The sequence below is a fragment of the Brienomyrus brachyistius genome, chromosome 19 (genome assembly GCF_023856365.1).
Source record: "Brienomyrus brachyistius isolate T26 chromosome 19, BBRACH_0.4, whole genome shotgun sequence".
NCBI classification, from domain to species: domain Eukaryota; kingdom Metazoa; phylum Chordata; class Actinopteri; order Osteoglossiformes; family Mormyridae; genus Brienomyrus; species Brienomyrus brachyistius.
Window position 1 is genome coordinate 20,563,965 of NC_064551.1, and position 69,824 is coordinate 20,633,788.

The 69,824-nt window shown below is 41.8% G+C and overlaps 7 protein-coding genes across 10 annotated transcripts in view; 4 read left to right on the plus strand and 3 right to left on the minus strand.

Annotated features, from left to right (window-relative positions):
- The first annotated feature begins 1,055 nt into the window (after positions 1-1,055).
- On the plus strand, positions 1,056-7,203 carry LOC125714845 (R-spondin-3-like). Of its 2 annotated transcripts, none has more exons than XM_048985860.1 (5): positions 1,056-1,652; positions 3,465-3,668; positions 4,206-4,355; positions 4,926-5,111; positions 6,500-7,203. In XM_048985860.1, exons 1-5 carry the CDS (start codon positions 1,559-1,561, stop codon positions 6,646-6,648), a joined length of 783 nt encoding a protein of 260 aa, XP_048841817.1. In that variant the 5' UTR covers positions 1,056-1,558; the 3' UTR covers positions 6,649-7,203. The 2 variants fall into 2 exon arrangements, with proteins under 2 accessions (XP_048841817.1, XP_048841818.1); XM_048985861.1 differs by having other exon boundaries at positions 1,056-1,261.
- A 316-nt stretch (positions 7,204-7,519) lies between these two features.
- On the plus strand, positions 7,520-12,938 carry LOC125714844 (E3 ubiquitin-protein ligase RNF146-B-like). Its single transcript, XM_048985858.1, has 2 exons — positions 7,520-7,711; positions 11,123-12,938. Exon 2 carries the CDS (start codon positions 11,124-11,126, stop codon positions 12,171-12,173), a length of 1,050 nt encoding a protein of 349 aa, XP_048841815.1. The 5' UTR covers positions 7,520-7,711; position 11,123; the 3' UTR covers positions 12,174-12,938.
- A 955-nt stretch (positions 12,939-13,893) lies between these two features.
- Positions 13,894-21,096, minus strand: LOC125714843 (uncharacterized). Of its 2 annotated transcripts, none has more exons than XM_048985857.1 (6): positions 21,002-21,096; positions 17,476-17,703; positions 16,398-16,943; positions 16,239-16,318; positions 15,003-15,870; positions 13,894-14,574 (listed from the first exon to the last, which is right to left on the minus strand). In XM_048985857.1, the coding sequence occupies exons 2-6, from the start codon at positions 17,608-17,610 to the stop codon at positions 14,395-14,397; spliced, it is 1,809 nt and encodes a 602-aa protein (XP_048841814.1). In that variant the 5' UTR covers positions 17,611-17,703; positions 21,002-21,096; the 3' UTR covers positions 13,894-14,394. The 2 variants fall into 2 exon arrangements, with proteins under 2 accessions (XP_048841814.1, XP_048841813.1); XM_048985856.1 differs by lacking the exon at positions 21,002-21,096 and adding an exon at positions 19,848-20,361.
- Positions 21,097-22,839: 1,743 nt separating this feature from the next.
- si:dkey-90m5.4 (leucine-rich alpha-2-glycoprotein) lies at positions 22,840-25,166 on the plus strand. Its single transcript, XM_048985636.1, has 2 exons — positions 22,840-22,958; positions 23,387-25,166. The coding sequence occupies exon 2, from the start codon at positions 23,397-23,399 to the stop codon at positions 24,408-24,410; it is 1,014 nt and encodes a 337-aa protein (XP_048841593.1). The 5' UTR covers positions 22,840-22,958; positions 23,387-23,396; the 3' UTR covers positions 24,411-25,166.
- Positions 25,167-34,506: 9,340 nt separating this feature from the next.
- LOC125714789 (potassium voltage-gated channel subfamily F member 1-like) lies at positions 34,507-36,899 on the minus strand. 2 transcript variants are annotated; one of them, XM_048985757.1, is made up of 2 exons: positions 36,838-36,899; positions 34,507-36,505 (listed from the first exon to the last, which is right to left on the minus strand). In XM_048985757.1, the coding sequence occupies exon 2, from the start codon at positions 36,414-36,416 to the stop codon at positions 35,124-35,126; it is 1,293 nt and encodes a 430-aa protein (XP_048841714.1). In that variant the 5' UTR covers positions 36,417-36,505; positions 36,838-36,899; the 3' UTR covers positions 34,507-35,123. The 2 variants fall into 2 exon arrangements, with proteins under 2 accessions (XP_048841714.1, XP_048841713.1); XM_048985756.1 differs by having other exon boundaries at positions 34,507-36,865.
- Positions 36,900-41,609: 4,710 nt separating this feature from the next.
- Positions 41,610-47,902, minus strand: LOC125715182 (hippocalcin-like protein 1). Its single transcript, XM_048986489.1, has 4 exons — positions 47,611-47,902; positions 45,679-46,182; positions 43,958-44,063; positions 41,610-42,258 (listed from the first exon to the last, which is right to left on the minus strand). The coding sequence occupies exons 2-4, from the start codon at positions 46,054-46,056 to the stop codon at positions 42,161-42,163; spliced, it is 582 nt and encodes a 193-aa protein (XP_048842446.1). The 5' UTR covers positions 46,057-46,182; positions 47,611-47,902; the 3' UTR covers positions 41,610-42,160.
- Positions 47,903-58,291: 10,389 nt separating this feature from the next.
- Positions 58,292-69,824, plus strand: part of LOC125714706 (apolipoprotein B-100-like) — a 17,863-nt gene continuing 6,330 nt past the window's right edge. The window contains exons 1-25 of the mRNA XM_048985587.1: positions 58,292-58,404; positions 58,820-58,855; positions 59,769-59,881; positions 59,960-60,105; positions 60,302-60,449; positions 60,576-60,728; positions 60,881-61,005; positions 61,132-61,217; positions 62,239-62,680; positions 62,858-62,975; positions 63,097-63,243; positions 63,526-63,737; positions 63,820-64,015; positions 64,145-64,321; positions 64,477-64,680; positions 64,823-64,990; positions 65,080-65,285; positions 65,385-65,567; positions 65,673-65,803; positions 65,885-66,095; positions 66,185-66,357; positions 67,416-67,579; positions 67,902-68,002; positions 68,162-68,526; positions 68,660-69,824. The exon at positions 68,660-69,824 is cut by the window's right edge and continues 4,238 nt beyond it. Of these exons, the coding sequence (XP_048841544.1) occupies positions 58,338-58,404; positions 58,820-58,855; positions 59,769-59,881; positions 59,960-60,105; positions 60,302-60,449; positions 60,576-60,728; positions 60,881-61,005; positions 61,132-61,217; positions 62,239-62,680; positions 62,858-62,975; positions 63,097-63,243; positions 63,526-63,737; positions 63,820-64,015; positions 64,145-64,321; positions 64,477-64,680; positions 64,823-64,990; positions 65,080-65,285; positions 65,385-65,567; positions 65,673-65,803; positions 65,885-66,095; positions 66,185-66,357; positions 67,416-67,579; positions 67,902-68,002; positions 68,162-68,526; positions 68,660-69,824 (5,237 nt within the window). The 5' untranslated portion in view covers positions 58,292-58,337. The remainder of the gene's footprint in view (positions 58,405-58,819; positions 58,856-59,768; positions 59,882-59,959; positions 60,106-60,301; positions 60,450-60,575; positions 60,729-60,880; positions 61,006-61,131; positions 61,218-62,238; positions 62,681-62,857; positions 62,976-63,096; positions 63,244-63,525; positions 63,738-63,819; positions 64,016-64,144; positions 64,322-64,476; positions 64,681-64,822; positions 64,991-65,079; positions 65,286-65,384; positions 65,568-65,672; positions 65,804-65,884; positions 66,096-66,184; positions 66,358-67,415; positions 67,580-67,901; positions 68,003-68,161; positions 68,527-68,659) is intronic.

The window sequence follows — 69,824 nt, forward strand, 5'->3', positions numbered from 1 at the left end:
TGTAGTATTTAAACATGCAATCATTAGGAATGTCTGGCCATTTGTAAATAAGTGTTACCATATTTTTGTATATTTTAGGTCTGAGCCTTAGTCTTAAAACTTTGAGATGTATTTTCTGTTTCACCGCCTGTTTGCGATTAAACCATTCAGCAAGTTAAGATCTACGAATCCTGCCTCCTTTTTTGGAGGTAATCCTCGCCTCAAACTGCAGGAACCCAAAAAATGTCACTGGCGAGCTTTAGTCCGTCTCTTACCATAGTCTGCCTTTGAATGGATTGCTTCCGTCTGTGATAAATGAGCTTTGATACCCTCACCAGGAAACAGATGCACATACTGCAATCCGAAAAGCAGAAATACTGCCTTTTGGATGGCATGGCAGCGGAGCAGGTCAGACGTTGCTCTGGGGCTCTCAAGAGAGAGCCAGCTACTGTCGTTTTATCTTTTAGATCATGACTATAAAGTTATATAAATACAATTCAACAGTCCCAAAGCTCAACCACCAAAAATTTCAGTTAATGAATGAATTCAAATAAGATTAAAAATAACAATAAAATACTGTTTCTTTGCTTGTTTTTTATTTGTTTTTGTGTTTTGGGTGGAATTTTGCTGGCAATTTTATTTTTTAATACTGCTGGAGAAAATCCCCCCCCCCCCCCCTCCTGGGGATCAATAAATATATCTCATCTTTAATCTCTGAGCATTATACTTTTCCCTTTTAAAACTTTACATTGTTAGCATTCATGCCATGTGGTAACTATTATTATATTATTATTATTTTATTATTATTATTATTATTATTAGTTATAGTAGTAGTAGGCTGGCCTAGTATTTACCATACCAATAATGATGATGATGATGATGATGTGCTCCCGTAGAAGTTTCTTTAAACCTTGACCGAGTAATTATAGTTAAACCTGACAAAAAGCAGGCTGAAGTGCACGCTAGTATGTATTGGATTCGGGTGGGGGGGGGGGATGTGGGCTGGAACATGGAATACATTTTGTCGAGTTAACCACCAACTAACAGGATGCTGCCAAACGGTCATGGCCCAAAAAATGAAAACAAACTATATATGCAGATTTAGCTTCAGACAAATTTCATTTACCAACAAAATTGTGACACCAAATTATTCTGTTAATACTAGATAATGCCGTAATGACCTGCATATTTTTGAAAAGAGTGGATCGGTGACGCTTTTTTAAAACTAGATATGCTATGGTTTTCAAGGCTTGTCGGAATACAAATCAAGGAATTTAAACAGGTTTGGACATTTTTTTCCCTTTAAAAAAACTTTAAGTCTGCGGTGGTGTCGTTTTTTATCTTTTATACGTTCTCCTGGATGACAAATCCACCAAAATCTTGGGCGCTTTTGCCAATCTGTCAGAATTGTTCATACTGAAAGGGATGCTGTTGCTTCAGTAACCATAATACAAATTCGATCGTTTTGTTAAACGGTGCAACAATAATTATCATTAAAAAAACACCAAAAATAACTAACTTCATCCAACTTTTGTTGGAGGACATTGCTATTGACTGACACCACAATTTCAGGATTACTATGCAATTACACTTGTTCCGAATTATTTTGATTTTGCACATAACGGAATATACTGATTTCCTGCAACGCGCAGTTGCACAGCTGCGGGACCATCGTAAGTATATTTATGATATACATGCTCATTGAGTGTATTAAGCTGTGAATTAAGATTCTTCTGACCATATCTGATGTGCCTGTTTTTACAGCAGTTGTACTGTTATATAATTCTTCCCTACAGATATAAATTGATTACTATAATGCATAACGCTTACGGTATCTCGACGTTTGACGATTAGGACGAGTAGATTCAATCTTGTTTCTTTGGTTTTGTTGTGTTGATATTTAATCGCCAACTGCGCTAATTATGAAGATACTTGCCATACTAAATAGAATCTCAGGTTATGCAGATACTTAATTCATATTAAAAGAATATTGGCTTATTTTAAACACGGACTCGATTAAAAATAATGCAGTTTTACGACAATACATTCCAAACTTCTCGTATGAATCAGATGATGTTTCCAGCATTTGAGAAAAGTCATGTTAGTTAATTAGTGTATATTTGTTAGCTCCGTCTCAACTAATAATATGTTTATTCTGGACAGCCAGTGATCTTCAAATTATTGGCAAACATTAATGACCGCAGTGCCTTACGTAAGGTACAAAATATGTGCTATTTGAAGAATATAAATTTCAAATATAGGTATAATGACCATGACTATTTACTAAAAGAGCAAGTAAATTGTTGTATATGATTACTTTAAAAACCATTACATCATTCGGATGCGTTCCAGTCTTGTCATAAGTGCACATAGATTATGTACGGTTATTAATTTTACTTCTATAATAAAAAGAACATTCGTAGCATGGTGCTGATTTCAGTTGATTGAATAACTTACATACTGATTAAAAACGTACCTATAATGATCAGAAACCGTTAAGATAAATTTTACGGATTTGTACAGCCGCGGAAAAATTAAGAGACCACAGCACATTTTTTAGTTTCACTCATTTCTCAATTTATGGCTCTGCGTCTTTGAATAATACATATTTTTTTGCAAACTGCAACCTGGTTCTTTGTTTCTCGTTGATGAAAAGTTTCTTCCTTGCTTCATGGGACTTCAGTCCTGCTCTAGGAGCCTGATATTAACTGTCCTAGCAGTGCCCTTCACATCTGCACTTAATGTTTCCAAATCATTTGATGTCATCCTTCGATTCATATCGGATACGTTTACGGTCATCTCTGAGGGTCAAAGGTCGCTTCCACCGTTGGTTTCTGGTCGTTCCCCGTTTTTCCTGCTTCACCTTGTTGTCTACTGCTGTCTTAGAAATTTTGAACCTGGAAGCATCCTGCTGCTCAGCGTAGTATTCTGCCAGCAGGACCGCAATTAAACCAGAATTTAAAAATGCTGATTTGTTTAAAAATATAATGGTCTCCTTTTTTCGAAGGCTGTATAAGAATGAAAAACACTTAATAAAACTACAAAAACACTTAATAAAAATGCAAAAAAAAAAAACTATTAGAGAACTGAGTGCTCAAAATGTAAGCTTTTGGTGGGGAACTTGTGAGAACAATATACTTCAGCGCTCATGTTCCGAAATGAGAAGATCTCTCTTACAGTGAATGACAGTGGACCGGTTGCTCGTTTAGAGCAGCTGGATACCTCCAAAAGCTCACTGACATTAAAATGACGTGTGAGTGCAGCATATTCATGTTCAGTGTCACACAGACACCACCAATGTGCAACTGTAGGGGATGCAGAACCAGATCAGAGATGCACAGAACTATACAAAAAAAAAAGCTTTTTATGAACATACAGGCCAACAGAAATTAATCTGGCCCAACATAGGCACACAGGAAACGTGTAACATCAGATCCCTCTACTTCCCTAACCGCCCCCCCCCCTCCAACCCCATCTCCCCACAGCAGGGACTCCTGAAGAATTCTGTGGGCAATTGCAGAGGGACCGCGGCTGTCTGACATGTTCACGCAACAATGGCTGCCTGACATGCAAGCCCCAGTACTTTTTCATCCTGGTGCGCCATGACATGAAGCAGACGGGTCTGTGTCTGCTCTCTTGCCCCAACGGATACTATCACACCCGCTCTCGAGACATCAACAAGTGCATGAGTAAGTCCTGCTGATTGGGTCAGAGAGATAACCAATCAGATTGTAGAGGAGGTGTGTCTAAGCAACTAGAGGATTTGGGACCAAGACATCTGATTGGTTGGTCCTGCCTCCTCTAGTTGCTTGGACCCACCTCCTCTACAATCTGAATAGTTATGTCTCTGATCCAATTGTTTTTCTTTCTTCCCTCAAAACATTTTTGTAAAACTCCCATGAGGTAGGAGAAGAAGTGATTATTCAATAAATTACATACTTCAATAACCCAGAGGAGGATGGGGTCCCCTTCCGAGTCTAGGTTCCTCGCAAGGTTTCTTCCTGCTAGAGGGAGTTTTTCCTTGCCACTGTCGCCTCAGGCTTGCTTGGTGGGGTTCTGGCCGGTTAAATGTAAAGTGCTTTGTGACAATGACAGTTGTTAAAAGCGCTATATAAATAAAATTGAACTGAAGTGACTGAAATCCGTATGGCTGCATGAGTGTTGGGAGTGATGATGAGTGATCTTCATAAATGCAAATACGAAGGTGGCCTCTCCCTCTCTGCCAGAGTGCCGCCTGGACTGCGACTGTGACTTCACAGGCAACTTCTGCACACGGTGTAGGGAAGGGCAATATCTGCACCGAGGGAAGTGCCATGGGAGCTGCCCAGAAGGGCTGGTGCCAGACAGCAGGTTGTGGGAGTGCATCCCTGCTAAAGGTGTGCAATCGAGGAAATTCCATCCCCCCTACAATGATGCCACTGGCAACAGTGATGCAACTATTACACACTAATATGTCACTTTCATGAATCAATACTGCCATAATTGTATGGAAGGCTGTGCTATTCTTACACCTTAACAATCCAACCTACACCACACTTGCTCTTGTCCACTCCTTCTGTTGTTTCAGCCTCGGACCTCTCTACCAGTCTAAAATGTTCTGTTTTCATTACTGTTCTGATAATATCATCCCACAGGGAAAGCATCTGAAATCAGCCATTTGATCATTATCTGATGGATGTGACTGATTGCAGGTTAGGGTTATATTAGATCTATACCTACTAGAGGAAGCATTGTAACATTTGTGCAAAGTAGTTCTATCTTCATAAAGAGATCATTAAGTGCATCCTCCAAGGTAAACCCCACACCCTAAGCACTACGGCTTGCAAGGACCTTTTCAGAAAAACCCAACAACTCCTCCTCTCATCCAGCTGGGTCGTGTCCATCTCACCTCCAATAAAGACAACTTCTTCCTTCAATAGAAACGGGCATTTCTCTGTCTCCCTCAGTGCACTGTGAAGTGGATGAGTGGAACGCCTGGAGTCCATGTTCTCACAGAGGAATCACGTGTGGATTCAAGGCAGGTGAACAGACAAGGGTTCGAGGCATCCTTCAGCTACCATCCCACGGCGGAAATGACTGTTCTACCACCTCTGAGACCAGAGAGTGTTTCATCAGGAAGAGGAAATGTTCAGGTAGCCTGCCTTCGGATCAATACACTGATTTCAGCAACAAGCAGGATGTGCTGTACCCCAAGACAGTCTGTGTTTTTGCTCCCTCCCAGCTCCGTACTGGGAGCAAAAATGTGCACAGTCAGAGCCAGGATGGAGCAAAAACATCAAATTTGTCAGCATGACTTGATGATTTGACTCATCATGTAAAGTTAAGGCTTCAAATCCATTTGCATGGGAATGTATCTGCTGGTTGTAGCTTAAACACATTCTCACAGCATAATGGGCCTTGCAGCTCACATTCACCACTTATTAAATTAGTTAATTAGTGAGTTAGAGTAAGAGGAAAGACAGTACACAAGACTGCCCACCAGGAATAAGCCAGTGTAATTTAGGGGTCTAATTAGATTAGCACAGTGGTCACCCTGTTTTTTTTAATTTTACATTTATTATTTTATCAGTTTCTCATTTTTTTAATTTCCTTTTATTAACTAAAACTGTGTTCCCTCATTCTGACGTCTCATCATCGCTAACCTGGAAGATCCCAATAATAAGCAACTTAGCACTCCCTGGTGGTATCACAAGGTCTTACACTCATTGCCATGTCCTCCATTCCCCTAAAAAGTGAAGTGATTAGGCATTGCTGACACACCCTAGCACACAATGCACAACAACGAAATGTGTCCCCTGCATTTAACCCATATGCGACATCGTGATATAGCAGGGGGCAGCTAATTCAGGGAGCAGTACCTTGCTTGTCGGGGATTTAAACCAGCAATCTTTCAATTACGAGTGTGCTTCCCTCACCATTAAGCCACCATGGCCCACCACTGAATGTCTATCTGCTTATCTGGGTCAGCTTATCTGGGGAGGGTGGTTTGTAAGGACCCTGTCTATACTGTACACACTGGATAATCACACACATAAAGCAGTAGCCTAACTGTATGTCTTTGAACTATAGGAAGGATCTTGGGTCCCTGTATAAACAAGAGTTCAACACAACACAACAGTTTTATGATTATTCTGCCAGCTACAAGATTTGAACCTTTCCAGACATGAGCACAGATCTCTACTGCGTTGAGGAAGAGCACACAAACTGCACACAGGCACTACAGGCAGGACTCACGCCCCTAACCCTGCAGCTGTGAAGCTACAGTGCTACCCACCACGCCACCTGTTCCCGCACGTCCCCCAGAACTGAATATGTGGAAGAAGAACAACGCTAGCAGAACCAAAGGGAGTTACAAATTATTTAACGCTGATGTAAATCTCACTGCTGAGTCAGAGGAGTAAATCCATAGCCAGCGGACTTGCACTTTCCTCAGGGTCTGTGTTTTATCTGGAATGTCATCCTGTCCCATTTCAGCTGTTTCTAACGCTGGTCACCATTCTGTTTGTGTTCATCTGTACAGGAAGACTGCACAGAGAAAAACAGAGGGGCAGGAAGAAAAAGAGGGAAGGTGGAAATATGGGAGAGTCGCCACGACTGAAAGGAGAGGGAGGCAGCGGCAGAAAAAAAATGCGGGGATGGCAGGGGGGCAGAACGGGAGTCGGCACCTAATAACAGATGGCACACAATAACATCAACCACTGTGCCAAGTGCTGCAGACAGGCAGAGGTGGAACATTCAGGTCCAGAAAGTACAAATCCAGACCACGGTTTTGTTTCAACCAACCAATTTGTCATGAAGAGTCGCAATCAGGGAGTAGTCAGTTGGTTGGTTGAATCAAAACCTTGGTCTGGATTTGTACCTTATGGACTTGAACTTCCAACTTCTGCAGATGGGAATACTGTTGTAAAGTTTATAATACAATGTATGTGCATGACAGACAATGTTAACCATTCAGGGAAAAACAATCACTGCAAGAATCCTATCTCTCCAAGTCGGAGTGAGGGATACAGCATACAGGAGTACATAAAAACTGAGTTGAGGATATTCAGAAAGGGAATATTTATGTACTTTTGCTGTATATGGAAAGTAACGCAACAAAATATAATTAATGCTGGTGTAGAATGACTCTACTTCTGTTAATGCATTTGCATATCCTTGCATACTTATATTTGTATATTTGTATCTCCAATATACACATTCAATAAAAATCGAATGAGTTTTCCATGTCTTAGACGCTATGAATTATTCTAAAATATTTTTCAAAACAGTTTTAGAACATTTTTTTATCTAAAATACTTGTATATTTACATTTTATATTGACATTAAACAGATTTTTTTCTATGTCCACTTTACTGTTTAAACAACACAGTTAATTTACCTCACCCAACCAAGCGACGGAAGTGAGTTTTATAAATACTAAACTCAAATGTCACAGATGGGTTTCAAGACAACGCAGCAGGCTGCAAAAAGCTGTTTAGGATACTCTCCATTGGTATCCCCGGTTATCTGGCATCGAATTTTGTAGTGCGTAGCGTCGTAAGTAAACGCGACGCGTCATCACGTTGCGTGTGACGTTCGTGTGTTTTTTTTGGGAGCAAGAGAAAGTAGGGCTAGGAAAGGGATTCTGTTAAATTCGTAATCAGGCTGCAATAATCGTAAATATCGTTGCGTGATTAATTGGTTACAGATGACGGGAACTGCGGCTTGCTGAGGGGCGCAGGATTCGTGACAGGTGAGCTGGGGGTGTGCTTGGACGCGGTGAGCGGTGTAGGGTGGGCCGTGATGGCCGAAGGTGGTCATACACACAACAGGTTTTATTGTTACGGCTGGGCATGAAAGACGCGAGGCCGCCGAGGTGCTTCTGCCTTTGCCGACGGACGGATCCTGCCCGCTGGCCTGGTTATGACTGGGCCGTTTTGAGGTCTGGGGCACGTTTTGATATCCCTTCTGGTTTCGATTGCGGGTTAGTCATTTTTAATTATTTTTTTTGTTCTTACTGGGCTTGTGACACCTCCTCCTCCATTTCAATGAGCTGGTCCTGCCAGCCGATCTTGGAGACAAAGACGAGTCGGGATTTGAGCACCGTCGAGCTTCTGGAAGCGGGCAGGGCGACACTGCGCGGTTCGGGCAGCCAGTCCGGTCCTTTAGGGGTCATTTTAGGGCCGGCTCCTCGGTGCACCTTTCGGCTGACCGCACTCGCACCCGGATGGCCGAGCTGTCCACCGTTAAGTGCCACTTTAAATTGGGTCGCAGTTAGTGTTTTTCGCTTAAGGCCGCCGGATCGCTTTAATTCGTGTGTTTGATTTCACCAGCAATCAGTTTTTTTTCTCACAGTACTCCAGGGACCAGGAGCCCCACCCTCTTTAGTTTTATTTTTACCGTTCAGAAGTGCGTGTGAAGGTTTTTTATTTGGTTATTTAAAATGCCTGTCATAGACCGAGGGTCAAACCCGTTCAGCTGGTTTTAGTCTTTTTAAAATCACGTTGTCTTTTTTATTATTATTGCGACTCGATTTCTTTTCCCCGCTAACTTCTAACTGCTGTTAATGGTCGCTTTTGAATGTCGTGCATACAACGCGACTAAACAGAAATTTACCCAAGTCGAATCCGATGCATTTCCTTGACTGTCCTAACGTTTTGTTATGATAGTTTTGCTGGAATCTGTTAGGATACTCAGTGGTTGCTATGGTTGTTTGTGGGGTAAATTACTAGATTAGATCATTCATAATAATTGGTTTATACACTACTCACAAAAAGTTAGGGATATACAGCTTTCGGGTGAAATTTCAGGATGAACCTAAAATGCACTATAACCTTTAAAGGTGAACTTAATGTAACCTTCCCTAAACTTTTAAATGCACATGTCCAACTTTTCAGTGTTTCAGTACTTCTTACACAACTTGCTGTTTGCTAACAAGGAGCTTGTATTTCCTGGTTCAGTCAGAATTGGTATTTAAACAGTCCTCATCATCATAATCCTGTTCACATTTTGACATCATGAGACCAAGACGACGCGTAACTATTGAGCAACAGCACCTTGACATTGCAAGGCTTCAAACAGGATGTTCTCAGATGGAAGTGACCACTGAGCTTAGAGTGTCAAAGAGCGTCGTCAGCAGGTTGCAACAGAGGTACAGTGAGTCACAGAAAGGCATATTATACGTGGACATCCTTTGCCCACATCCCACACTCATGACCGCTTCATTGTGAGCAGTGCCCTGCGGAGCCGGATGATGAATGCCGTTCAACTCCAGGCACATAAAATTTAAGGGAGGTGAGAGGCACCCAAGTGTCTGGTCAGACCATTCGAAACCATTTACATCAGTTTGGTCTGTGTGCTAGACGACCTGCACGGGCGTCATCGTCTTGCATGGGCCAGGGAGCCTTTAAACTGGACGAGGGACCAGTGGGTCTCGGTGCTGTTCTCTGATGAAGGTCGATTCACGTTGAGCAGAAACGACGGCCGCCAATGATGTTGGACGTCAAAGAGAGCGCTATGCACCAGCGACTGTTTTCGCGAGACAAGCCTTTGGTGGTGGTGTTACAGTGTGGGCAGGTGTCTCTAGTCAATACAGAACTGCCCTACACTTTGTAAATGGTACAGTGACAAGCCCATACTACCCGAATAACAACATTAATCCAGTCATCGTGCACCTGCATGAACAACACAGGCCTAATTTCATCTTCATGGATGACAATGCTCCAACTCATCGAGGTCGCGTCATTAGGGAACGGCTGTTGGAGACTGGGGTACCTCGAATGGAGCGGCCTGCACTTTCTCCAGACCTGAATCCCATAGAAACCCCATGGGATCAGCTGAGTCGCCGTGTAGAGGCTTGTAACTTTGTACCCCAGAACGTCAATGACCTGAGGGCCGCCCTTCAAGAAGAGCGGGATGCCATGCCCCAGCAGACATATAAGCAGATAAGTCGACTTGTGAACAGCATGAGACGATATTTTCAAGCTGCAATTGATGTCAAGGGCACATGACACGTTTTCGGGACGTTGACGTTCTTTGCCGTGGTATACTCACCACTGTTGTTGGCTTTTGTTTCGATAAATTGTTTGAGATGAGGAAATCACCATTGCATACTTCTACTTAAATTCCCTACTTTCATAATGTAATATCACTGTATAGTGTGAACTTTTTAGGTTTTCCATAAATTTCACCCGAAAGCAAAATATCCCAAACTTTTTGTGAGTAGTGTATATTACTGTATATTTTCTCTGACTTGTGCGTGTTGCTTTCATAAACGTTGGTGTTTCTACAGCCGAAATATAGATGCGAAATATAGTTAACGGTTTTCTGTTTGTATTACTCTAAAAATATTCTTAATTTAATGCCTACATAAGCAGAAACCTACCTGAATTACGACTCTGAGCAACCAACACTCTTATACATAGCTTATTCTGAAACGAAGCAAAGGATAAAGAGAATGCCACCTCGCTTTAAATTTGTAGAAATTGTCACATTTTACAGCTGTAGCTAGAACTCGTATTAGCTTGAATGACTGATAGTTCTGACAGTTAGCACCTAAATAATAGTTTTCAGCACAATATAAGGCAACTAAAGTTTCCAAAAAGGCCGTACAGTCTGTGCCCAAATTGCATGTGCATTGGTTTCTGAATTTGCTAAAAATTAATGTGCCATAGGGAATAGTCTAAAAAATTATGTACTAAACATAGACAAACTACCAGTACAAAGTGAAGTCACTGTCACAAGTCTAAACATATTGACAAGGATGGATAGATATGTAACAGAATTAATTGCTTAACACCACAAAATCACAGTTTCAGAAACAACTGTAGACCAGTCAGCACCTTTGTGATCCGGTCTCAATTTCACTGTGCTGGAATTTGTTTGAAGCAGTTCTGAATGCAAAGGGTGATCATGGTCCTTGATATTAAAATATTGTTACATGTTTCCGTTACCTTTGTCCATCACCTGTATCTGGGTCATGGTATGAGGTTTGTATAAGAGAGTCCAGATCTACCAGCAAATTTTTCTGACTGATTACAGGTTGTTTCGTGCATGTTTAATGCCTCGCAAATACCTATCAAAAATAGAGGGCCCCGAGGATTTGGGCCTCTGCTAGATAACCCGAGTCTATCTGCTCTGAAGTGCATTGATGTGTCTTGCGCAGGATGGCTGGCTGTGGTGAGGTTGACCAGTCTGTCAACATGCTTCCTTCAAGCCGGAAGGGAGGTGGGGAGGCGTGCTCTGGCCCGGGCAGCTCGTCCCCTGCCCTTCCAGTTCCGGAGTGTGCCATCTGCCTGCAGACCTGTGTCCACCCGGTGCGGCTCCCCTGCCGGCATGTGTTCTGCTTCCTGTGTGTGAAGGGTGCCTCCTGGCAGAGCAAGAGGTGCGCCCTCTGCAGGCAGGAGGTCCCCGAGGACTTCCTGGAGCGGCCCACCTTACTGTCACCCGAGGAGCTGAGGGCAGCGGGCCGTGGCCACGGGGACTACGCCTGGTACTACGAGGGCCGCAACGGCTGGTGGCAGTATGACGAACGCACCAGCCGCGAGCTGGAGGATGCCTACGCCAAGGGCAAAAAGAGCACAGAGATGCTGATCGCTGGCTTCCTGTATGTGGCGGACCTGGAGAACATGGTGCAGTACCGGCGTAATGAGCATAGCCGGCGCCGCAGGATGAAGCGGGACATCGTGGACATCCCCAAGAAGGGGGTAGCGGGACTCCGCCTGGATGCAGACACTGGGGCAGCGACACCCGATCGGGACAGCTCGGCTGACGGCGCGGACGCTGCGGGATCACAGGCGGGGTCTGTCCAGCCCCCCACCAGCCCCACATCCCCCTCCACTGACAGCAGCTCTGTCGAAAGCTCCCTCGCCCAGCTGCACATTTCCCTGCCGGCCAGGCAACATCGGCCCAGGGCTGAGGACGAGGAGGAGGAGGATGAGGACGAAGAGGACGAAGGCGGGGAAGTTGCCCCAAACACCTCTGTGGACGAGTCTGAGTCAGGGAGCAGCGAAGACGAGGAGTATGAGGACTATGGACGGGAGGAAGCCGACCACGATACAGCACCAAGTAGGCAGGGATTGCCACTGCAGGTTAATTTAAGAGAGAGCCAGGGGGATTTGTCGCCCCCTGGTGCTGAGTCATCCGGCAGCAGCGGTGCTGGGAGCAGCAGTAGGTCAAGGAGACCAGATGGTCAGTGTACTGTGACTGAAGTGTAACCTTTGACCTTCCTGGTCTCAAACCAACCCAACAACTGGAACAAGAAAGTTGCACTAAACAAGGTTAACCTCCACATTTCTAAAACCTGCTATTGTCTGAGTATCTAGGCACACCTGTGCTGGGATGGAGGGAAGACAAAATTTACCAATAAAGAAACAAAACTAATAATAATTAAAAAAAAAAAAAAAAAACTTAATGGAGACCAAGAAAGGTATCTTTTCAGAGTAAATCTTATGTATCTATTAATAGGGCTGATATTTTTTAGTGGTTTATTTTGTCAGTGTTTAGGCTGTTATGGACTCATTAAAAATGTATATTATGCTATTTCCTTCTGTTGGTCGGTATCCAAAATAATGTCCTAAATATATGTGCGTCATAAGCTAAGCATGGTGTTTGGGTGTTGAATTCATATTCCATCTTAATATTATATAATATGCATAACGTGCATGTGTTATCTGAGAAAGGTAATAAATCGTTTTGGCAGAAGACTCAATTTTTGTTTCTAGGATTTAGTTAAATTTTTTTGGGTCTGGTTTTGGAGTCATAATCTGGAATTGAAGATTTATGTACATTCATCTGACGTTATTTTTCATTCAGTATTTTTACCTTTTACTACCAATGTTCACTGTCCTGTGTTCGCTTCCAAATTGTCTTGCAGTCTTTTAGAAAGTATAGCTTTTCCTCTATTACTTGTTTTACTGTAATATTTTGTTACATGATTTGTAAGTTAACATTAATAAAGTGTCTCAATTTCTCATCCAAAATACATGTAGGAGTGTGATGTGGTGTTACAGCGGGCTGCAGTAAGAGCCTGACTGCAGAGCTTTCTCTAAATCCCGAATTTGTTCTGTTGAGTGACTGGACACCTTTGTGCATGTCAGTTTGGGTGTGTTTGCTGCCATCTGGTGGCTGGTTTGTGGTGCTGCAAAGCACACGCAGATAATCAGACACACAAGGGGAGGCACTTTGATGCAAAGGCACTGTACCTGTGGTTCTGTCGCAAAATCACCTAGTATGTGCTAGGAGCCTTTGACAATCAGGCCTTATTTAAAAAAATATAAACAATTGGTCTTCATATATCTTGTGGTCACCTGTCAGTCATCCAAAGGTTAACTATATAAAAAAATATTATGCTGTGTACTCTTTCCTGTAGAGGGAGCCAGAGAGTCTTTCATTAGAGATGTATAAACAAACAGAAGTGAATCGAGCACATAGGTCAGAAGTGACGCCAGGCTAAGATTTCTGGCAGCCACTTGCTATTTTAGTCGTGTTGCCTGCCAGGCCAGGGTAACACCAGCCAAAAAAACTGCTAATGAGCCATTTGCCTTCAGATATCTTAGCTGTGAAGTGTGTGTTTACATGTTGAGTGCTGGTGTGTTGCTGGCGTTTGAGGGCAGAAAAGCAGTATTTACGGCCACCGAAATGCCATTGACCGGATGTGTTTTGTTTACTTCACCTTCCTCTGTAAATTCTACATACGGAACTACGTGAAAATTCTATGAGGGTGGCTGGTTCTTGTATGCTGGAGTTGCATTGTTTAAATCGCATACATTTAGGCATCTTAGCCATTGTAATGCTTAGTGATCTGATTTCCCTGTTTGCATTAGCAAGCAGGGATGCCTATAAAACTGGCTACCGAGTGTAAGTCAGGTATTGTGGGGGATATTTTAAACATCTGGTCGACTCTGGGTTGAACAGAAACATTATCACAAAATGCAGTGTTTGATTATATATTTAAAAATTTTAATAAGTGAATTGCTCATAGGATTTCAATTTATTAAAAATGGAACAAAACCAAACACTCGTTTCAGTTTCACAATAAAAAAGCCGGCTCATAGGTACACATTAAATTTTGTATTAAAAACGGAATTGTCCTTTTATTTTTGTGTATCTGTATGACCTATGTGTCATGTGATCCGACTGGACACAAATGCCCAACGTAGTCCGGCATGGAATTCAGGCAGCTTATAATACAGCGATCACTGAAGCAGTGGAAGAATCAAACAGGGGATGAATGTACTCAAGTCTGGCACAGAAATAGAGGAGGCCGGGGAAACCACTGGAATTTCTATGAAGGCATATAGCATTTCCTTTACGCCGCGCGATCCGGTCTTAAAATACGTTGAGTGCGTATTTAGTCCATGGCTGAAGCGCTTCCCACCACTGCAGAAATACCAGCCCTGCTTATTTACAGAGGGGACATGCAGTCTCTTCCACGCGTCACATGATGACTGTCTCGGTTTGGCGCGAGAAAGAGCGAGAGGTCTGCTTCCTTCCGGGAGGGCTGGAGCCTAAGGTGGATCCGGTCACGGCGCCACGACCTGCCCAGCGGGACGGTGGGCGCTGGTTCATTGGACGGGCAGGACGGGAGAAGGGTGCTGTGGTGGACACGGTGGTCTCCTGGGGAACATTGACAAAATTAAATCCCAAAAACTATAACAGGGTATAAGGAATACAAGCATGCAATCAGTTTTAAATCACTAGTAAGGAAGTCAAACTGTGTAGCAAGAAAAATACAAAAAGATAACACCTTCAGCATCAAACTGTGAGGAAAAACTCCTGGAGTTTGTTTGAGAAGAATGTGGATCCTGCTTAAATCAGGTCACTGGGAGTCTTTAACTGTGACAGTCGTGCCATGATTCTGAAACCCTCATGCACGGCATGTCGGCAGCAGAATGGACAGATCACAACTTCAATGAATCAGAGGCAAGAAAGAAAGATAAGGTTGAAAAATCTTTCCTGTGGGCATGTTAGTTTGTGTAGGGGTCAGCCTGTTTGGGAGAGGGTGGTATCTGCCAGTTGTGTGAGTGTTTGTCACATAAACTGACCTCCATTGTGTCCTTTGCAACTTTTGACCTCCAATCATTTTTACAGCAGCTGGACTGATTCTGAAGTTGCAGCATGTCTACCAGCTTGATGATGTCGTCAATCTGGTCCAGGGGAAGCACGGACGAGCCATTCTGGTAGAGACCACAGTCCCCGGGTTGCCAGGACCTCCCGGAATTCCCCCAGCTCTTCATGGCTTCCTCCATTGTCCGCTGGGTGTGGGAAGGTCTCTGCTGTTCCAAACGTCCCCCCTCAAATATGGGGCCCTTGACGAAACTCCCAGTAAATTCTACCTTTTTCCCCATCACAGTCCTGTTTCTCTGAGGGCTTTGGATTTTAGTGCTTGTCGTGGTGATAGTGGGGCCCTTGCCATTCATCTGGTCTCCTTTATGGCCAGACAGCTGTAATTGCCCCCTGGGGCACTTCGAACTGATAACGTTAGAATGCCTTTGAAATCCAGTGTCTGAATTGCTTTTCTGGACCGACATTTGTAACTTGCCAGGAGAGCGCCAGGCTCCGTCTTTGGCAGCCATGACGGTGGTGACATGACCGGAGTCCAACAGAGTCTTCCCTTCATTTTCTTTTAGCATCTCTCCAAATTTCCTGAGCACCGAGGGGCTGACACATTTCTGTCCTAGGAATGAACATGGACCAACAGGCTTTCTGTCAGGGCTGGACTGTGGAACAGGAAGTTGAGTTTCTGAGCTGTCTGGGTACCAAAAATTGGCATAAGGGTGAGTGGCCTTCATCTTGTCAGGGAAGCCTGACATATCGTACCACTGGCCACCTGGTAAAGACATTTTATTCCTCCTGTTATTTTCTTCTTCAGCTCCTGCTTTGCCCATTTTTGACAAAGTTTCTTTCTTGAGGCTAAAGAAGAAACAAAGCTAGTCAATAAAATTAACACATTGGGTCAAACAATAAAGTTTAACGATCTCCGTCAGAACTTTAAGTGCCAAGATCATCCATGTTTCGCAAGACAAAGAAAGTTGTAACTATTCTGAAGACGAACAAAAACCTTTGTTTAATAAGAAACAAAGATTTAAATCCAGTTTTGACAGATTGATTTAGTTTAACTGAGTTGAGCTAATACACTGGCAGATTCTACCAAAAAAAAAATCTAATATTTATATTGATATATATATATATATATATATATATATATATATATATTTTTTTTTTTTTTTTACTAAAAATAACCTAATGTGTCCCAACGTCGGGCATCTCTGTTTGATTACCTTGTATCTTCAGAAATGTTGCGTCTCTCATTCTGGTAGCTGTGGACCTGTTCATTATCTCTGCCGATCTCATCCCGCCCCTTAGGTGACACAAATATGAGAGTGAGTGCTGGTAAGACAAAGACACAGAGTCACAAAAATGTTGCGTGAGAGACTTACTGAGTTGAACGACGTGTTTTTTTTATTCTCGTACTTGCAGTCGGGTTGGATGCTCTGGAGGTTGCAGGATGAGATGCTGGGATTTGCAGGACGTTCAGCTGTTTGTCCCAGACAGCAGTGAAGCATTTCTTCCAGTTCCCTCATAGCATGCTCCTGCCCATCATCACCATTGTGTTTTCTTGGGAAACTGCACCCATTGCCGTTGCAAATTACAGGACTACCAAAATCATAGTTACTACAATCAACATGACTGTCCCAGCCATTGCTATGGTCACTAAACAGGACACTGTTGCCATTATTGGTGTAGCCAGCTGGCTTATCTCTGTCGCTGTCGTTAAGAAGATAGGGAGGGTGACCGGTGCCGTTACTACAGTGAAGGAGGGAGTCGTGGTTTCCATGGTTATGTTGGTAAACAGTGAGGCCACTGCCATGATGATTAAAGGTGGAGACTGTGGAATGCAGGCTGCCATTAAGGATGGTAGGATCTGACTTTTGTTCCGGTCCAGTCTCTGTCTCCTTGCGGCGGGCTTTGACCTCATTGTATAGCTAAAATATTAACACAAAAAAACATATTAGAGACACACATATACACCCATATACAAGAAGACGTCTCAGTAAGAAATGAAGTCTTAGTGAAAAAACACTCACACTGTTTTTTTTTGTGTTATACGAGATTTTGCCCCTTAAGAACAGGGCCGCCCACCCCAGCACCTGGAAACCTACCCCCCCGCTGGGCTTAGGTGCAGCTGTAACATAATACACCTGATACAGGTAATCAGTGCCTTCAGTAAGCCCTGTAGGTTGGTAGGGCTCCAGAATCAGAAGGAGCTGCCCTACTTTAGAAAATTGACGTTAACGTTTTTTTATTTAAAGTTTTAGAGGAAGGAGTGCTATATTTATTGATTTCTAAATATATTTGCATAATTGTTTGGTTATTATTGTACTTTTTTATCATTATTATTGTTATTATTATTATTATTATTATTATTTCCTAAGATTTTTCGAATGATGATAAGAAGTGAAAAGTACACGCTTAGGAATCCTTTAATCCTCTGCTGATTTGAGGGTGGCCGCTTACCTCCTCGATGTTCCTCTGCATGTCCCTCAGCTCTCTCTCCCACTCCTTACACTCAGCGTCGAAGCTGTCCAGCCCCTCGGGTGTCTCCTGCACCCAGCACGGCCCTCGGCGCTCCACACAGCAATGCAGGTCCATGGCAACTGTGTTTGCCAGCTGGATACCTTGTGCTTTTCCAACAGCTAGAGGGCGTCTCTCGACGGTCAGCGCTCCAAATGCAGCTTTCTCTTCCTTTCAGTTATATAACAGAGACAAAAAGTGGTTACATTGACTCTTCCCAGAAGAGTGGGTTGGGAGACGGATATTATTTATTTATGACAATCTATGAAATGATCACATCATTCTGAGTTGTGGTCGTATTGGTAGGAAGACATACACTGTGCTGAAGCCATAGAATGTACATTTTCCCAGGCAAAGTACTCAATATAATCAAATAATGTGCACAACTGACAACTTTACGGTTAGACCTATATTTATCTATAGGCAGTTTTATAGATACAAATATGTTGTTACATATGGGGCGCCGTTTGTAAAGATAGCAAACATTTTTGTACTTGCCACTTTTTCAACATTTAGTGCAATTTTCTGACATTTAGCTAGAAGTCAATGGTGTTGTGGATCATCAGGTTTTTTTGCTGTGTAAATTATGTTAAAAATTGTTCATCATATGTAAATATAAATGGCTTGTCTATATATAAATATTAAATGTAAATGTTAAATGTAAATATAAATATAAATGTTAAATATAAAACTTAAATGTAAATGTAAATATAAATGTTAAATATAAATGCTAAATGTAAATGTAAATATAAATGTTAAATATAAAACTTAAATATAAATCTAAATATAAATGTTAAATATAAATGTTAAATGTAGACTCTAAATGTTGAGAACGTATGCAAATTAACCACGCCCATTTGAGTAAAATGGGCGGAACCGACGAGAGCGCAGGTTAGGGCTGATGCGGGACAATATGGCGAAAATACATTCATAGCTTCCCGATGTCACAGTGGAAGGTGTACATGATGTTGCTCCCGGCTGTGTAGCAATACCATGTAACGCAGCGCGAACAACTGCCAAAACTGCACATTCTATGGCCTCTAAGTGAGCGGAATTCGCCATATTGTCCCGCATCAGCCCTAACCTGCGCTCTCGTCGGTACCGCCCATTTTACGCAAATGGGCGTGGCTAATTTGCATACGTTCTCAACATTTAGATTCTACATTTAACATTTATATTTACATTTACATTTAAGTTTTATATTTAACATTTATATTTATATTTACATTTAACATTTATATTTAACATTTACATTTAATATTTATATATAGACAAGCCATTTATATTTACATATGATGAACAATTTTGAACATAATTTACACAGAAAAAAAACCTGATGATCCACAACACCAGCTAAATGTCAGAAAATTGCACTAAATGTTGAAAAAGTGGCAAGTACAAAAATGTTTGCTATCTTTACAAAAGGCGCCCCATAGTTACATTCTCAATTATTGGGACAATAAAACTTCTACACTTGTGTGATAAGGAATTAATTCTTTCATTTACCATTCGGGCGACTATCTAACTTTTTTTTAGCTACATAACTTCCGCCGATTGATTGTATTATTAGGCGTCGTTATTTCCACAATTGATGCCATTCTCTAAATTCGACTTCAAGTATTTCGATTTTCCTGCAGTAAAATATGTAACATATGACCTCAACAGAATTATAACATCCCAGAAGGAAAGCTGAGTCGGGATGTGTAAGTAGTGCCAGAATAGATGCAGTGATGTAAGAACTGTTAGGATATTTTCAGCCTGTCACTAAGCGTCGTGTCTTTCCTGACGATGCCAACAGGATCGTGGATGGATTGTAAACAGGCTACACTGGGATCGACGCCATCACACTTATTTAATACAGCAGTGAGCAGCCAAAATATATTAGATGGTTAGTAACAATTCATAAGCTAACAGCGTTACTAACTCACATTGTCAGTGCACTAATAAAACGAAAGACAGCACTTCTTTTGTATAGACTATATGACCCTATACATTGATATTCATGCAGGCCTATTATAAAATGAAAGCTGTTATAACATTTATACTTTCGATTTATTCAATAAAGGCATTTGAACAAGCATTGCGGAGTTTCAAATATAATATGTCTGTGTTTTGTGCAAAAGAGTCGAAACACTTAACCGAAATTAATGCTACTCGAGTCCTTTGTGTTTGTTACTAGTGGTCTTTATTTTGTCCTTAAAGGCAACCTTCTTTCATATGCTAATCAATGAACTGGTTAATAATCAAAGCATTTTACACTAACGATGACCGGACGATAAAAGCACAGATTACAAATAGTCTGCCTTAACACTCACTGTCTCCTGACGACGCTTTCGGACTTCTGACAGTCGGTGCAGGTCCACACTTCCCTGAATCGGATCTGAGTCTAAAAGCGCTTCGATCAGCCTCTAACCCGGGGAAAATTCTAGAAGATTTCCGAAGGGTGAGCTGCTCCAGCCCACGCCTTCTTATATGTGGTGACCTGGGGGCATGAAGATCCACCCCAAGGAGTCGGGATCTGGTGTTATTTCGTCAGTTGTGTCATCAACAGGCGTCACAGCTGGAAATATTTTTACGCCACCAGAAAAAGATTCATACATTGTAGCGGCGATTAGTATAAAGGTGCCGGTGTTGCTGCTCCGTTTTAAGGGTGCAGACGGGGTCCCATGACTCGCTGTTGTCAAAAGCATGTGGTCCTGGCGTCAGTAGTTGTTTATGGTATGTGTCCGGGCCGATCGGCCGAAAATACCCCGGCGCCCGTGATGTTTCATCGGTCAACCACACGTTACAATTTATTCCTTTTTAACATGTGTCGTTACTAGCGAGGATTGCCCTAGACTCCTTCCTAAGCCACATATAGCGCTTTCGCCTGTTGCATTAGCAACTGGGGGACTTTGCAGAGAATGGAATTCACTTTATAAAACTGCCTAAAACAGCTGCTTGTCATCCTTTTTGCATGAAAATGACTTATTACTTACATTATTCATTTAATCGGCCTATTTAAACGGCCAACTGGTTGACTATATTAATATTAATCACATCAAATAAACTTAGACTAAGAGAATACAAATTCGTTTCGTTCTGTTGAATTATTAAGCACAATTTCTTAATGTATACTTTCTTTGACACTAGCTTACATTTAAAAATAACTGAACTAATTGTTTGACCATCTGTACATTTACGATACTTAAAATCACACAAGAAAGTAATGTATAATCCTGTACCACATTACCTACTGACGTTATTTATTCTTACTTCTCTGTAAAGCAACATCCATTACGTTTGGTAAAGTATACGCAGCGGGTGAACTTTTTCAGGAATGAAACAGCTTGCAGTGCAATTGCCAGACTATTTCTCTGCGACGTCAACCGCAAGTGATACCGAAATAAACCATTTCCGTTCGCTTTGGATACCGAATTGTATAGTGTTTTCTGTGGCGGGTTTTTCAGTGCACTCCAATTTCTCTTACCTCTGTGGGTCATTTAGATCCTTTCATAAAGCTACACACTCTCTGCTCACCTCAGGGACCGTGTGTCTCAGTAGCTACGCTCTGGTAATTTTTGCAATGAAACTAAGTATAAAGCGATAGAATATAGGTTACATGACAGTGCACAGCGGCTCAGTGGATAAAACTGCTGATGTCACATTTGCAGAGTCAGATGGATGGATGATGATGCAGTGTTTTGTAATAAGATATTGCGGCTGAAGCTCATTTTAAATCCATGTTGGCTCCTTGCGAGCATTTAAACGTTGCTAATGACTAATCCGATACTGATGGCTATCTGTAATGAGTAGATGTGTTATGAGAATATTCCTTTTTTTGATGTGGGCCCCATGTATATCTTTCAGAAGCGACCACGATCAAAGTTAATATGTAGAAAAACTGTCTATGGATACAAACGAGGAAGCAATGGAAATTTGGAGCTTTAGAAACACGGAACTTTCTGATGATACCCAATTTATTGGTACTCTTCATTTCTAGCATAATATGGTGGTTTGACTTTAGGGAACAACGCCGTAATCTGGTTGAGCCTAAATCTTAAGCGGTGCATGGAACTGAAATATTATTTAAAAAGAGCGCCACCCAATGGTCAGAGCGAGAACAGCATTTAGATAGAAAACCAACTGGGACTTCATAACTATATGAACTCTAATGAATGTCAATATAAATGCAGTTTCATGCTCCCCGGTCGCCCAGAGGAGGATGCGGTCCCCTTCCGAGTCTAGGTTCCTCTCAAGGTTCCTTCCTGCTAGAGGGAGTTTTTCCTTGCCACTGTCGCCTCAGGCTTGCTTGGTGGGGTTCTGGCCGGTTAAGTGTAAAGTTCTTTGTGACAATGACAGTTGTTAAAAGCGCTATATAAATAAAATTGAACTGAATTGAATTGAAAAATAGTCTGCAAATTGTCATGTAAGTGGAATGTACTGCATTAAAAAAAACACATTCATTTGGTTTTCACATTTTGTGGTTATCTATCCAGTAGTTCTAGAAATTATACAGGTTGGTGAATGTGCAAGGCATACAGATTAGATGGGCGGAACAGGTGACTGGCGTTTCCGACAGCCCCCCTTCTAGTTAATAATGATTCTAATAAAAAGTATATTTATCTGAATCCCCAGTTCTATTCACAACCCTCGGAGATTTGTCACAAGTGGTGTCCTGTATTGCTTAATTGTTCTTTGTTTTATGCTTCATTCTTATCTGTCATTCGCCGTCTGACCAATAGATGTCGTCAGTGTTCACTTGAAGCCACAGTTGGCTGGAAATCCCTGCTTCAAACAGGCTTCATCCGGCCATCACTCATAAATCCCTTCTTGCTTTTCCAACAAGCCGCTAAACACAGGGCAGCCATTTTGCACTCTACCCCTCAGCCTTTCAAATGATCGCGCTAAGTAATCTCTCCATATTTATATCAAAATCTCACTGGCCAGAAAGAAAGGTATCAAAATAAATGCCCCCATAACAAAACACAGCAAAAACTATTTGCAGGTGGTTTTGACATGCAGGTTATAATGTTATGCATTTGTACTGTACATTTCTTGACCCCAGAACTAATAATAATAATTTTTTGAGTTGCATTGCATCTGATTGCTCTTCTTGGTTGTACTTCTGATAGATGCCTTTAGGCAAATTTACATATTTTCTGCTATTATTTGAAGTAGACAGCTGATTTCCAGGCTAGATGGTTGATTTGTTAGCTATGACTAACCTGGAGCAGCACAGCATGTCTCGCCCCTCTCAGAGCTTTGCACTCATGTGATATTTGTACTTTGACAAGCGGCGACAGTACAAATATGCTGAGCCTGTGACTCGTTTCCAGTCAGAAGTGTTGAAATACTGCAGGTTAAAAAGTCGCCCCAACTGTTCTCATATAAGACAGACTGTGAATCCACTGTGTCCTAATAGCTACCTGGCTGCAGGACAGAAGGTAAGGCTTTTCCTCATGTACATCGGTCATGAAACGCGGCTATCGTACCCAAGGATAACTTACATGTTTCTGCAATTTTATCAGACCTATCTTATACCAGGGTGACTTAAGCAAGGCACCTGGACCAGTGGTGCAACAGCACAGCTGATACTTTAATATTAAAATAGGAATCTATGTTGCACCTACTGCATTAATTAGAAGTTCCTAGTTTCATCTAGGTGGATCAGACTGGGTGGGACAGCTTGTTTTGGAAGGATTAGTTCAGAAACCTTAACAGGTTTAGTTTGGCTGCATGTATGTATGTCTTCAATATAAAGACTGTCAGTCACTGATCTATGTAGACAGATTACACTTTGTTATTCTGTGACATTAGATGAACATAAAGCACAAGCGACTGAGTACCATTGTGCCTTTTACGAATCCCACAGTGCTACCAAGATGGACTCCTGGATCCTCCTCACATTGATGGTTCTAAGTAGCTGCTGTTGCTATGGCAGCCTCTCCTGCCCTCATGTATGCACATGCCACTTTTCCAGCAACGCTACTGAGGTGGCCTGCAGCAACATCACCTTCGCGGTTTTTCCCTACGACCGTCTTCCCAGCAACACCACCTCTCTGTTTATTGAGTTCACCAACCTGAGCTCCATATTCGCCCACCAGCTGGAGGCTGTACCCCTCTTGCAGGAACTGCACCTGTCTGGCAATCAGCTCAGAAGTCTTCCAGAAGACTTTTTGCAGGGTCTGGTCCACCTGCACACGCTGGACCTCACGGGAAACCGGCTAGAGCATCTGCCAGCTGCAGTGTTCAACCACGCTCCGCTGGTGAACCTGGTGCTCAGAGATAACATGCTCCTCACGGCTGACGCTGAGTGGCTCCCTGCCTCCAGCAATATCACTTGGCTGGACCTGGGAGGGAACCGCCTGAGCTCCATGCCCACCAAGTTGCTGCAGGAACTAACAAGGCTGGAGAGGCTAGACCTGAGCAATAATCTCTTGGAGAAGCTGCCTGCTGGGATCCTGGATTCCCTTCCCCACCTGCAGAGGCTCCACCTGGAGAGGAACAGGTTAAGTTCCGTGGACCAATCCACTTTCCAGCACTCCTCCAACCTAACACATCTGTTCCTGCAGGAAAACCAGCTGTATAAGTTGCCCGCTGCCCTATTCCAGGGTTTGCACCATCTGGACGTTCTGAGCCTCAATGACAACCAGCTCCGTTCTCTGCCTTCTGGCCTTTTGGACAAGCTGCCTGCTCTGGGGTGCGGTGCCGGCCAAGGGGTGGACCTCTCTCAAAACCCCTGGGAATGCAAGGCAGATGTGGTTTACCTCTGGAAGTGGCTCCGAGACCACCAGAAAGTGGTGTTTTTTCCAGAGAACATACAGTGTGACAGCCCCGAATCCCTCAGGGGAAGGCCTATCTTGCATCTTACTGAAGAAGAGTTAAAGACAGAATAGGATGTCAGGTAATGCACAGCAAGGGGATGTGATTTTAAGCTTAAAGATAATGGCCATCTGGTCATCTAACTAGATTTATGAGAGGATCACTTTAGTCGTCGAGTAACAGTAGGCTTATGCTTTTTTAAATAGATAGCTGTCAGTTTCAGCCACTTGAGTTTTGGTTTCATTAATGTTTTTTTATTTGAAGAATGAAGCCAGAAGGTATTACAATACATTTACAAATTTAAATAAACAAATTTAAGGCTCATCTCGTCACTCTTACATTTAGTGATTTCTGTTAAATTCCATGAAATTTCTAAGAAACATCTACTTCAACACCAAAAGTTCAAAACTCCCCCCTTTCACTTCTGTGAAACCGTGAATCCAATAGGTGGTGTTTCTCTCCTGTTCGGCCCGTCAGTTCTCCGATCACTTCAACGGGCTCGGTGTCTTTCTAAAGACCTTCCTGTTTTTCAGAAGCTGAAAAGCCCAAACGCGCCCGTTTGATTGTATAGCACGTTGTGATCAATCGCGATTCTGAGCCATGCTTCTTTCCCCTTTACATAAGCACACAATGCGTAAATATTTGAAAAAGAAAAACATGTTTTATTCATCTTCAATGCCACCAGAGGGGGCCAGACTCAGAGCGACCGATCGTTCGCTGGCAATGTGTTCAAGTCTATATATTTATATATATATATGACAGCAAACTGCTTAATGTTCACTGTATACAGATTGTGATATGCACTTATATAATAAAGCTCTGAAATTGCATCGGGCTGTGTTTTGAAGTGCATGGTTAAGAAATAAACATCTTAAATTTCTTCTCTCTCTACCCATATTACTGCATTTACAACTGCAGCAACTTCATCTCTAACCTCCTACCTTGGAGAGATTAAAGCCTGAATGAAACTCAACTTTCTGCAGTTGAGCAGCTCAAAAACAGAAGTATCTCTGGTCTGCACCCCCGGCCATATCCAGCGTTCTCCAATAAATCATGTCACATTTTCTGCCCACGATATTCCTATATTCTTTTGAGCAGCGTTTCCTAATCTAGTCCTTGGGGACCCACATACAGTTCACATTTTTGCATGGGAGCTGGAAGGGAGCAAAAATGTGGACTGTCTAGCAGGGAACTTTGAGGGAGCGAAGACATAGACCGACTGTGGGTCCCCGAGGACCCACCCACAGCTTTGCAGACCATAAAAACTCAGCCTGGCTGGACTATTGTAACATCCTTCCCTTCAGGATCACCGACTGGAGGATTCAGAAAATCAAATACATCCAAAACAGTGTAACCAGCATCCTGATGTGAGTCAGCTCACTCCAGTATTGTAATCACTTCATTGGCTACCTGTTTCCTTTGGGATAGAGTATACCCCAAAGAACTTCTCATTAACCAAACTTACCAGTGAAATTGCTGAGCCCATAAAGGCTGGCGCCTCCATCTCCCTGTTCCCAGGATTAAACTCATCTCAAGGGGGGACAGAGCGATTTGCACTGTTGCTCCCCCCCCCCGCCCGTGGAACTTCCCAGATCATTTAGGGTATCGTCAGTCTCTGCCCGTTTTATAATCTGGTCTAGAAACCTATTATTAAAGTTTTTTAATGTGTTTTATGTGTCTTTTCTGTCTTGTTTTTTTATCAATTATTATATACATTATCTTATTTTATCTTTATCTCAGCACTTTCACATTTTGTTCTAATGAAAAGCACTTTACAAATTAAATGGGAAGCAAGTTCACGTACGCGCGTGTCTGCTCACCCGCTTGCCAGGGTCGTGCGCAAGAGTTCTGCGGTGCCTTTGTCGCGTGTCCTTGGAGGAGATAGCCAACTGCTTCACGTTTAGCAGCCTATGATTTATGCCGTCCGCCAGGAGGAAGGAGGAGGTTATGGTTACTTATGTTAATTAAAAAAAATCCACAGTCCTCCTGAAGGGGAAAGGAAAAGTCGAGTCTTGAAATAAAACTGCAGTCTAATTCATTCCGTGATTCTAGCACTATAACCGATATGTAACGTGGGGCTGTTGCCGAGGTAAATCTTTGAGTCTTCAAATTAAAGAGCTTCTGAATTTCCATTAAAATAATATTCACCGGTGTTTACCTGTTTGTCTCATGCATCCTCAAAAACAGCCATTTACACAGTCGGACATTTTACCTGAGCATTCTGATTAAAGACCCTTTTCAAGGGTACAACAGCCATGACCCTCCAGTAATTTTCACTCTAGCACTATGTCCTGGACTATTATTTGACCTGCTTCTCCTGTATACACTGAGAGCTCATTTGCTCAATAGTGCAATATTCCTGAACCATGACCCTGTGAGGCCAACTATGGTGTTAAATGAACAAAAAGCATATAGGTTTAAACAGCTGGAGCAAAGCTTGTACAGTATTGTTAGAGAATGGGCTGCCTATGACTGATTTAGGAGCATTTAGAATGTGGGCAAGCAGATTGGTTTATTCAGAGGAGTGGTTTTAATTGAAGTGGTGGATTGATGATATCTGCATATTTTTCTCCAGGTGTGTACTTGTCTCCTGCAGCCGGCACAGTAGGAAATCCCTGCTGCTCCTCTAATCTTCCAGTAACCCTGCTGGTGGTGTTATGCTATGATAAGGTTTAGAAAGGACCCTCCACCATCTCTTTCACCGGGAGTGCTGTAGACTGTGGAAGAAATTTCTAAGATTTTTTTCTTTTTCTCCCTTAAAAAAAAACAACAGACTAACACTTTACTTAAAGCAGTCATCATAATGCCTTATAGATCCCTTCATAATGCATTCGGAATGTATTATAAGCACGTCTATAACCATTTATAACATGGCATCCATTATGGCCATGTTTACTGCATTATTAATGCTCTATGTAGCTCTCATCTATAATGCAGTAACACTTTACTTGATGGGGCATACTTAGTAATAACTCAGTTACTATTGAAGTACAAATCATGAACAAACATAGTTGCTACGTGAGATGTGTCACAATTCATCAATGAACAAACATGAAATCAGTATTTCACTTGTTATTCATTACTTGTTCCTTCAGTAGTTCCTTCAGTGGTTCGCTCAGTTTTAAAGAATTGACAGATAAAGTAACAAATATAGTAACTGCTTGGGATAAAACATGCGTCTCGAACCATTAACGTTGAACAAACATGAGATGAGTGTTTTACATGTGCTATTCACTATTTGTTCCTAAAGTAGTTCCTTCAGTGGTTCCTTGAGTAGTTCACAAAGGTTTACATAATTAACAGATTTGGTAACAAATATACCAACTTTGATGCATCATGATTCATTAATGATGAGCGAACATGAAATCAGTTTGTAACTAATACTTAATTTGTGCATAATTAATACGTAAGTAATAGCATAATGCTACATTATTTGTGTCCCCTCAAGTGAAGTGTTACGATAATGAACTATAGATACTTTCATAGTGCATTATAATGGTCAGTATGGGCAATATGCATTATGAAGGTATGTATGATGCATTATACATTGGTGCTTAAAGTAAAGTGTTACCACACAGACCTTTCCTTGGGTGCCCTTGGGGGAGGGGGGGGGTTTCTTTTGAGGTCATTCTTGCTCTGGTTTGGCTTTTCTGCTTTTCATGAAACGGAGTTCAATGCTCAGCAGAAGCCGACGTGGGAATTTTCACTCAGTAAAACAAAAGTGCCTCAGCTAATCCCACGAGGCATCATCTCATCAAACGGATTAAATGACTCCAGCTAAATAAAGAAATATTAATTCAGCAGTTCACTGCACAACCAAATAAATACCAAGGGGAGAAACGTGCTCCAGCTCTCCTGCTGATGCAGACCTTTACAACAGGCCAGTTCTTGCGCAGCTCTTCTGCACATCTCTGAACGTGCCACTTTCCTCGCTTAATTTGCATTTACTTTATTGCTACCGGAGTTTTTTTTTATTTTTATTTTTTTTTTAAAAAAAGACCCTACAGGTTTTTGTTTTTATGAACAAATAGAATCCTGGGGGAAAAAACAGAGATTAATACGGCAATCCCGTAGTAAAAAACTGCATGTGTCACCATTGCTTCGCGGTACCCACTCGGTACCCATGTGACCATCTGATTTTCATGGTCTCCCCTCCCACACTTTATAAAAAGCCAGAACCTTAGTACAGAGTGCATTATGACACCCTTAACTGTAGAGTTAAAGCCCTGCAGTGCACGTCCCTCTTGGATTCTAAAGTAAGGCTCAATTTTAAAGTAGAATAGCTTGATGTTCCTACATCACAAACAACCTTAATTTATATACTTCCTTTAATAAAGCTGTATGAGCCATCTGAGGCCTTTTATGGCTTCAGTGCAGGCAGAATCTACAGAATTTACTGTATACCCACTGAATTGTTCCTGTAAAAATCAATGAACAATTTAAATGTTGAGAATGTCACTGAGAATTAAAAAAAAAATGTAAATCCATTTTTTCCTGAAATCATTCATGCCAATATATAATAATATCTCTGGCAGTGTTGCAATTATTAACGATGTTTTTATTTTAATAATTTCCTGTGTGTGCTTTTAGCTTCAGACAAACTATTATGAATTACTGTTTGGTATTAATTAGTCATTGGGTTGTATTCTCTAAAATGACAGTTATATCCTGAATAAAGAATAAGGCAAAACAGGACAGAATATTTGCCTAAAGAATTCATATCTCCTTCATCGTTTGCTAGTATAATAACATGTTCCCCTACTAGTCATCTTATCTGCAACCTTATGATCAAAATATTATTTTCACAAAATTTACTACAGTAAAATTATCTCTCGAAGCAGAAATGTTCACAGTACTTTCATAGTGTCCTTATCACCATGCATGCAAACTTACATCAAAACGTTAATGCTGTGTAGCTACATGGTTATATTTGGTTTTATGGTTAATTCCTCTGTGCTCTTGCTGCTCTTGCTGAAAGATTTATTATCATGAGATTCAGGCAGCTGAGTGTATTATGTCATGGGTGACTTCTGACATTCATATTACTGCACTGCTTTGGAGATTTCAGCAAGGAATGTCAAAATTGCCTTGTGGTCTTTCAGAAAATGGACACTGTCACGCTCGGCGTCAGCGGGTGAGGCGCACGGACGTGGCGAGCGGGCAGGAAGCAGGCGAGCAGGCAGAATCAGGGCAAACGGGGATTTATTGGGATGACGTGGACTCGGGAACATGGCACGCCGACTAACACCAATGACAGACAACGGGTTAGTACAAAACAGGAACTTAAATACATGGAACAAGGCAGCAGGAAACAAGACACGACTGGGCACGATCAGGAAATCACACGTGGGTAATTAGGGGGCGTGGCACACACGAGGAGCGGACGGAGCGGGCGTCACAGACACGCCATTTCACTTAATATACTATAATAAACAATCAAATGCACAAGACCAATAAAATAAAAAAATAGCCACATCTGGTTCAGTTTCACTATAGGTTTTAATGATAAATCCCATATTTATCTACAAAGTTAATCTCTCAAGCAATGTTTATGATTTAATGAAGGATCATAGGTCATATTGTCCTAAAAATTCTATTGTAAGAACAGAATTTCAATCTTCAGTCAGGTCATGAATAACAGATGCATAGATATAGATACATATTTGCTGTGTGTTTCCTCCGGGTTCTCCGGACCCCCCGCGACCCAGTAGGACAAGCGGTTTGGAAAATGGATGGATGGATGGTCTAGTCAACCAGAAAAATTCCATCAGTCACATCTAGAACAGCGGTTGCACCACTGCATGGTGATGCAGTGATTAGCACAGTTCCCTTGGACCTGGGTTTGAATCTCTGCTATGATTCCATGTGTGTGAAGTTCTCTTCTCCCTGTGTCATCGTGGGGTTTCCCCCCACAGCCCAAAAACATGCTGAGGCTAATTGGAGTTAACAAATTGCTCATAGGTATGCATGTGTGTGTGGCTGGTGTGTGAGTGTGCCCTGTGATGGGTTGGCACCACATTATGGGTGGTTCCCTGTCTCTTGAATAGGCTCCAGACCCCCCACAACCCTTGACAGGCTAAGGGCTTTCAGAAAATGGGTGGATGGGTGGACAGACCAGCATTTGACTTGATATCAGAGTCAAGATATCCTCTTCAATGTCCTCTTTTCATTTCATCAACCATTGCCTTTCGATTTATATGCAGATCATGTGCACTGTCCTGCTGTAATTTTTGTCATAATTAATACAACAAACATGCCTGTAACCAAGGAAATCCATTTTGAGAAGCACTCATAACTTTCTTTTTAAAACAACAATTGAACCTTCAGAACAGACAAGCTGATTTGTTCCAAAAGGGACAACAGGTCAACTCAAAAGCCAATCACGAGGCTCGCCTTAGAGCTCCTCTCTGCCACGTCACCAATCATACCCCTGTTGACAGCTTATATTAATCACAGAGGAATCTGTAAACAAAGATACAGTAGAAGTGTTTGCCATGGCAAGTCCTTTGAGCAAAATATTCCACCACCATGTCCCCTCGTATCCCGCTCCTCATCCCAGTCTGCTGGAGCTACATTTCCTGACAGGATTAATGATCGTTTTTATAAAAAGCTTTCAGCTGCTGCTTTCGGGCATCTCAGTCTTTCCAGCCACGCCAGCCATGTGTCTACTATCCCACCCTCGGAGCTGAGCCCCAGGCACCACAGTCAGCTGTGCACTTTATGTTATTTCATTTTTGTTGTCTATTTTTTTTAATTGTTCATTATGATGCTTTGTCCTTATTTGCCTTGTGGTCTCTGGATAGGCATTATTGGGGGGGGGGGCATGAAAAACAGGACATGGTTACTGCTTACTCTCCTCCCACCCAAATCTACAACCTTTTATGTGTGTATGTGCGCACATCTAGTGCAGTCTGCCATCTGACCCATTGCTTGCTGGGATACCTGCAATATTCCTCCTTAGTTTCTGCTGCTGAACGCCCAGCTTGGGTACCAGAAGCAATACGTAAGTCTAATGAGCTCAGTACAGTCCCTCCCTCACCGAAACCCCAACTATGGCTAATCATAACAGCCCCAGGCAATGGATTGGACTATCGGAGGTCCCCTGCAACAGATTGGACAATCAGCGATCCCCTACAGCAGATCATACTATCGGCGGTCCCCTGCAACAGATCGGACAATCGGCGGTCCCCTGCAACAGATTGGACAATCAGCGATCCCCTACAGCAGATCATACTATCGGCGGTCCCCTGCAACAGATCGGACTATCGGCGGTCCCCTGCAACAGGTCGGACTATCGGCGGTCCCCTGCAACAGGTCGGACTATCGGCGGTCCCCTGCAACAGGTCGGACTATCGGCGGTCCCCTGCAGCAGGCCGGACTATCGGCGGTCCCCTGCAACAGGTCGGACTATCGGCGGTCCCCTGCAGCAGGTCGGACTATCGGCGGTCCCCTGCAACAGGTCGGACTATCGGCGGTCCCCTGCAACAGGTCGGACTATCGGCGGTCCCCTGCAGCAGGTCGGACTATCGGCGGTCCCCTGTAACAGATCAGACTATCGGCGGTCCCCTGCAGCAGGTCGGACTATTGGCAGTCCCCTGCAGCAGGTCGGACTATCGGCGGTCCCCTGCAGCAGGTCGGACTATCGGCGGTCCCCTGCAGCAGGTCGGACTATCGGCGGTCCCCTGCACACACTCACCCTAATCCCTTCCTTGTGCAAGCCGACCACCCCCCCACAAAAGTCCTGTTACAGTGGTAGGCACGGGCAAAGGATCTGACTGGGAGAGCCTGTCCAAACCATGTACACAGGCCATAATGGAGTGATGACTGTTGTGATTGCAGGACGCAACAGTGTCCCCCCCCCACTCCCCGCCTCCCAGCGGCTTCCATTGCATGTGAGCAGTCCCTGCATTGCTCACCGCCCATGGGGTAAAACCTAGAAAAGGTGGCGCAAAAATTACCTGTTCCCTCAACCTCGTATAATAAGCTAAAAGCATTGGAGCATCCCTTTCTGTAGCTGAAGGACCAAGAATAAAAAAAGAAATATTCACTTGCCCATTGCTTCATTGCAACATCAGTGGGATATTCTGAATAAAATGATGTCGTATCAAAAAACACCAAATCCGGTGTTTGAAGCGTGACGGAGGGAGCATCTCTTACAATGCAAACTTGGAAGTCTTTCAAATGTTCATTTCTCTCAACGTCACTAACGGAACAGTCCCAAAGTGTCTCTCCACACTCGGTGGTCTTGGCCAATTTTGTTAATTAGGCTGCCCTAGATTTATCATCTCTGCTACGGCTAGCTGATGAGAAGTGCTGCTGGTGTTATATGCACCATCAATAGGCTACTCAGTCACGACTTTCGAGAAACAGGCACCTTCTACCGCAATACATAAATACAGGAATCAGAATTGTAGAGCCACTCATCGAAAAAAACAATTAATGCGTGGGATAAGAATATTTCCTCCTTTAATGGATAAAATAACAGTGATATTTACGTTACGTTACTGACGATGAACATACTAAGAGGTCTTTTCGGAAATGTCACCGGTTTATTGCTTTTGTAAAGAGCGTGCCTCTCATGGAGCTGGATGGGCTTGCTAATGCAGACATTACCGAGAAGTCAAGCTCTTCCACAGCTTTCAAGGCACACTGACCCTCTTGCACCCAGTAATCGAGGATTTATTCAGTGAGTCATTATGTGAACTCGGTAGCTGCAGCAGAGGTTTTCGTAGCTGCTCTGGATGAAATTCACAACCTGATTTCACACTTACCTTGGCCAGCTCTCCTGGGACATTCGATTCACATTGTCAAGTTATGATATGCATATGTGCATGTGTGTGTTTCGTAATTATTACATTTTGGAGACCAGATTTCCTCACGGTGTAATAAATTCCTGTAATTTATTATGCCAATGGACATTTTTTTGGTCCCCATAAAGATAACCTCAATTTCATAATAATCTGTGACTGCAATCAAAAAAGAAAAAATGCAATAAGTCTTGTACTTATGGTTACTTATGGTTAAGGTTAGGGCTAAGTAGGGGTTAAGGTTACCATGTTGGGATTAGAATTTTCCCCATAGAGTTTTCCCCATAGTCCCTATAAAGATATGAATGTGAGTGTGTGTGTGTGTGTGTGTGTGTGTGTGTGTGTGTGTGTGTGTGTGTGTGTGTGTGTGTGTGTGTGTGTGTGTGTGTGTGAAATGTAATCACATGCATTTGTCTGATCTGGTGATTGTCAGGCTGGTAGATGATGGTAGAAGTTACAATAACAAAAATACAAATATTATCTGAGGGACATTTTAGCACCAACTGAAGGGTCTTGTTGATCAGGTGCTGCACAAAGACCGGTGGCAGCTGAGGATACTGGATTGACTGTGTTAAATGTCTTCCTCTTCTTTACAAGTCTGGATTCTAGAAAATGCACTGTAGTATTCTCTGAGCACTATATTTTGTTCTGCCTTTTTGGCAAAACTGAAATCCATAACTCTACAGCAGTATAACAAATTTCCTTTGATACTCAGGTAGCTTTTTAGCGTAAGTGGAGTCAATTATGACTGCTTCTGCACCACTGTCTGCAAATACAATTTTAAAATATCCTGGCTGTGTTGCAAGCATAGTGAAGGACAGTCTTGGTACAGATGATTTTGTTCCCGGTCCAAAGTCAGGTAATGTGTTTCTATACCATTCTGAAATCCTTCTAAACCAATTTAGATATGAAGTTCCCTTACACTAACTCACATTGCTTTACCTCCTAACTCACATGATCGTTTACCAAAGTGTGCTAGGTGCAGGCTTTTTAAAATGTTTATTACATTCGCTTTGGAGAATATTTATAATCATCACTGCAAGTGAATCATTATTCTATTAAATACTTTGGTTAGTCATACCCTAAAATGTCACCATATATGAAAGAACCTAACGTCCAAGAGATGTGACCAATGATGTCGGGTGATGAACAGCCTTTAATGTCTGACATTAATCTCACTGTGTTCACACTGACCGAGGAAATGCATTTTGAAAATATATGTCAAAAAAGTAACAAAACAGCAGCTGTTTGGCTCTGTAACGTAAATGTGCACCATAAATGACATTAATGGTAAGACAAAAAAGAATTTCATTATACAAAAATAAATTCATGTTGGTTCTTCTGTTTATTTTATTTTATTCGATAATGCAGGTTTATTTGATTCTTAGTTATGTTGAAGTATATATGGGTATTATTTTGATTCATTTATGTTTTTGACAATTATTAGTAAATTCAAAGACACCCAAGAAAACTGACATCTCAAGTCAATTTTTTAAGAAAAAAAGGGAAAAACAATCTTAGGAAAAAAACAATACTTTGCGAAGAAATATTATATTTGACCTGAAGTGGTGATAAAAAATGTATGTTAAACAGCCCGTGCTGTTACTACAAGGCCAAAATATTCTTTTTCAAAACAGCCCTACCTCCAGTCCATGGATGTATTAATTTAGTGGAGAACATCTGGCTACATGTTATATATCAACACTATATTTTCTCTGATGTACACTGATTCACCTGTTTAGGGTTAGCAAGTTACCAGCCACAAATGTTCTCCTGAACTACGGCATTTGCAATTGTACACAAACTGGCACCTGCAAGGTAAATTCCCTAACAGACTTCAAAGTCAGTTTAATTCAGAAATAGGAGCATGGTGTTCTCCAAAACAGGATTTGCTATAATTGTTCTCTAAAGCTTATAAGGCTTAGATATATACAAATGCATGGACCTAACCATACCTTTAACAACCTTTAAGTTGTTAAGCTATTTTGAGTTGCCCATGCAGCTCAAGGGACGCACCTTCTGGGCTGAGTCTTCTAGGAGTGGTAAGTAAGTATCTCCACATGAGGCGCACATGCTATTGTTCGACACTCCCATCACAGTACTGGGCTTCAGGGCTTTCTGTAATGCCTTGGGCAGGGCACCTTCGCTTTCCTGCAGGGCCATCAGCTCCAGCTCGTGCTTGGTGGCAGTCTCTAGGATCTTCTGCTTATTGTAAAACGTGACGAAGTTGTTGATTATTGGGTGGATGGGCAGCGCTATGGCGATTAGCCCGCAGAGGAAGCTGACAGCGGCACTGCAACGCCCTAAAGTGGTCTTGGGGTAGATGTCTCCATAGCCCACTGTTGTCATGGTAATGATAGCCCACCAGAAGGATTGTGGGATACTGTGGAACATAGTCTCCGGGTGACTCTGTTCCATGGTGTACCCCAGCGCAGAAAACACAAAGATACCCACGCCGAGATACATGAGCAACAGCCCCAACTCCGAAAAGCTGCTCTTCAATGCGTAAGTGAGAGTCTTGAGGCCAGAAGAATGGCGCGCTAACTTGAAGATGCGCACGATACGCATGATGCGCAGGGCCTGCACCGCCTGCTGCGCGTTACCCAGCTTCATGACAGCTGCGCCCAGGCTCGTCAAGACCAACACTACGTAGAACGGCACGATGGCGAGAAGATCCACCATGTTCATGAAGGACAGGATGAATGACACCTTCTTCGGGGAGGAGATGAGACGCACTATGTATTCTACGGTGAACCAGCAGATGCAAGCGGTTTCGATGGCGTCCAACGTCGGATGCTCCACATGGTTCCCTTCGTCATCCTCCACCTGCAGGTCTGAGATAGTTCCCATGCACATTATCACTGTGGAGAGGAGGATAAAGAGGAAAGACGCAATGGCAACAGCACGTGCCAACTTGGAGGAATCTGGCTTCTCCATCAGTTTCCAGAGGGACTTTCTGTACTTCTGCCAGTGGCTGAGAGAGGAGTCACCCTCCATATCGTCCAGAATCATTTTCACTCTTGCCCTGATTTCTGCTTGCTCTTGTTCCACCTCACTCAGGTGACTCTTACAGCATTCATCTAGGAAATCCGGGTCCACTTTCCAGAATTCCATCTCCTTCATAAAGCAAATGGGGCAGATGCCTCGTTTTATATGAATTTCACCATAAAAGTACAGCTCCATGATGCATTTGAAAGAGTCTGGATCTCTGTCGAAGTAAAACTCGCCGGTGCTGGGGTCGTAGTCGTCACAGAGGGCGAACAAATCCTCCATATTCCGCGAGGAGTAGTTTCCCAACTCCGCCAGCCGGGTATCTGGAAATAGCTTCAGGACGGTCCCAGAAAGAACCTGTTTCACTCCGCCTATGTTCACAACAATTTCGTTATCCTCGATCGCTTCTGAGCCGCTGCAGTTACTAAAGCGGGTCTTACGGGTTGCCCACATTTTAATTAAATAATATCTTGAATGCAATGGATATTAAATATAAGAAGAGAAAAAATCGGCAAGGTACTTTCCCGATTCAGTTTATATTCTGGTAAAATAATCCAAAGGTCAATTAGAACATCATAGATATATTTAAATTATATGCATCTATATAACCGGAAAAATAACGGAGGAAAATAAAACGTTTTTTGCATGGATAGAAAAGAAACCAAATTTTAACCGTAAACCTACTCACGACATTTCAACGCACTGTGTGGGTATCCTGGTTGCGGGTGACAGTCAGGTGGCTCTTACTGCGTCCCGTCCGCCCCCTCTCCCAAGTTTATATAGGCACTGCTACGCTGCTCGAGCCTGGCAGCTTACGTGTCACATCCATCAATCTGCTTGCAGTGAAGGCGAGACTTTTTCAAAAGTTTCATGAGTTGGGCAATGAGCCGGTTCTGCTGAATAGTGAAGTAAGAGGGAAGATCGGTTCCCTTAAATTTATGTCTTAGGACATGAAGCCACATTAAGTTTTTAAAATTTTCGCTCAGTCAGTGAAACGAGTTTTGACTGACTGAATAATACGAAATACTCGTCGTTTTTTCAGTCTTGAATTTAGCTAATTATAAAATTATCAGAGTATAACGTTTATGTTGACTGACTGCAGAAAACCGTAGCTTTCACAAAATGTATTGATATCCCAGAATAGTTACGTATAGTTATCTAAAAGTTTTGTTTTATGTTATGTGAAATGCGCAGTTCACAAGATGGATCGGGGCAATGGAACGACGTCTCCCTCTTGTGGTTGATGTACGACAGCGCAATGGATAAAAATATAAGTAGCCCATCATTCAGGTTACGTCAGGCACTTATCACCTGAAGTAAATGGTCCACCGAAAGAGGTCAAAAGGTACATGCGGAATATTACCATGATCAGAGCTACTAAAATGTCTCAGTACTGACCCAGTTCTAGTAGTGTGGGACCTGGGTGTAAGTTCATTACCTTTTTAAGTATGCCTTCAGATCACGTAGAAGTGAAAATATGTCAATTCAAAATTAGAATTAAATCATTGGCAATGCAAATAACAGATTGTGTATTTGGGGGTAAGGGTCAGAATACACAAGATTCTTTACATGTTATGGTAGTATCATGGTAGTTTGTTTTAATATATCTTAATATTAATTATGAAAGTGATACCTCAAAAAGTATTTGACAGATCTTATTAGTACTTCACAAGAATATTATACAGAACACGATTTACAACTTTCATTTTCAGACCAATTTGCACCAAAATTGAAGCAGCAGCACTAGGTGGTAGCAAAGGGATGAATAGGCAGCTGCAGATAACGCCTGAAGCCTGCAATGCTTCGGCTACCTGTGACGGGTTTATGGTCTGCCTGCCCTTCTGCCTGCGACGTCCCTCCTGTATGTCCTGCTGCTGTACCACTGTTCATCCTGCTGTCAGAAACAGCACCAGCACCTGCCTGCTATCAGCTGCCTGCCCCCTGCACCGAGACTCAAATTTAAAAATTTCAACAATGTCAACTTGCTCATTTGACTTCCTCTGCCAGCCCCAGGAAGATGAGCTCTGCCTTTGAGTCTAGTTCCTCCCTAGATTTCTTCTTTCTAGGGAGTTTTTCCTTGGTACGATCTCCTCTGGCTTGCTCACTGAGGGCTTTGGGCAGGGATAATGTAAGGCACTTTCAGACAATGTAATGTTATGAAAATGAACTATACAAATAGAACTGAATTGAACTGAACTGAATTTGATCTTGTGAACACTGTAACTCTAAAAGTATTTACTTTTTAAAATTTCCCAGGAACATTGCATGGATGATCTGGGACCTAATTCAATTTTAGACAAATTGCATCAAAAATGAAGCAGTGCCACACCACAGCCACAGACACAGATCTGGTAGGGAAGGTACATAGGGGCGCTAGAGATTGTAGATGTTGGGGGGGGGGCATCCAGGGAATAAAGTATTATTCCTACCACAGCATCTATTCTAGTTTTTCCTCTCTTGCCCCTACTTCTGGGATGGCAAGGGGGTTACCCATGTTTTCTATTCCTTTCGGTAGTTTTTTCAAATGTGTTTCCAGACTTTATCATGTGAAATTCCACTTAAGGTCCTCTGCTTGCTACATGACAACACCCATAACAACTGGAGGGCCTGGCCGTGTGTTTTGGCTAATGCACTGATTCATCCAGAAGCTGATGAATGTGTAGTAGCGGTGCTACATCGTTACATGGTTATGAGGCTTATAATATAAATAACATACTCTTAGTCGTTTATGTGCCATATTTCCAATATTATTGTGTTTCTGTCTCCCTGGTTGCCTGGCGTAGATGACATCAGCTGAAGTGAGGCCCGTGGAAAAAGTGTAAAAAAAATAATAAGTCTAACACCATTGGTTGGATCCGATATTTAAAAAAATTAACTTCAGCTTCACTTCCCTTCTCTGCCTGCTTGAGAAAGAGCGAGTGTGTCACTGGATAAAAGAGGCTGCATTTCCAGCACTACTGAGCCAACGAAAACTTTATTTTAACAACCTGATTGGCATCTATTGGTCTGCAGGATGCCAAATTAATACCTGCCTACAGGGACGGATTATGGACCGGGCCAGCGGGGCCGCTGCCCAGGGGCCCTTGGAGTGCAGGGGGCCCGTGGGGCCCCTAGCCCAAAACAATTTGCAACGCTTATCAACAATGTATTTTCGTTTGTCTATTTTAGAGGGCCTACATTCTTTGATCCTCTGCCTACAAGGGCCCCTGACCCTATAGGGAGGGCGTTTGGCTGCCAAGGGCCCTTGAATTGTGGTGGTGGTGATGGTGCTGGTGGTGGTGGGGGGGCCCTCGCGAACGTTTTGCCCAGGGGCCCACACAACCCATAATCCGTCCCTGCCTGCCTACAAGATATTTACCATAAAATCACTGTCAGTATAAATTTTTTTCTATGTTGTATGCATATATGCATCTGCTTTCAAAAGCCATACAAACGATATTTGGCACAGAGCCAAACCTTTAACAATATATAGTGCATTTGCATTGTAAGCAATGAATTTTTAACAGGGTGAACAAATGGGGAACTGAAAACCATAGGATCAAAATAACCGATCCCTCCCCAGACACCAGGACAGGCAAACAGGCTGTGAGCTGCATGAACAATCTGATTTGAATTCTGGCCAATATATCTAGCCACGCTTGCTAACAGACACAGAATATTTCCGATATTGCACAATAAAGCAAATACACAAATTGTTTGCCTTTTATTTTATTGGACAATGTTGCACTCAGACCTTTAAGGTGACAAATGAACAGAGACTGATTTGTTTCCCAAAATAAATTGTGTTATTTATTAAGACAGAGCAGCCGTCTCAGATACAGGGAGACTGGATAGTATTTTTATACGTAGGTTTTTATTTATCTTCTATTTAGGCTACAATCTTCACTGTTAATTTACAGTCATACGTCGCTTAGCGACGGGGATACATTCTGAGAAATGTATTTTCAGTGTAATTTCACCATCGTATTTGTTGCTTTGCGGTGTCGGACTATAATTTATATAATTTAATGTAACCATTATTTACCTGTGCTCTCTATTTGCAGACTCAGGACTGATTTTCATTCCACTGCAGGCGGTGCGAGTCTAACTGTGCATGTGACAAATGAAATATTGAACCTTGAATGAAGTTTCTCTTCAAGATTGTTCCGGTCTTCAGTCACCAATACCACCCTTTGCAGTGCTGAGTGTCATTTATAAACTATTATTTTTTAAAAGGATGAGAAAAAGATTCCAAACGGGTATAACATTCACCAGATTGGTGGGGGGGGGGGGGGGGGGGTCTGATTTCCTCCCATAAGTCTCATGGGTTCAAGCTCTGCTTATTAACTGTCAAATGAAGAAAGAAAATCTGTCGATAGGCATGAAACATGCTGAGAAAACCCAGAATTCAGGCATTTCCAGGAGGTAGTAAAAAAACGTCCAAGGAGGATCAAAGCAGAATATATTTACAGTGTTTATCCCTGTGAGTAAACTCACATGGAACGGAAAGATCGATTATATTTTGTGCAGCAGTATCTGGAGCCATTTTGTCCTATTCATGGTGGCTGTTTATTTGCACTTTGTGTAAAACAAAGTTCTAAAGATGTATTCTGAAAATCTGGGATTACCGTCACACAGGAGACGTAATTATATGTTACACAGTTGTCTGACAGCGGGCAGATGTGTTGGCAGCATTCATGGAAAGGAAAGGGACCTGACCACGCTGTTAAATATTTGGGGTTTTGTGTTTCATGGTGGTATGATGTCTGCGTCCTGAATATGAGCCACACCCTCACTTTTACAAGAGAGCGTGGAGTTGAGTTTCCCAGCACAAGAAACACTATCTGTGCGTCTCGTTATTCTGAAGCGGTGCGATGTTTAACTGAAACGTCTTGAAATGAATGTCACTATTCACGGCAACAGCTTGAGGTTGCCAGTTGCCAGCTTTCCAGCATCTACGACGTATCCGCACTGCGCTCTGTGGTTGTTATTTTAGCCACAACAATGAGCACAAGACACCCAAGTGCTTTAGTTTCATTTTTAATTGTACCAGCAGTATAAATTCATTCAAATGCATTTTTATTCAGCATCGCATAAATAATGCAGGCAATCCTTTCAGGCTGCAGGTCTGCTCATGTACCCTTGAAAAGTACACTTTCTGTTTTTTCCCTCCAAAACCGCAAGTTCAGCCTCCTCCTTTTATAACCACCAGGAGAATGACGAAGTTAAACGCATGCTGAGGCCCAGAAGTTTGCCAGGTGCTGAGGATCACCGCAGAACCTAAAATGGGCTGAGCAAGCCAGCTGTGATCAAGCAGAAACTGAGCTAGATAATAATGTAATTAAAAACAAAATCAAACAATTTGAAATGCCCTCTTTGTATTACCATAGCAACAGCAAGGGAAACAGTATCACTATTTGTCAATTAATTTTACACAGTCGGAGTTGCGGTTGATGTATAATTCCACCACCACCAATTTCACATGTTTGTCACATGTTTAATGGGGCATTTCAGACTTAAACAGGTTGAAACTTATAGGAATGTAATGTTATCTGTACAGCATTTAAAAAGTCAAATGTAACAAATGTTTCGCTTTGACAATACATTTTTTAAAAGTTTATGAAAGCATTAAAAAACAAGAATATGTACATAAATATCTCTTGAGATTATGGAACCGTTTTGAATTGTTATGAAAAGCATATCCTTTAACATGTCAATCAAAAGTTAGGAGGATAGCAACTGGAATTTTCTACTCCTGTAGCTCAACAAGCAGAGCATTGTGATAATGCAAAGGTCACGTGTTCAAATCACAGGGAGGACACAGGATATTGTAACCTCTGCTGTGTGTTGCTTTGGATAAAAGCATCAGATAATTGAGTAAATGAGGATTCAGGGTAAACTTCACCACAATGGCCTTTTCTGATACTAAAGAAAACCTGAGAGAATGACTGGGAACACAAGTAGTGTGTCAGTGGAGATTCGTATAAATCAGACAGTAAGGAAGAGAGCTTGGATGGGCAAAGGAAGCCCTGCTTCCTCCTCTGCCTTTAGACCTGACTTCCGCTACTGACATCATTTTGTAGCAGGCTGACTATGGCGGGATCACTCTTAGCGCCTCTGATGAATTCCTCCAGGGACAGTCGTCCTGTAATGGGGATCAACGGATCAATGTCAATTAATGCTAAAAGATAAGGAGGGATGCAGGAAGATATGGCGTGTCTACATCATACAGAAAGTCAGCAGACTGACAGCTAAAACTGGCATATAAATGCAAGATTATAATGACATACATATAGGGCATTGGATTTTTATGACAACATCAATTTAACATCGTTTAACACATGTGACAAACCTATATATTTTAATATTTTTTTATAGAGGTATAAATAAAGCATTTTATTTGATTCAAAGCGGGCTGCATGGTGGTGCAGTGGTTCGCACTGCTGCCTTACACTTCTGGGACCTGGGATCTAGTCCCCCACACCAATAAACACCAAACTGCATTAACATCTAAGCAAGACACATATCGGCCTTTTGTTTGAGCTAATGGGCCATTAGTGTTGATAGCAGCAAATCTAACACTCAATCAAAAATCCATAATGTTCCTAACGGCGGCTGTGCTGTCCTGAAATTGTAAAGCTGAAAAGTTGGATAAATGGATGCAGTGTGTGTTGGTCATTTCATGTTCGCCAAAGTTTACGTTCTTTAACAGCTGTATAAAGTAATGTTATTTGTTACATTCAAATCAATTCAGGTGAAACAATTAAAAAACATACATTCCCAGGGTTGCCAGGTCACACATGTGGCGTGAGTCTCATGCTCACGCAGAAAATCTTACGGCAAATCTTTATTATTCCATTATAAACCTAAAAGTGGCAACATCAAAGGCGTCGGTGTAGTTTACAAGCCCTACCAACCATTTACAAGGTGATAAAACTATCACATACATGTATACGCGTGTGCTTGTGTGTGCAGACTTGTCTCGAATTGAAAATCTCACTCCAGCCAGCTGACCACAGTTGTGAAGTCTGCATTTTATTTGAAATGAAAAGTAAAATGCACTGTTTTCGGCTGAAGCGGCTTGGGTATTGTTATAAAATGAATGTGAAAAAAATGTTACTTGTCATCATTTCTAAATAAGACTGCCCATACCGAAATGTAATAGCGATTAAAGTGAACTTAATATAAAATGTATTTAGTTAGGGAAACGGCGTGGCTGCTATGCATCAGAGAGGAGAGTCAGGTGATCATGATCGCAAGGTTCATTTAATCCACCTGCTCCTGGTTCCTTATGTGCGTAATGTGGGCGTGTTTTCACGCTGTAACCGATTACGGGGGGCCTGTATCATAAAGCCAATTTTCTTGTTTAGCTGGGTAAGTTATCATGCTAACCCAAAACTCCAGCTTTGTGATACAGGCCCTGGCTGTTCCCAAAACATAAATAAGTGTTCCCCTCCCGCAAAACAGCGATAAACATTCTGTAGATTTGTTCCCTGTTCAAATGTCAGTGTTTGTTCTCCAGTCTTTTTTTACTTTTTAGCGTTCTGAGAGACCCGTCCCTGTCTTGATCCTGTCTGTCCTGACGACCTCAGGGTCATTTTTCCCGTATCTTGTGATCCCATTCCCTGTTCCCACTCTCCAGCTGCCATGTTAGTTGTGCCTAGCTGATTCGGTAACGCGCCTTTTTTATTCACAGATCTATCAGCAGCTGTCGTTTCCTCGATTGAGAACCCAAAAGGTGCAAACATAAAGATTTCATCCGTAGCACAAGCACATTAATAATGCAGGGTTTATAAACATGCCACGCAGAAAGTGTCAATGGGAATTCCAAGAGCAGCATTTACCGTCCTTATTTGTGTCCATCTGCATGAAAATCTTGTTGGTCCGCTTCTCCGGTGTTGATTCATCGGCGGGCATCTTTATCACAGAGGACACCATCTTGTAAATGGCCTAGGAGAAGGCAGAGAAGAGAAAGATCAATTATACTGTGAATGGGAGGAGTCACAACATCTTGTAAACAATTCATATTTCACTAAATATGGGGAAGAAAGACATTATTTGGCCCTCTTACAAAAACTTTAAACTCCCCCAGAGATGTCAGACTATAATGTTAGCCACCCAGCTACCATGCTACACCTAGACAAAAACTACATACAGGTAGTCCCCGGATTAATAATGTCCAACTTACAAACAATTCATGCATACAAGCTGATTGCCATAAAGCCTATTACATTAAATTATGTTATCGGGTTAAATACAATGTTTCGTAATAACGAACGCACTCACTACTTTATGACGCTTGTTATAATATTGCGCAGCTTCAACGGTTCGTTAGCTGGAGGTACAGTACAGTACTGTATGTTGTAGGTGTTATTATTACTGTATAATTTTTATTACTTACTGAATTATTATTTTTCTGACTTCATGCATCACCAAAACAGCAAGTTCATCTGCAGTTAGGTTTACATTTTGCTGATTAGCAAACCCGTTTACCTAGTAAACTGAATAAATGAAACATTGGAGTTGGAGGAATTAAAGTGAAAGTATTTTAGTTTTCCATTGCAACTACAAGCAGACTGGTCTAACTGCTAATCAAGTAATTAGGTTATGTCGATGTCCTTAACTACTAAGCAACGTGTTGTCATCGTGTTATCGCAGCCACTGCATCTTCGCATAACCGCCAGTCCACCTCTAGAACTTCTGCATCATAGCAACTCAAGCCCTACACCTGCATCTACAAACATTTACTTTGAACTTTCATAAATGTACATGGCCTTCGTATGCAACCGCCGCTTCACACCTTCTGTGGAGAAACAGGATGGCTATTTTAAAGGGAACGGGGAGCGGAACGGAACAATCAGTCACGCTGTTTATTCTGGTAAACCCAGATCACAAGACCTCCGGCTGTATCAGTGTTGACTCTGAGCAATCTTTCAATGGAGAACAAATAAAGCGATGGCTGCTTATCTCGAGCTGTAAAGATGTTATCACGGCTGAGTGACTGAGTGTGGTTTCGGTTCATTTTTGCCATTAAGACACAACCACAAAAGACTAACATGTTCTGCGTCTTTGTTTGTGCAAACACACGGCAAGTGGAAATTAAACGTGCTCGACCTGATCAGGGATCCTGAGAAGATGGAATAACCAGGCCGTAAGTACAAGAGAATTAAACAGAAATTAGCTTCATTATAAAGTGACAGGTTTTACAATAGAGGAGTGTTTCCCAATCCGGTCCTCAGGGACCCACAGCCAGTCAGTTTTGCTCCCTCCCAGCTCCCAGTAGCAAAAATGTGCACTATCTGGCAGGGAGGTGGGAGGAAGCAAAAACATGAACCGGCTGTGGATCCCTGAGGACTGGATTAGGAAACAATGCATCTGAGATTAGCTTTAAGGTTCAGAAACGTCCCTGAAAAGTCCACTTTGAGAATCAAACATCACACCAACACCACATATTGCAAAATTCATATTCACACTGGGAGCAGTTCAGAACTCATTTAATTCCACTTTTAGGCCATCCACCGATAGCTGCATTATAGATACTGTGGAAGAGGTGGCAGCAACTCACCTGCACGATCTCCAGCATCTCCGCCCGGCTGATGTATCCATTCCCATCCAGGTCATACATGCTGAAGGCCCATTTCAGTTTCTGCTCCAGCTCACCGCGTGACGTGACGCTCAAGGCAATGATGAACTCCCGGAAGTCTATGGTGGCATCGCGATTGGTGTCGAATGTACGGAAGACGTGCTCGGCAAACTTGGACGCATCTCCATAGGGGAAGAAGTTGGCGTAGATCTTCTTGAACTCGTCCATGGTCAGATGGCCCGTCGGACAGTCCTTCAGAAAGCCCTTGTACCACTCCTGAAGCTCGCGGTCTGTGAACTTGGTGTTCTCACGTAGGTCGCTGAGAACCTCTGGACGCAGCTTACTATTCTGCTTACCCATGATGCACCCCTGTATCTTATACTTTCTCGTCCTCTTTCTTGTCACTCGTTCGACTTCTGTTGGTCCCTTTAGGTTACTATGTATTCTGTCCTTTTCTTCTTATGATCTCTGTGCCGATTCCAAGCGCTAGATAAAATAATTATTATTGTTATTATCATTCCCTCCATCCTTCCTTCCTTCATTCATTCATTAAATCATTCATTCATTCATTTATTTATCTACGGCTTGTCTTTTGCAAGACAGCCTACCCCAGAAACAATGGGCACACAGCACAGAATAACCCAGGATGGGCCACCAACCCATTGCAACATTGTTATTATTATTATTATTGTTGTTGTTGTAGTTCTTGTTGTTATTGTTGTTAACTGTAATACATTAAATGGTATGTTTACTTGACTGGAGAACAATAGCAAATCGCAACATCACCAGAACAAAATCATATTCCTCTTTTTTTAGTACACAAAACAGCTTCTGCTGTGTCACACTTTACCTCCTTGTTAGTTAATTCCAAGTGAGGACTTTAAATAAACCACACACAGGAACACATGTTTTTCACTCCCCCCCCCCCACCCCCCCCACAAAACACACTTTTCACACATGAGACAGCCACACCATTTTATGTGGAAACAGCTGAACCGCTTTTAGAAACATTTATCAGCATCTGCAGATGCGAAAGGTGGAGAGAACAGCAGATAATTTCTTCAATAAACTTAACAAAGGACTCTACAACAAAGTAGATTTACCTTAAGTTTTCGAGGCTTGCTTTTGTTTCACATTCCTTTCCATTTAACTATTAACTATTTTGTTACTAACATTAATTTTCAGAGCAAACATACATTTAAGAAAGTGAAATGGACCCAGACTATATAGACTTAGATTTATCCGGCCTAGGATAAATGCAGAACGCAGCGACTGGGCAACGTGAATGTGCCTGAATTGGGTTAGTGTAACTTTGAACCCTCTGCGACGAAATGGTTGGTTTCTAATCTACCCCAAAAAAAATATGTTTTTTTTTTCTTCATTCAATTATATTGTAATATAAGGTAACTTAACGCATTGCAATGCGTTGATTTGGGGTTGAAATTTTCTTTCATTTTTTAACCAATGTCTATCACGGTCTTTGAGCTGATGTCCATTATATTCTGTTTTCCTAAAATAAATGACAAAATATTAAAATCAATCAAGAAAACGAGACAGCATCGGGAAGGCTTGTGAACAGTGGTTTTGCAATTCATAGCATGTTCAGTAACTCTGCTGCTTTTCATTTTATGCTTGAAAGGCGTTACGCCTGTATGTGTGATATTTTCCGTCTGACACCACGGCCACTACGAGGTCTGAGGAAAGTCGCTTCAGCGTTACGAGAAGTCCGAAAGGATTTTAAGTATTTACAGCGAAAAGTCAGTGTTTCGTTTAGACACGATATCGCATAATGGGAAACGGAATATAATGTAATACGCGTATAGAAAACCATATAATCACGGAAAAATTAACAAAAGCGTTCAATGAATAAAGAGGAGTACATCCCACGCATGCTACTACTGCAAAGTAACTTACATAACACGTTTTATCCTCGGTGCTCCAACGTGTCGTTTCGCCGGTCAGTCAGAATTACTCCTTTTCCTGTTTTTCCCTAACCTTTCTGATTTATAATTTCTATTTCCGAGCTAATCCTTGTGTTTTTCAGGCTTAGACGTACTCAGCTCCAGCTCAGCAATCCCGTGCAGTCCTAATGAAAGATGACTCCCGTTCATAAATGCGGCCAGATGCACGCAGCCAGGAAGCAGTCTAAGTAACGGAAAGGCAAAAGAGAAACAAAACAGCTAGATATTGCAGCTCCATCTGCGTACAGTATGAGTACACCTCTGAACATGTAGGCGTATGCATTCAAAAGAAATTCAATGCCTTTTTAAATGGGGATCCAGGATAGATTCTTATTTAATGTCAAACATACACTATAGTGACCAAAATTGTGGAAACACTTCCGATTTTCAGAGATTGCAGAACTTTTTTAAAGTGTTGCTCCAGTTACTTATTTAGTCTTCGTGATATCTGTAAACATCCTTTGATTGTTTTATAAATATAACCGCCCATATTTGTGTAGTAATTTAATAAATGCCAAAAAATGCTAGGTGTTCTCCACAATTTTGGCCACTAGTGTATGTATAGCGCATACATCGACAAAGTAATCCTCTGATTTTTAGCGTTACCAACTTGTGAAAAACGTATTGTAAATAAAGAAACTGTTACCTTGGCCTCCGAGAGAGGGACGTTATGTATTTGTGAGAAATGATAATGTTAAATATATTACAAATTATATTATAATATAATTGTAATATATTACACAATACAAGGCTAATTGGTAGGCCTGGTGTATCGTTAAATAAATACTTTTGTTAACATAAATAGTCTGCTCTTTAATACAGCGAGCCATGTGACTGCAACTGAATATATGCAGCACACTGTAGTGTCTGGAGTTTACAAAGAATTATGCAATAAACAAAAATGTACATACGCGTTAATGATGGAAGAAAGAGGAAAATGGCAAAATCTACTAAAGCAGTTCCATGCTTGCCAGATTGATATCACTATTGGCAATTGAAAACTGAAGAAATAAGCCCCACATTGTCAAAATAGCAGATTTTTTTTTATCAGATTGTGGGGACATTTGGATCATATAATGACCCACACAGACACACAGGGCAGGGGTGGGACTGAAAATCTCATGTACTGTAAATAAATCGCCTTTTGCTGTTTTATCAGTCCAGCCAAAGCACCGTGATGTATCAAGATGTCCAGCACACCCTGTTACATGTGAAGTTGCCTCTACCAGTGACGTCCCTGCATCCAGCTCGTCGTTCAGCCTGTGTCATCTTCCATGTATGACCCGCTGCCTTACTTCTGGTTGCCTGGCGATTGGAGGGAGTGTCGGCACCAGCTTGTCATCACCTCCCTGCTCCCCGGTTGTGTCTCAAATTTTATGATTTGGACAGTATGACTCGGCACTTAACCATCTCTCCAATTTGACTCTCCCTGCCGGCCCCTGGAGGATGGGCTCCCCCTTTGAGTCTGGTGCCTCCCAAGGTTTCTTCCTTCTTGGGAGTTTTTCTTTGCCACTGTCGCCTTTGGCTTATTCACTGGGGGGCATTTGGGTGAGGATGCTGTAAAGCGCTTTGAGACGATGTAATGTTGTGATAATGCGCTATACAAAAAATATATTTGTTTGTTTGTTTGTTTGTGTTTCTGACAGCGGTGGTACATCAACAAAAATATACCAGCTCTGTTTATTCTTAGTTTTTGCTCACTGATGTTACACACACAGTATCTTTAAAAGTCTCTCATTTGGGCTGACTATGCACAGCAGAGTAATCACAGAAAGGGAAATTTGTATACCCAATGCAAATATTCTCTTTTCACCCTTAAGATGAAATTTCTATACTTTTGCTAAAGTTGCCTAATTTCTTGGTGATGTCTGTAGGTTGTGTCTGTCAGTTGAAGGTCTCTAGTTCAAATCCCATGCTTGCCAGATTGATATCACTATTGGCCCTTGAACAAGACCTTTATCTCCAGCTGCTCCAGAGACACTGTGTTATTCTGTATACCTCAGGTATGACGTAATAGTGCTACCCACTGAACCATTACTCTCCACGTGCTGTTTACCAAAAATGATTGCATTTGGCTTAAGTTTTGCTTTTACTAAAATTTTTAAACATCTTTTTGGATCACTTTTAGTTACATTTATTTAGATAAAAGAAATAAATATCAAACAATAAGCCACGCCAGCATTTTGCAGGACCTCTTTAAGCACCATAAGTCTCAATACCAGTACAAACCAGGAGGACCTGGGCGGGCCAGTGTTACGCAGATTGACAGCTGGCCCATCCAATCAAAATAGCTTCTTGTGTATCATGAGAAGCATGTTTTTTTCCAGCATGAGGTGTCTTTCTGTGCACTGCCTTTATCAACCCTCATACTTAAAAAAAACTGGTCACATCCTCTGCTGGGTATAATTAGCTATTTAGCTTACAAATTGGTTAGCCGGTCACTCTAATGTAATTATGGTGAAGCAAATATCTGAATAGAGACTAATACACTACCACACTCACCTCACTATTGACACTATAAAATGGTCTCACACAGTTTTATACTTTTTTTTAACTAGTTGCATTGTATTTTATACTATTACACCCTTAAACTGTTTTTTGTACTGTGTTTATTTTTCTTATTTGTTCTGCTATACACAGTATTTCATGCTGCTACTGTGTTTACACAGTAATTCAGTTTTTTATTTGCTGTTATTATTCCTAAGCTAATTATATACCTCCTGCCCGCCCACTGCACTATTTGTTACATGTACTTTGTTGTTGCACTACAGTGTTGCAGTAGTTTATCTGATTGTCTGACTTTGCACTGTCATGTCACAGCTGCACGTTATGTCTGTCCCTCATTGCTAATTGCCACAACATTTGCTCCTAAAGAAGTGCAATTTCAGCCCTCTGTGTACTGGGCTGACAATAAACATTCTTGTCTTGAGGCTTGAGTCTTGATTAACTTTTTTTTTAATAGAAAAACAGCAAATAGAGGAAAACAGAGAAGAAAATGGCAGACTTACGCACGCCATCTGATGACCACTAGGTGTCCTCACTCTCCACCTCCTCCAGTCCTCCTTCAGCCGGTTTTCTGTGAGAATGTATGTGGCAGGCCTCCACCAGACCTGTCTGCTCTATAGAAACCGGCTACTCAGCCCACATTTATAGAGTTTCCCAAAACCACCAAGAAAGGCAAGTGCAGATGATTCTGGGCAAAGTGGTGCACCGAGTTTACATTCTTGGAGTATGATATTTCTAAAGATGTGTCATAATTTTATGATCTCTGAAGTCTTTGTAACAGAGGGATACAGAGATTGGAAAACGGGGTTGCCAACTCCCATGCATCTGGGTGTTTCACTCCCACTTTCAGACTCTCATTCTTATACAAGAAATCTATGGCAAATCTATATTATTCCACTATAAACCTAAAATTAGCTGCATCAAAAGCCCTGGGGTAGTTTGCAAACCACACAGATCATCTACAAGATAATAAAATGGTTACATACATGTAAATCCGTTTGCAAATAAACTAATAATACGTCTAATGGATGTAGGAAAGTATGGGGCGCCCATAGGAAATGAGGTAATGTACTTTAAACTATTAGCGAAATCTGAGAGTAGAAAATAGCGGTCCATCATATTTCACAAAAAATCCACCCATTTTTACATTTCTGGTCACGTCACTGTGCCAAATATTTTCCTCAATATATAATTGCAATTTATGCAAACAGCTCTCGAAATTCATACCATAAAACACCGGGGACCTAAGCCCTTTGATAAGTAAGTAAATACAGTGATCTTGACATTGACGACGTTTTCTGAGAGTCCGTCCGTACGGTACTGCTGGAGGACTGCATCTGTAATTAACAAGAATATCCACTAGGGGCATATAAGCCCATCCAACTCTTCGGCAAATCGTTTATAAATTTATCAATATAAACTAAATATCTTGTGGGCGTTCAAGTTTGGCTTTAAAACATAAAACACGGGGAATGTTAAAGACTTATTTATAATCCTTCATAAAGTTCAAAATTGGATGTTCTCAAGATTAAAATATCTCTTTATTTAGACAGCAGTTTTACAATCCATGGTTAATTTGCAAATACATGTGACAAAACAATAGGTAACAATTATTTTTCAAAGAGAACTTTTTTGACAGCGGATCACACGTAACTCACTTAAATATACACCGTGTTTCTGACGGCTGTCTTTGTTTATTCACCGTCGACAGATTAATGTTTACTTAAGCACAGCTCCCGTGTTCCCAAAAATCCATGAGAGAATCCAAAACGGTCAACAGGTCTTGGCGATTCTCACTGGCCTGATATGAAGCCATATATGCTACATTTATAACATAGATGCTAACAGCTAATCCTCGGCTGGCTGATATCAAACGTTACTAGAACATCAACGGAAAAGGTGACGGCAATAATGAGACTGCAGTTTTTTTTTTCTTCCTTGTTTTGTCATTGACATACAGATGAAGCGGAGGTGTGTATTGGGGAAACGCTGAAAGGACTGTGTTCCTTATTTGTGCTGTGGTGTCAGACCGTTCCAAGGACAGGAGGAAGACATCATTTACACTATGGTGCTGGGGGACGAGAAAGAAAGTGCAGCCCTCGGATTGCTCTCCCCAACTCACTTCCTGGTCAAGCTTCAGTTGTGGCTTGTGTGTTCAGCTCTGGTCGTATAATAGGAAAGATAAACAGCTGAAAAATAGTACAAAGTTTGTAGCTATTGATCCATGAGGAGGACACTTGATTGGTGGCCCTGTGGTCTGTTTCCCAGCCCCCACAGCTTTTGTCCAATCACAACACAGCATACTAGTGGCTTTTGTTGAGGATTTGCTGGCCACCTAGTGGGGAGACCAGGATGGTTTGCATAAATTTACCCACTTCAAGTAATACATTTCGCTCCATTTATAAAGGTTACAGAAAGAATGAGTTGTATTTACACAAATGTATTGTCTGCTATATATTGTGAATATGGAAGAGATACATGACGCTTGGCCAATGAAGTTGATTCATTGTCAGGAACATTTTATCTAATGCAAAGCAGTGATAAGCACATTTGATGAAACGAATGTGTTACTAATCTTTTACGTATATAGTTGCACTGGCACCATTTAAAAAGTTTATTCAAAATGTAAATATAAAACTGGATACGTACATGAAAGTGTGGTGCTAGTCTAGTCAATCACAGAGCCATATAAAGGCAAAGTGCTTCGAAAGATCACAGTGTCAAGTGGATAAAATTGCTCTAAGGTAACTACCCAGGTAGACCAGTAAAAAATGCGGATGTTGCCTTGCTGGGACAAGACCCAGGCTCGGGACCCAGTACTGTGGTCACAGAAAATGGATGAATAAAGCAAAACGTCCTTGTAATGGCTGAATATTGAAGGAACCATCACTCTGCTCTGTCATCACTGGTATTTTGAGGGAGAAGTGCTTTTCGAGTCTCATTCACAAGTGGAAGCCGTGACAGAGGTCAGTGACCTGTGACAGAGATTCACAGATGGATGTGGGCTCTGTTCCCGCTGCAGATTTATTCAGGAAAAAGAGTCATTCAGAGACAGAGAGTGACAAAGAAAGCTGCCCGCCCTTATACGTTAAACTGTGCTAATTTTTTTCCTGAGCAGGGCAATCACATTACACAATAATTGCAGAAGATCGTCATCCCACACCTGGCGTGGGTAACGTTACACCTACATATCTGCAGCGTGCAGAGCTGGATGAATTAAACAGCCCGAGGCTGGTGACACAGATGGATACCCTCCACTGCAGGCTCCCCTGTCTCACCACGACATGTTTTCGTACTACAACATTAACCGGGTGCCTGGGCAGAGGAACTGAATCAGTTTGACTTATCGAATTTTCTCTGTGTCGCATCACATTACCCACTACTGGTAGGTCGGGCCTGGGTGCTGGTAGATGAAGTTGGGTCTCCACAGTCACCGAGGAAACGCCATTATCGGCAGAGCCCTTCAGACTCAGATGATGTTATAAAGACAGGCCAAAATTGAAGTTACTTATAAGTGAGCAGTGATTGTACATGGTCCACTTTAAGTGCCTGGATCCTGATGTGTGCACTACTGCTGCTACTGCATCCAAACTTGTATCTGTTGCATTAGTGTTTGTGTGAATGTATGTTTTTTTTTTACATTCTCCTGTAGTGTGTGGCTCTGCAGGTTAGAAAGGCACCGGTTCATATCTCATGGCTGGTAGAGTGATGTCACCATCGGTCCCTTCAACAGGGCCCTTAACCACAAATGGCTCAGGGGCACTCTCCCACCCTGTTCTCTGCTCCATACTTGTACATCGCTTCGGAGAAAAGCATCTGCTAAATTAATGGGCAGTGCTCGCAGAAAGACTGGGGAGGCTTCCTTAATGTCAGTAGAAATAGTAAGATTATTGATTTTAAAACAAAAATCATTACTTTTTCCATTTGTTTACAAAAATATACATCACGTTACAAACAACCAGTAGCTTTATGTAAAACACTCATTTCAAGTAGTAATAAACTGAAACCCAAATTATTAAAAAGCTTTGCAAATTTTATTGGCAAGCAGTCTCATTGGCTGCTTTTTGATTAGCAACACCTTTGCAGTAACACAAAACATATGTTTAGTGTCTGTTTAGGACCCAAAGTCTACACTTGCAATTAATAACAAATTGGATCAGAACTGAATGAGTCAATCAAAAAAATTACGACATTTAATAAAAACAAAGTGTCTGAGCGGAAGATATGTGAAGACATGTTAAGAATTGCTTGTCAATTAACTTTTGTTATGAAAGCAATACATTTGCAACATTGTTGCAGAATTGAGCAAGCACTCCAAAACTTTCTATGACCACTGTAAATGTGTACCTCTTGTCTACCATTGCACTTCATTGGATCAAAATACCAGCAGCTTGGTTGTGGTACGATAAAAGAGTCTTGGATGTCTATCTTAGTGTCTTATGTCTTATCCTGCTCTCATACTGATTACAGTTAGTGGCACTACATAAGGTGCCGGCATATCCAACGTTATTTGTCAGTATTAGGATGATTGCGTTCACTTGTGTGCACGTGTGTGGATGTTGATGTGTTTTATATTTTATTCTTTTTCCTAGACCCACTTATCCGGCTCAGGGTCACAGGCAGAAGATGCTGAGGCCACAAGGCGAGGAGAAGCCTAGATGGAACGTCAGCCCAACATGGGCCAGAGGTGGAATTGAGAGATATCCATCCACTCAAATCCACGTTTGAGGAGAAAAAGAAGGCAAGTCCAGTAAGAATCCAAACTCCACACACACACAGCTGGGGTTAGAGATGACAGCCACAGCGTATAAATGTGAGCCTGCAATGGTCCACACCCACCATCTATCTACAGTCACATTCCACTCTACATTAACTGCACCTTCATAATGCCTTTATATTGCATTCCTAGAATATTCATTGCACTTTCATAATACATTCATAGAACTTTGTAACTATACTTTAACATCCTAACATACCTTAACAGCTTTAATAAACATTAATAACAAAGAATAAATGATAATAATAAACATTATAATCATATAACCGTATAATGTTTCTTATCAATGTATATTAAAGCTATTAAGGTATGTTAGGATGTTATGGTACCTGTATACTTACATGCTGCTTATGAATGTTCTATGAACGCATTATGAAGCTGCACTGAATGTTCTAAGAATGCATAATGGATACATCATGAAGGTGCAGTTAACATAAAGCGTTACCCATATTTTTTGCAGCATCTTTGCATTTCTTTTTCACCAGTTAAGTCTTTAAGACTTTCAGTTCTTATTTTCCCATTTTTGTTATCACGCACAGATAACTCAGTGGACTTTACAATCCTCCTGGGGAGCTCAGGTGTCAAGGGGCTATTGCTACACTGTAAGTGTGGTGCATTTGGAAAGGGCATCCCTGAGAGGCAGACATAATTCATTAATTTTAGTGTTCATGATATGGGGGAGAGGGGCGGCATGTTGGTGCAGTGGTTAGCACTGTTGCCTCACACCTCTGGGACCCGGGTTTGAGTCTCCGCCTGGGTCACATGTGTGTGGAGTTTGCATGTTCTCCCCATGTCGTCGTGGGGTTTCCTCCGGGTACTCCGGTTTCCCCCCACAGTCCAAAAACATGCTGAGGTTAATTGGAGTTGTTAAATTGCCCATAGGTGTGCATGTGTGAGTGAATGGTGTGTGAGTGTGCCCTGCGATGGGCTGGCCCCCCATTCAGGGTTGTTCCCTGCCTCGTGCCCATTGCTTCCGGAATAGGCTCCGGACCCCCCGCGACCCAATAGGATAAGCGGTTCGGAAAATGGATGGATGGATGGATATGGGGCTTCTTAGAGGTCCCTTTGTTGCCATTACATTTTTGTTTTGCATGTTTTGACATCAGCTGCATGCTGTGCGCACCTAGATCAGTGTTTCCCAGTCTGGGCCTCAGGGACCCACAGTAAGTCCCCATTTTTGCAAAAAAACAAAGCATGGACTGTCAGTGGGTCTCTAAGGACCGGATTGGGAAACACTGTAGCTGATCATTATTGCTGATTTAGCTTGAAACAGAGCAGCCAGGCTAACACTCATAGGATAACTCTAAAAGCCTGACGCTTTTTTTAGAAGTCAAACATTTGGAGATCAATGACCGCCTGCAGTGGCTGCCCATTGATTTCCACTGTACCCTGAACCGGGCCTCTCTCAGCTGCAGCCGACAGTCTCGCTATTAGCTTCTGTTCATTCGTTTCTATTTGGACAAACACAGGCAGCACAAACTTACCTTTCTATGCTGAGCAAACCATTTTGAATGCTGGTTTCACAACATATCGTGTAATAATAAAAAAATCCAATATTTAAATTACTGAAACACGAAAGCTGGATATTGAAACTGCTAAATCACAGGTAGCTGTTTACAAAATAATAATAAAAGCACATTTATAGTGACTTTTTATCACTTACCTTTATTACCTGAATTTACTTACTTCTTCATCTTCATCCATGACCTAATTTTTAGTTGTGCATATGCATTCAGGGAATCATGCATCTCTATAAATGGTAAAAATATACAGAACATGCAAGGATCATGGCTAATCAAAAAGGGAACTGGACCAAAATATTAAGAAGCCATTGATTCTAGATCCCAAACCCGTTGATTGACTGGCTTTCTGGTCTTTTTTGTAGGTCTCCATCCTACATGCTGTCTGACTTGTGTGCCAAGGTAACTTGGCAGTAGATAGGCCAAGAGACAAAGTGAGGGGAAATTCCAACATCAGAAGGACCACATGTTAATTTTGTGATCAAAATGTTATTAAATTATTAACCACTGAATTAATTAAATCATAAATTATAATGGTACATCGATTTTATATACCTGCTTGTCCTATTCAGGGTCCTGTCCCAGAGGTTATGGGCATAAGGCAGGGAATAACCCAGGCTGGGGCACCAACGTCAGTCACATTTACAGGCAGTTCAGGAACTCTAATTCACCTTTGCCTGTTTTTAGACTGTGGGGGGGGGGGGACCAGAGAACCAGGTGGAAAAAGCTCTTAACTACACGAGGAGAGCATGCAGACACATAGCGGGAGACGCGGCGACGACTCGAGCCCCAATCACAGACATGTGAGGCAACAGTGCTGATCACAGTACCATCCTACTATAAAGGTCATTAATCATAATTATTATTATGTTAGCATACCTAGCAGCCATCTTTAGCTTGACAAAGGTTTACAGTCCCACTGAATTTTGGATTCTGGCTTAATTTAGGTACCCATGCACTAAAAATGCAAAATGCCCCTTTTGTTTAAAAATAGATAAAATGAAAATAAATGGGAAACACAGGGCATGAGGCCAGGGGATACTCTGGATGTGATGCCAGTGCAGTGCAGTGCAGTGCACCCATAATAACACACGCCCACACCCCAAAGACAATGCAGCCAACTGCACGTTATCTGAGTGTAGAACAGGGGAGCCCAACTCCAGTCCTGGGGGGCCAGAGCCCTGCACATTTTTGGGTTTCCCCTCATTTAACACACCTGATTCAACTCCTTGTGCTAATGGCTACACAGCTCTTGAGCTGAATCATTTATGGTGGAGCAGGAACTAAGCTACACAGGGCTCAGGCCCCCCAGGACTGGAGTTGGGCACCCCTGGTGTAGGAGGTAAGTCATGCAAAGATGGAGCGAAAACTCAAAGCATAAGTAAATATGCTTTGACTCGAACCTGGGTCGCAGAGGTGTGAGGCAACAGTGCTAACCACTGCACCAGGAAGTAAATGTACATCTTTGAATCATCAATATTATTTCATAATACCCTTTGCAGATTTTATTATTGTTAAGCGATATATTTTTAAAGATATGTGATTTTTTTTTTGTCATTCAAAGAATGATGTACAGATGCACCTATGGATTATTGGAACTAAAAAACTAAAGTACATTTTTAAATGAAGAAAGAAAACTCACAGAGTAAAACTTCCATAAATAGCCTTGCGATAAAGATGATTCGGTCTGCAGCCATGGTGTGCAGCACTGGCTGAGGTTATGTTGTTTTTAGGAAAGTGACTCAAGTTGCCTGAACTTTGGAGTTTCACTTAAGCAACTCGGTGGACCCATAGGTTTGGGTATAAATACGGGCTCCAGAGCTGAGCAATCAGTCTTGATTGAATGAGAGCTCACCAAGGGGGGGTGAAAAGAGTCTCATGGATTCCGGTATGGGAGGCACAAAGCTGTCACTCCTTCTGCTCCTTAGCGCCACTGCCTTCTCCCGTAAGTAGCTGGACATTAGCGATTCACTCCGTCAATACCACCTCTGGTCCACCTCTGGTGATAGCTGAGTTGAAAAACGTTTTTAAATAATAATTAACTTATAAAGGCATTATAAAGTCATTTTTCTTACTAAAATAATTTAGAGTAGATGTCACAGTTAAAAAATAATTGTACACCTCTCTGAGTATACTGTGGATGTATTTCTATACACTTATCAAGTGAAGTTGCATAAGTTTTTGATATTACAAAAATAAATTTGTTTCCTGGTATATGGATGTTGCAATATTTAGTGAATGATTTTTTAAATCATATGTTACTAGTTATTTGTGTCGATGGCACTAGTAATACTAATTAGCCTATTCTAACTTACTAACAGTTTTAAGTAACTTCTTTATTTGATCAATCCATTCTTTAGAATCCCAAGACCTCAGCAGTTCTGGATCATGTTTGTGTAAGTCCTAGCCGATGTGATAAATAATTTTTATGCATCGTAGTTTCAGCCGTTTTAAAAGCAGGAATCACAGACTAAAGTAAGGTGAAAATAAGCATGTTATTTTTGGTTGATTAAAATTGATTGAAGGTGTTAAATTTAGATATATGTAAGCAAAGGCATAACTTGGCGTTGAGCACTGGGGGGTTGAGGTCTATAGCCATTTAAGAGGGTCCAGGGGGTTGCATTGGCTGGTTATGGTTATGGGGGGGGGGTTTACAACCCCTCCACCTCCCCCTATAATTTACACCCATGTATGTAAGGAATAAAATGACATGGTGTGCACCGATTATACAAAAATAATTATTGACAACTCAGTGCAATGCTAACAGTTGTTTTTTTGTATAACCACATACCTCAAAGTGGTTCATCCATGACTGAGAAATAAAAATAATAAAATTAACTACTCACAGTTCATTTGCGTTCATAAAAAAAAAATTTTCAATTAGCATTTGATAATGTTCAAGTATGTTCATAAGGATAGACTGTCTGATCAGACTGCATATAGGAAGCAGAAGGTCCACGACTTTACCATAGAAACCGTCAACAGACAGACGCTTGTCTTCTTAAAACCAAGGAAAATTATGCTGTAAGAATGACTGCTTTTTTATGAGTAAAAAGTCACACAGGTTTTCATATTCACATGTTTACTAATACATTAAACCGCATTAATATTGAACTGTAGGCTATAAGGCTATAATCGACACTGAAGTGGCATCTCTGGACCAATAAGAAAACAGTATTTACCACAGGCGTGGTATAAATTTGGATATTTCATGTATGACATTGAATGATGTTGAAATTTGTAAAGAATTTCAAAATATGAGTTAGCGAAGAGTTCTGATTTTAATATTATTTTTTATTATTATTTTAGTGGCCAACACATTTAAGACATTCAAAAAATATGAATACGAGTACACAGCAGAGACCGAGAATGGAGTCATGGGTCCCGCGGCCCTCACGAATGGACCGAAACTCAGCTGCAAGGTAAACATGAGCGTCGTCCATTTCATAACTTGCTGTTATCCACAAACGCACGACTGACTTGTTGTCGACTTTCCAAAGGTGGTGATTGAAGTTCCCCAGACCTGCAGATTCATCCTGAGCACCTCCCAGTGCCAGCTGTCCGAAACATTTGCCAACGACCCGGACGGTGTCCCTGTCACACAGCCGGCTGCTGGCTCTGGGGCTTTCCAGGCAGCCATGGAGAAGTACGAGAAGGACCTGTGATCCCACACTCTTCCGGGCTGGAACCTCCTTTCAGACTCTCTGTGATTCTCAATACCAAGAACACAAAGATCATACTTGTAGTCCTGGCAAGAGTCCAGTCTTGTTAACTTGCATTCCAAGAATGAACTTGGGGTGTAATAAATCATGGAATTGATGTTGATATCCCATTTTGTCCAGGAATTCCCTGAAGTTCATGGTGCAGGATGATGGTGAGGTGAAATTGTTCCCTGAAACAGATGAAACCCCCACCATCCTAAATGTAAAGCGAGGAATCGTCTCTGCTTTGCTGGTGCCTGTGATGGAGGAGGAGAGTAGCAAATACATGGTAGGATTTCAATCATAGTAACATAACCATCTCATATTACTGATACTGCGATTTCGGCATTCGGCATGGTTAGCAATAAAATGCATATCAACTGCAGATCTGTAACCGTTTTTTAATCCATTTTAGGAAACCCTATATGGGCTGTGCAAGACTGAGGTCACTGTCAGCTCCAGGGGGAATATTGCCAACAATGTCACCTTCATTAGAGACCTGTCTAAATGTGACCGCTTCAACCCAATGAAAGACTTCACAAGCCCTCTGGCACTCATGTCTGGTCTGGTGAGACATCTGAAGAAAGATTAATGAGGGCATTTTAAGCTTAGGTTATGAAAAATAAATCTTACCAGAACATTGTAAATTTGAATGACGTCTGATGAAGTGGACCTGCTTCCACTTGTTTAGGGCATGTTGATCTCTCTCTCCATCTGCAGGACTTCCCACTCTCCCAGTTGATCAGGAGCACTCAAACCTGCAACTACCAATTTGATGACAAGATGCAACACATGACTACAGGGACTTGCTGGGAGAAGCACATGTTCCTACCTTTCTCCAACCAGTAGGTGTTCAACATCATACCCAGAGTCACTCAGTGCTTTGTTTTAATGGTGTGCATTGGTTTTGGTTATTTTCAATGCTCATTTCTCAGACAACCTCTCTTCCTGCCTTTTCCCATCGGACACAGGCAAATATATGGAATTTCTGCACGAGTGACTCAGACCTTGAGACTGGTGGACTCAAGCAACAGCAACAGCAGAACCTATGACCACAGTAAGTGCCACGCCAGTGTAGTCTTCAATAGTTCAGGCTTGTCACATTGCTAAGTTAGGATGGTGCGACTTACTTCTGTCAGGTTGGAGGACAGATCCATGTCACATGGAGATGTTAGGATTGAAGAGGGAATTTTGGGGGGTTAGGAACTTTTACAAGGGAGTGAAACAAGAACTGAGATGGCAGTTTTTGGTAGAAGAACACAGTGACACAACATGGAAGCAGCAGAAGTATGACCAGGAAGTATGACCAGGAAGTATGACCAGGCAGTATGACCAGGAAGTATGGCTGAAAACAAAAGGTATATTTATCATTAGTAAATATCCTTAGTAAAATTATGTATGTCACAGCACCCTGGGATATACACTGAAATCTAAATTATTATTTATGCTAACTTAATTACTAAAGGTAAAACTTGATTTCAAATACAGCTCTGGAAAAAAATTAAGAAACCACAGCTATATTTTCAGTTTCTCTCATTTCTCAATTCATGGGCATGCGCCTGTGTAAAATGTGCATGATTTTTGCAAACTGCAGCCTGGCTCTTCCCTGCTTCTCATTGATGAAGGGCTTCTTCCTTGCTTTATGGGTCTTCAGTCCTGCTTCTAAGAGCCTGTTATGAACTGTCCTAGCCGTGCACTTCACACCTGCACTTAATGTTTCCCATTCTTTGTGAGAGTCATTTGAGGTCATCCTCTGATTTATGAGGCATAGCCTGGATAAGTTGACGGTCATCTCTCCCAATAGGAAGTCGCTTCCGCACTTTACCTAACTGGTTTTTGGTTAGTGCCAGTACCTCCTGCTTCACCTCATTCTTGTGTACTGTTGTCTAAGAAATTTAGTACCTGGAAGCAACCTGCTGCTCAGTGTATCCTTCTGCCAGCAGAACCAGGATTAAACCAGGATTCAAAAGTGCGGATTTTTTAAAAGTATGGAGTGATCTCTTGATTTATTCCAATGCTGAATGGTCTATGATATTTGTAATTAACTAAGGTCTCAAGGTTTTTATTTATTTGTGCAGATGAGGCAAACATGAAGGATTTGTACATGGAAGCTACTGCAGACAAGGCTCCTACACAGATAAAGGACACCATGTTGGCTAGCATGAGGGAGCTCAATGCTCTATCCCAGACCGATAACGGGGAAAAGCGAGCCGGCCTCTTCCACAAATTAGTCAGCGAGATCCGCCAGCTCCGGTACGAAACCCTCAGCCATGCTGTTACAGAGATGCTTGAGGTGTCCAGCCTCTTAACCTGGCAGGCGCTGGCTCAGTGTGGTACCCCAGAGTGCACCAGTGCCATCCTGCGGATCCTCAGGACCTTCGACAGAAGTTCCTTGGAGATTGATGCTGTGGTTTATTCCATGGGTTTCCTTCCCAACGTCAACATCCAGGACATGCTTATTATGGCACAGTACAAACAGAGCAAGGCCATCATGTACAGTCTGAGCAACACTGTCAGAAGGTATGCAAACGACGTTAATAAATTGACATGGTCTTCAGATGTCTTTTTTATAAATAATACTTGATTACATTTCTATACCTTTTTAAAATGATTCATTTCCTTTAATTTATTAATAGTCTTTACTAACAGAAGAGCTTTATAATTCTCATACGTTTTCACACCATGTTCACCGAACAGATTCTACCAAAGTGAACTCAAAGTCACACCTGAGATTACTGCTGTGTCTGAATTCATGGGCTCCCAGCTGGGCAGTGATTGCTCAGGTGACAAGGATCACATTTTTCTGACTCTTAGGGTGTGTAGATTTTACTCCTTCTGTCAGTCACCATTTTCTTTCTCTCTACTCATCTCTTCTGGGATACCCGAGTGACACTTCACATTAAAAGCCTGAGCATCTGCTGGTTTGGATTTTGTAGGTCTTGGGGAACATGGGAGAAGCTATGGAGGCAGCCAGTCCTGGCCTGAAAAAAGTGCTCCTGAACTGTATAAGTCAACCCTCTGCAGCCCTTTCTGTCCAACAAGCTGCCATCCAGGCCTTCAGACAAATGAGAGCCGACGAGGAGGTAACCAGAACCTGTTGCCTTCATGGCCATTTCAATAAATCAATTTATTGAACATTGTTTGGATTTGTATAGATAGAACATTTAAATACTCCAAAGACCATACTCTATGCAAGACCATACTCTATCCAAGACCATACTCTATGCAAGATGATACTCTGTCCAAGACAACGCAAACATTTGAATTTTCTAGAGTGTCCTAAAACGTTATCTGATGGTAAACAGCTACATCTCGTTATCAAAGACTGTAGGATAGTGTATGTTTGTGACATATCTTCCCACTAGGTTCGGCGCATTTTCCTGAGGGTGGTATTGGACGGTGCAAGCCCTGTGCAGAAACGACTGGCTGCCTATCTGATTCTTATGAAGCATCCGGAACCTGCCGACGTAGCCACCGTTATTAAGGCTTTGCCCAAAGAGCAGGATCCACAGGCCAAGAGCTTTATAGCCTCCTACTTGTCCAACATTTTGATTTCACAAGACCCTGCATCTGAAGAGTACGTATAAAAAAACTACAATATATGTGTTTACAATTTTCATTTCACTTGTGACCATTACCTTCTCTCTTCATTCATACAGCATTAAACAGATGATTCTAGATGCCTTACAGGGCAATGACTTGCCCATTGCCCAAGACTTCAGAAAATTCTCACAGAACTACAAAATGGGTATCATGCAAGGAAATACAATCTTTGATTCCACTGGTTACATGCCCAAGGAGGTCATGCTGGAGACAACCTTAAAGGCTTTTGGATATCACCTTGACCTGTTTGAGGTGAAAAATGCACAAATAGCTTTAACATATTGATCTAAACCAGTCAGGTATTTAGACAATGTACAGGTGCATCTAATAATCTAATCAAATCTAATAATGTACACTAACAATATTATTGTACAATTTAAGGTTGGAATGGAGGGAAAAGGATTTGAACCGACCATTGATGCTTTGTTTGGACAAAATGGGTTCTTTCCTGACATTATCCTGAAGACCATGTACTGGGCTGAAAACAAAATGCCAGAAAAGGTCAATGAAGTTTTGAAAAGGTGGATGCCACTGCAGAAGGAGAAAACGAAGGGACAGGTATTCCACAAATGGAGCTGTACTTAAGGCCATAGTCAATTAAATATCATAGTTTGAAGCTGACCCTGTACTAGATAAGCTGTTGGAAGATGGATGGATGGATGGATGGATACAGAAGGCTGCATATATTCTTTTTTCCAATTTGATTTCTGTAGGTTCCCCAGAACATTGTCGATCAAATTGAGCGCAACTTTGACAAACTGCTGCATGAACTGAGGACTCAGCAGTCCCCCGAAGCCATGGCTTACCTTAGGATCATGGGAACCGAACTTGGATATATAAAGACCAGTGAGATAAAAGGCATCACCCAATCTGTGAACATGTTTGTGGACAAAATCCTTAGGATGTTCCCCAAAAATGTACTTGCAAGTTGTTTTCTTTTAATTGTGAAATATCAGAAAATCTTAAGTTCTTGTAGCTTCTCAAACTCATTTCATTGCTGCTCACAAATAGTAGTGAAAACGAAACAGTCAACCATAATTCTCTCTGTTTTCCTCTTAGATTTTGAAGTCTTTCTTATCCAGCACTGACAATGAGATGTTTGCTCACTACATCTTCATGGACAACAGGTTTTCTTTGCCGACTGTTGCTGGATTCCCACTTAAGTTCTCCCTTTCAGCCACATTTGCACCTGGAGCTAAAGGAGGTCTGCGTATGGCACCCAGGCTGGTAAATATCCCAGCTACCGTTTGATTTTAATGACGATAGTTCATAAAATAAATATCAAGGTAATGATTGAGGTTCTTCTCTGCCAACAGCATGAATTGTCATTTCGGCCATCTGTAGGAGTGGAATTCATTACTCAGATGGGTGTCCACATTCCTGAGTATATTCTCTCAAGCATTGACATGCACACCACTGTGTATCATGAGAGTAAATTGAACACACGACTTTCTGTGACCAATAACCAAATCAAACTGGCCTTCCCTGTCCCTCAGGACACAACCAAGCTCTTCAGCATTAGGTATGGACTTTTTGAATTTATTTCCATACGCTTCACTTTGTGTTGGTTTGCGTCAAATGAATAAATTAATTGTTAACTCATGTCCTTTATTAACTGCAGCAACAAGCTGTTGTCAGTGACCTCAACTGGGACTTTGACAATATCTCCATCAGCTGCTGGTAGAATTGAATCTACAGAGTGCCAGCCGTTATTCTCTGGTGTAAATTACTGCACTACACTTCAATATACTAACACTGGTTCATCTAGTGATGTTCCCTACTTCCCTCTCACTGGAGAATCTAAGTAAGAGCTCTTTTTGGAATGCTGGGGTCTCAGATGTATGCATATGAATGTTGATTCAGAACTTTAAAAAATTTGGGTTAAAATGAAGGTGCGCATTTTTTCCAGGTTTGCGGTGGAGGTTCATCCCACTGGTGAAATCACTGAATATACTGCCGCCATTACCTATGAAACTGTAAAGGAGGGAAAAGAGGGACAGCATAAGGTGGACACTCTGAAGATGACTCTAAAGGCAGAGGGTATGAGAGTTATCTAATACAGAGTGGTGATTAAGACACTAAGCCAATGAGCAACGCTAAAGTCAGCTTATCTCGTCCCAGGCACTCAGCCATCTGAGGCTACAGCCACTGTGAAATACAACAGAAGCAAGAACGTCCTCTCTACTGACATCCAGATCCCTGACTATGATGTAGAGGCTGGAATTAGGTTAAGTTTCACTGACAGCAATGCCAGAAAGAAGGGGGTCCACAGCATCACCATTGACATTGTCAACAAGAATGTGCCTCAGCTGTCTCTGATCGGCCGCACAAAGTAGGTGCACAGCCATCCACCCCTTTTCAGGTATTCCGTTTGCACATGTCTTCAACGGTCTTGATGTCTTTTGGTTTTCACATCTGCAGAGTTGAGGGAATGAAAGATGGTCAGGTGCAGCTCCAGTTTATCTTCCCTGCTCTGAAGACCGAGGCTGCGCTCACTGCCACCATGACAAATGCTGAGGAGATCATCCTGGACATCAACAGTTCCATTAGAGTCTCTGAGACTTCCTCCTTACAGCACGTCATCTTCAAATACGGTACACTTTTGTATTATTTACATCAATTTAAGGATATGGTTCTACTTTTATCCGTATTGGCAGTCATGTAGAACATACTGTATATATTTCAAATTAGTTTGACCGTGTTTTACAAGGAAGGCAGCACAGCAGTGTGGTGGTTAGCACTGCTACCTCATATATCATGGGCAGGGGTTCGAGTCTCTGCCCTGGCTCCATGTGTGTGGAGTTTGCATGTAGTCTCCATGTGATTCTGGGATGTCTCACAGGTACTCTTCCTCCCCATATCACCCACACAGTCCAAAAACATGTTATGGTGAACTAGAGCTGCCAAATTGTCCATAGGTGTGAAGAAAGAGTGTGAGTGCCCTGCAATGCATTTCTTTCATATACTAAATTGTTAAAGGCCTTGGAAAATATGTACATACAGTAACAGTCAAAAGGCTGGACACATCTGCTTTTAATGCATTTCTCTCTATTTTAACTATGTCATTCACCTTATAATAAAGGTCTGCAAGGCAATGAAATAATGCATATGAAATACTGCAATCACAAACAAACGTCTTCAATATCTCAAAATTTGCTCAAATTTCCATCTCTTCAACATAGCACCCTTTGGCTTTGACGAGAGCATTGCAGACTTTTGGTATTCTTTCGACCAGCTTTGAAATATAGCCACCTGGAAGGCTTCTCCAACAGTCCAGAAGTAGTGTCCACAAGTTCTGGGCACATGTTGGCTACCTTGACCTTACTCTTCCATCCAAGTCATTCAAAACCAGCTCTAAAGGATTTAAGTCTGGTGATTGTGGGAACCAGGTCATTTGTAGCAGGACTCCATTTTTTTGTTAAATGATATGTACTACTTAACATCAAGGGTCATTATCTTGTTGGAAAACAAATGATTTTCAGTTGGTGTGTCCAGACTTCTCCAGTACTTTATATATGTATGAGTGTCCAGATTTTTTTTAGTTCAAACTAAGCAAGCATTGTAAGGCAGTGTATGTTGCTTTTTAAGATCTGCAAAAGCCGATTTTCGTGTGATGTGTTGGAATGACGCAACTGTTTTGTTTCATTGGTAGATGGTAACATAGCCGAGGTTGAACTTGTGTCTGATATGGACTCAAAAATACAAGATTACTTCCCCGACACTGAAGTATATCAGAAATTCATCAATCACATTTTGGATCAGAAAGTGGCTAAAACTGACATGAAATTACGTCATATAGTATCAAAATCCTACGAGGTAAAAAGGGGATATGTGTGTGTGTGTGTGTGTGTGTGTGTGTGTGTGGGTTCATGTACAGATGCTCCTCTACTTACAAATATATATATATATATATATATATATAAAATTTATAAAATGTTGCTTATGGTAAAAGTTGGGGCTGGTTGGGGGTTAAAGTTGTTATTATTGGGATTAAAGTTTTGCCCCTAGAAATTAATGGATGGATGGCCCCAACAAAGATGTAAACAGAAATGAGTGGCTAAATGTGCATGTGTGTATGTGTGTTTTATGTAGACTAAATTAAATCAATAATATTCAGTGACCAAAATTCCTTTTACAGGGTGGTCAGATCTGGCTAAGAAAGGTAGCAGCCAATGTTCCCCTCTTGAATATGATGGAATTTACCTTGCCTTCTTTGCCTGAGAAATTATTCCTGAAATCGTAAGTATTTAACTTACATGAAATGCTTTGCACATTCAAGGTACTGAGATGAAGAATGTGTAATGTAATGTTTTCATAATATCTCATAATCATTTCATATAACCATAAACCACTAAATTAATTGCTATTCATGAAATATATGTTTCTTTTCTCTCACAGAAAGAGCAAATTTAGTTGGAAGTTCCAAGACCGGGTTATTGTCGGCGTCGCCTTGCCTTTTGGTGGAATGTCTTCCAAGCGTCTCAACATACCTGAAAAAATTACTGTCCCTCGCTTGTCCATTCCTCAAATCGGCCTGGAGGTCCCATCCACAGAAGTCAGAATCCCTGTCTTCCACATCCCTCAGGGTTTTGAACTCAGTCTGCCCCTAAATGATATGGTTGAGTTCTCTACCGTGGTGAACAGCAACGTCTATAACTGGGAGGGCTCTTTCTCTGTTGGCAAAGATACAGAAACAAGTTATGTCACTAAGTTCAAAGCGATGGCTGATTGCCCTCTTGAACTCCTATCTTATTCGATTGGAGGTATGTGCCTTAAATATTGCACAAATTACCCATCGTTTAAATGTCACAACGAGACTTCATAAAAATGAGCATTATGTAGTAATATTATGAATGTAATCTTTTAACTGTCATTCCCATTTACATCTTTACTTAGGTGGTGCAGCTCTTAGCTACAGTTCAACTCTGGCAAAGGCAACTACGGACTTTTCTCTGACCCATAATCTTATCGACATCAACTTTAACACTTCAAGTAGTTTAGTTATTTTTCACATAGTTTACCTACAACAAACTTCCACCCTGAAAGCTTCAAGCCCACTGGGTCTGGAGACTTCAGTATACCACACTTATGAGGCTAAGATGGACTATAGTAATATAACTGAAAGAAGCAGTACATCAGGGAGCGTAATGGTTGGCTCTTTCCATGGTAACATTAACCATGTATATTCTGGAGAGATGGATACCTCATTAGAACGGGGAAGAGCAGAGTCATCGCTGACCATGTCCTCAGATGTCCTCCAAGCTGAAAACAGGATTGTCTTCCTCTATAATACTGGCAAGCTGGCTGTGACGTCCACCACAAGAACGCTGAATGATGCTGTGGAGCACATGTTAGAGTTTACCCTCAGCGACACACACTTATCACTAACATCCAATGCTGTTGCCAAGGTCCTCAGCATAACAGTCCGTAACCAAGCTGAACTTGATCTCTCGCATGAGGCTGTTAGCATCACAGTGAAATCTCGTGCATACGGCCCACGTCTGCATGCTTTCTCTCTGATTTCTGGTTCCCTCAGTGAAAATGGCCTGGAAGTGCAGACGGATAACTCAGTCAATTTTGACAAAAGTCTTCACACCAATAATGCCTCCCTGATAATCAGCTTGGGCAGGCTGGCCTTCCATGTCAACACAAACCTTCAGAATAACCTCCTGACCTTCGAAAATATCATCAAAGGTGGAATTGACAGCACTGGAACAAGTCTATCTGTATCGTCCAAGGGTTTGGTTCAGGATATGAAGACAGAAAGCACTAACACGCTGTCCCTAACTTCCACAACCTTACTGCTGCAGTCCAAGACTGAAAATTTTGTAGGCAAAAGCAGTTTCTACAAGCACAACGTTGATGTTGACCTGAAGCCATTCACTGGAGTTGTGATAATGAGCAATGATCTTAAACTTCTGGATGTAAACTTCCTTCACAATGGGCAGTTTAAGCTGGAACCTTACAAGATGGATCTGTTTGGGAACCTAAAGGGAATCATTGGAGAAGAGAACATTATGCATAGGTATGAAGTCAGCTTTTCTGACTTGAACCTGAGTGC

Coding starts and splice junctions, on each gene's coding strand:
- LOC125714845 (XM_048985860.1), top strand. CDS start 1,559: ATGCAATTACACTTGTTCCGAATTATTTTGATTTTGCACATAACGGAA. Junction 3,669..4,205: donor AGACATCAACAAGTGCATGA/GTAAGTCCTGCT, acceptor CCTCTCTGCCAG/AGTGCCGCCTGGACTGCGAC. Junction 4,356..4,925: donor GGAGTGCATCCCTGCTAAAG/GTGTGCAATCGA, acceptor TGTCTCCCTCAG/TGCACTGTGAAGTGGATGAG.
- LOC125714844 (XM_048985858.1), top strand. CDS start 11,124: ATGGCTGGCTGTGGTGAGGTTGACCAGTCTGTCAACATGCTTCCTTCA.
- LOC125714843 (XM_048985857.1), bottom strand. CDS start 17,610: ATGGACCTGCATTGCTGTGTGGAGCGCCGAGGGCCGTGCTGGGTGCAG. Junction 15,871..16,238: donor AACATTTCTGAAGATACAAG/GTAATCAAACAG, acceptor TTTCTTCTTTAG/CCTCAAGAAAGAAACTTTGT. Junction 14,575..15,002: donor TTGCAAAGGACACAATGGAG/GTCAGTTTATGT, acceptor AATGTTCCCCAG/GAGACCACCGTGTCCACCAC.
- si:dkey-90m5.4 (XM_048985636.1), top strand. CDS start 23,397: ATGGACTCCTGGATCCTCCTCACATTGATGGTTCTAAGTAGCTGCTGT.
- LOC125714789 (XM_048985756.1), bottom strand. CDS start 36,587: ATGTGGGCAACCCGTAAGACCCGCTTTAGTAACTGCAGCGGCTCAGAA.
- LOC125715182 (XM_048986489.1), bottom strand. CDS start 46,056: ATGGGTAAGCAGAATAGTAAGCTGCGTCCAGAGGTTCTCAGCGACCTA. Junction 44,064..45,678: donor AGATGCTGGAGATCGTGCAG/GTGAGTTGCTGC, acceptor GCCTTCTCCTAG/GCCATTTACAAGATGGTGTC. Junction 42,259..43,957: donor GATGGACACAAATAAGGACG/GTAAATGCTGCT, acceptor TCCCCATTACAG/GACGACTGTCCCTGGAGGAA.